We start from the raw sequence: 72,089 nt of genomic DNA, 5'->3' as shown, positions 1-72,089 counted from the left end.
TTGTGTTTGGAAGTCCCACCGTGACTCTCCGTGAATCAGGGTGAAGAAGACTGTAAGAAGGTCTCCATCCTGTACAATGGTGCAACCATGCATGTGAACACAAAGCATCTGTAACCATGTTCAACCAAGAGATGATTCATTTTAGTTTCCTCCTGAGATCTCCAACATACGTTCTTCCTCAGTCATGGAGGGTTATAGAACCGTACAGCACACGTACAGGTCCTTCAGCCCACCATGTCACAAGCTCACAAGTTATAGGAGTTGAATGAGGCCCCTCGAGTCTACTCCGCCCTTCAATCAGGGCTGATCTCTGTCTCCTGATCCCATTCTCCTGCCCTCTCCCCATCACATAGAAACATAGAAACATAGAAATTAGGTGCAGGAGTAGGCCATTCGGCCCTTCGAGCCTGCACCGCCATTCAATATGATCATGGCTGATCATCCAACTCAGTATCCCGTACCTGCCTTCTCTCCATACCCCCTGATCCCCTTAGCCACAAGGGCCACATCTAACTCCCTCTTAAATATAGCCAATGAACTGGCCTCAACTACCCTCTGCGGCAGAGAGTTCCAGAGACTCACCACTCTCTGTGTGAAAAAAGTTCTTCTCATCTCGGTTTTAAAGGATTTCCCCCTTATCCTTAAGCTGTGACCCCTTGTCCTGGACTTCCCCAACATCGGGAGCAATCTTCCTGCATCTAGCCTGTCCAACCCCTTAAGAATTTTGTAAGTTTCTATAAGATCCCCCCTCAATCTCCTAAATTCTAGAGAGTATAAACCAAGTCTATCCAGTCTTTCTTCATAAGACAGTCCTGACATCCCAGGAATCAGTCTGGTGAACCTTCTCTGCACTCCCTCTATGGCAATAATGTCCTTCCTCAGATTAGGAGACCAAAACTGTATGCAATACTCCAGGTGTGGTCTCACCAAGACCCTGTACAACTGCAGTAGAACCTCTCTGCTCCTATACTCAAATCCTTTTGCTATGAAAGCTAACATACCATTCACTTTCTTCACTGCCTGCTGCACCTGCATGCCTACTTTCAATGACTGGTGTACCATGACACCCAGGTCTCGCTGCATCTCCCCTTTTCCTAGTCGGCCACCATTTAGATAATAGTCTGCTTTCCTGTTTTTGCCACCAAAATGGATAACCTCACATTTATCCACATCACCCTTGACACCCGTTCCAATCAAGAATTTGTCTATCTCTGCCTTAAAAATATCCACCAACTTGAGCTCCACAGCCCTCTGTGGCAATGAGTTCCACAGATGAACTAAAGAAGCCCTCTGACTAAAGAAGTTCCTCCTCACCACCTTTCTAAAAGTGTCCTTTAACTCTGATGCTATGACTTCTGGTCCTAGACTCCCCCACTAGTGGAAACATCCTCTCCACATCCGCTCTATCCAAGCCTTTCACTGTTCTGTAAGTTCCAATGAGGTGTTGTTATCTCCTGAACATTGTAATCTCCAGTGAGTAGAGACCCAGTGTTGTCAATCGCTCATCGTGTCTCGCAAATCTGATTGATTTTGTTGAAGACGTGACCAAAAAAGTCGATGAGGGCAGAGCTGTAGATGTTGTGTACATGGACTTCAGTAAGGCGTTCAACAAGGTTCCGCATGGTAGGCTGCTCTGGAAGGTTAGATCGCATGGGATCCAAGGAAAGATCGCTGAATGGATAGCAAATTGGCTTCATGGAAGGAAGCAGAGGGTGATGGTGGAAGGTTGCTTGTCAGACTGGAGGCCGTTTGTCATCTTTATCAATGAACATACAGGGCAAGATTAGCAAGATCTAGGGGGCGCCGGAGGAGGGAGATGGCTGCCTTGCCAGCAGTTTGTTCATTTTTGTCATCCTTTTTGGTATTTTTAGCGTTTGTTTAAAGTTTGTTTAATTGTTCTTCTGTTTGTTTTATGTGGGGAAGTGGGGGGCGGGGGTTTGGGTTCTTACCTTCGCGGAGATGTGATGTGATTGATTTTCAGATCACACTCTCCGGGCTCTGCAGCCTACCATCGCTGGAGCAGGACGCCGCCTCGGAGTGTCGTGAGCCCCACCGCGGGGCGCGCACTTAACATCGGCACGGATCCCTTGCCTGGGATCGCTCCCACCACGGCCTGTGGACTTACTATCAAGGGCTCACAGTCTCGGAAGAGGCAAGTCAGGAGCTCCAACGCCGCAGAAGGTTCGTCCAGCCCCGACGCGAGGTTTGATCGCCCGATGCGGGAGCTGAACGCCTCGACGCCGAGGGCCCGAACACCGCCGGCTACGGGACTCAAGGCTGTCCCATCAACTCGAGGCCCCGGACCAAGGAAAAACAACAAGGGAAGGGCTTGGAACTTTATTTTCGCCATCTATCACAGTGAGGAGTAACCATATAACCATATAACAATTACAGCACGGAAACAGGCCATCTCGGCCCTTCTAGTCCGTGCCGAACACTTACTCTCCCCTAGTCCCATCTACCTGCACTCAGACCATAACCCTCCATTCTTTTCCCAACCATATAACTATCCAATTTATTTTTAAATGATAAAAATGAGCCTGCCTCCACCACTTCCACTGGAAGCTCATTCCACACAGCCACCACTCTCTGAGTAAAGAAGTTCCCCCTAATGTTACCCCTAAACTTCTGTCCCTTAATTCTCAAGTCATGTCCTCTTGTTTGAATCTTCCCATCTCTCAATGGAAAAAGCTTATCCACGTCAACTCTCTCTATCCCTCTCATCATTTTAAAGACCTCTATCAAGTCCCCCCTTAACCTTCTGTGCTCCAAAGAATAAAGACCTATCTTGTTCAACCTTTCTCTGTAACTTAGGTGTTGAAACCCAGGCAACATTCTAGTAAATCTCCTCTGTACTCCCTCTATTTTGTTGACATCCTTCCTATAATTGGGCGACCAAAATTGTACACCATACTCCAGAATTGGTCTCACCAATGCCTTGTACAATTTTAACATTACATCCCAACTTCTATACTCAATGCTCTGATTTATAAAGGCTAGCCCACCAAAAGCTTTCTTTACCACCCTATCTACATGAGATTCCACCTTCAGTGAACTGTGCACAGTTATTCCCTCTGTTCAACTGCATTCTTCAATTCCCTACCATTCACCATGTACGTCCTATTTTGATTTGTCCTGCCAAGATGTAGCACCTCACACTTATCAGCATTAAACTCCATCTGCCATCTTTCAGCCCACTCTTCCAACTGGCATAAATCTCTCTGTAGACTATGAAAATCTACTTCATTATCCACAACACCACCTATCTTAGTATCATCTGCATATTTACCACACCATCATCCAGAATGTGTAGGAGTCACTGTGATGGATGTGTTTTCTGAGTCTGTTGTTTTTTAAATTGTATGACTGACCTGGCCAATGAAGTTCACTACACCAATTGGTGTATGTGACAATAAATTAACTTATGAACTTATGAAGTTTGCTGTTGATATAAATGTTAGTGGTTTTGCAGATAATGAAAATGGTTGTGAAAGATTGCAGCAGAATCTGGATCGATTGGCCAGGTGGGCGGAGGAATGGTTGATGGAATTTAATACGGAGCAGCGTGAGGTGTTGCATTTTGGGACGTCGAACAAGGGCAGGACCTACACAGTACATGGTAGACCTCTGGGTAGTGTTGTAGACCAGAGGGATCTAGGAGTACAGGTGCAAGGTTCCTTGAAGGTCGAGTCACAGGTAGATAAGGTGGTCGAAAAGGCTTTTGGTACATCAGTCAGAGTATTCAGTACAGAAGTTGGGAGGTCGTGTTGCAGTTGTATAAGACGTTGGTGAGACTGCATTTAGAATATTGTGTTCAGTTCTGGGCACCATGTTATAGGAAATATATTGTCAAGCTTGAAAGGATTCAGAGAAGATTTATGAGGATGTTGCCAGGGCTAGAGGGTGTGAGCTATAGGGAGAGGTTGTTGTCCTCCAAGTAAAATGAGAGATGTCTGGTAATATTAGAATCATACAAACAGCCATGGGACCAATCAATAACCCTGCTGTAATACTGAAGAAAAAAGGAGACAAAGTTCTGAATGCTCCAGCACCTCCGGATAAAAAGGATGGGTGATATTTCAGGTTGGGACCCTTCTTCAAACTTAATTGGACTTCAGACTGAAGAAGGGCCCCATACCGAAACATCACCTATCCATGTTCTCCAGAGATGCTGCCTGACCCACTGAGTTACTCCAACACTCTGTGAAACGTCACCTATCCATGTTCTCCACAGATGCTGCCTGACCTGTTGAGTTACTCCAGCACTCTGTGAAACGTCACCTATCCATGTTCTCCACAGATGCTGCCTGACCCGCTGAGTTACTCCAGCACTCTGTGAAACGTCACCTATCCATGTTCTCCACAGATGCTGCCTGACCCGCTGAGTTACTCCAGCACTCTGTGAAACGTCACCTATCCATGTTCTCCAGAGAGCTGCCTGACCCGCTGAGTTACTCCAGCACTCTGTGAAACGTCACCTATCCATGTTCTCCACAGATGCTGCCTGACCCGCTGAGTTACTCCAGCACTGTGTGAAACGTCACCTATCCATGTTCTCCACAGATGCTGCCTGACCCGCTGAGTTACTCCAGCACTCTGTGAAACGTCACCTATCCATGTTCTCCACAGATGCTGCCTGACCCGCTGAGTTACTCCATCTTTGGAACACACCTTCATGACTTGGAAACTCAACTGTTGACTGTTACCCGGTGTAAATGCTGCAAATCCCTCCTCATCAACAAAACCAACAGTTCATCAACAGAAGGACTGCCGCAGTTGATGAGTGTGTCTCACCACCACTTCCTGGTGCTAATTAGGGACTAATCATGAAGGGTTTTCTTGCCTAAGACATTTAGATCACATGTATATAATAAATTAGATTTATTTTTAAATTCCGTTTCCAGTTTTACTTCCAACTGTGCTATTGCATATATGGTTCCTGTACATTCGCTCGTGTGTCAGACGATGTATAGCTCTGTCGATGTCCAACATGTTGGCAGGATTGGTCGCCGATGCGTCACAGAGTGCATCGTGTCATTGTTTCCGGGGATCGTCACGAGGATACTTCTGTCATGATCCCATGGTTCCTGTTAAAACAGAGGATCTCTCTGTGTGAGTGGTGTAGAACACGAGATGCCACACAAAGGTCCTTTTGATGCTTTACATTGCCATGCCCTAGTTGAGACTTGTTATTAACTCAGCCTGAGAGAAGTAGTCTTTTCTACTCATACCTCGTGAATTCACATCCACCTCTTTTCACATCACAACCTCCTTTCTCTGTAGAACATGTTATGGCGAGTGTGTGGAGAAGGTCAACACCTTCCGGTTTCTTGGCGTCCATATCGCTGCTGATATCTCCTGGACGGACAACATGACAGCGGTCATCAAGAAGGCTCAGCAGCGGCTGCACTTCCTGAGGTTCCTCAGGAAGCACAACCTGGACTCTAACCTGCTGCTGACCTTCTACCGCTCGTCCATCGAGAGCCTGCTGACATACTGCATTACAGCATGGTACGGCAGCTGCACCATGGCGGACAGGGAGAGGCTTCAGAGGGTAACTAGGACAGCGCAGAAGATGATTGGTTGCCCTCTCCCCTCCCTGATGGATATTTACACCTCCCGCTGCCTTAGCAGAGCAACGAATATCATCAAGGACGGCTCCCATCCTGCGTTTGGACTGTTCGACCTGCTGCCCTCTGGAAGGCGCTATAGGTGCATCAAATCCAGGACAAATAGACTCAGGAATAGTTGTTTTCCGAAAGTCATAACTACTCTTAATTCACACATGCACTGACCTCACAGCCCAACACCCGGACTTCCATCTATTATATCCACGTACTGAAATTTGGAACTGTAATGTGTATTGTAACTGTAATTTTTAATATTTTTAATTTTTTAAAAAAATATTTAATATAATCTTCTGCCTAAGAATACTACCTATTCATCCTTCACCATTTTGCTGTTATAGATATGTATATAGCGCCGCAGAATTGTGCACCTATCCCCCCCCCCTCTCTCCCTTTTGTTTATGTTTTCTGTTTCTTGGTTTTTGTACTAAATTATATGAATGCACTGAGTACGAGCTGCTTTTAATCTCATTGTACATGTATAGTGACAATAAATGGCATATCTATCTATATCTATATCTTATAAAACATCTTATATTCTATGTCCGGGGTAGCATGGTGGTGCAGTGGTACAGTTGCTGCCTTACAGCGCTTATAGCACCAGAGACCCGGGTTCAGTCCTGACTAAGACTGCTGTCTGTACGGAGTTTGTACGTTCTCCCCGTGACTGTGTGGGTTTTCGCCGAGATCTTGGGTTTCCTCCCACAATCCAAAGACGTACAGGTCTGTAGGTTAATTGGTTCGGTATAAGACTGAATTGTCCCTAGTGTGTGCAGGATAGTGTTAGTGTGCAGGGATCGCAAGTCAGTGCGGACTTGGTGGGCCAAAGGACCTCTTTCTGCACTGTATCTCTAACCTAAACTGAACTTAATCTGAGGTACACAAAAAAGCTGGAGAAACTCAGCGGGTGCAGCAGCATCAATGGAGCGAAGGAAATAGGCTTAATCTGTATCTCTTCGAGCCAAATGAACGCTTCTTCTGTGCTGGAGCGACTCAGCGGGTCAGGCAGCATCTCTAGAGAAAAGGAAAAGGTGATGTTTCAGTTCCCAACCTAAAATGACACCTATCCATGTTCTTCAAGTGAGATAATGAGTTGGATTGTGACATTTTGGCTCAGGATCCTTCTTCAGACTCACAGGTCCGTTGCAGAATCACCGCAAGGTATGGCTACTTTGAAGAAATTCCCCTCCTCTCTCCAATGGGAGTCCTCTCACTGCTCCCCCTCTGTGCTTCCTGCAGTTGAGTCTGAAGAAGGGTTCAGACCCTAAACATCGCCTGTCCATGTTCTCCAAAGCTGTGGCCTGACCCGCTGAGTTACATCAGTATGCTGTGTTTCTTTTTTTGTAAACCAACATCTCCAGCTGTTTAAACTTGTCCATATTTTATCCGGCTGCCCACTGCAAAGGAGTGATTTCACTGGCAGTTGTTAGATGGCCCATTCACAACCCTAGGGATGATGTGTGGTCTACCTTGTCAATTCATGCCTGTAGCCACTGTTAACATATTGTGATGGTTATGGCCCTGTCCCACTGTACGAGTTTACCCAAGAGCTCTCCCGAGTTTAAAACAAAAATCAAACTCGTGGTAAGCACCAAGAATGTACATAGGGGGTACGTCGGAGCTCGGGGATGTCTCTTAGTGGCTCGTAACGCTAACGGCAGGTACTCAGGAAACGCAGGAAGAAAAATGTCCACGAGAGCCCCGAGTACTTACGAGCGGCTATTACCATAATTCTCCAAGTTCGAATCAGAGGAAACTCGGGAGAACTCTTAAATTAGCTCGTACAGTGGGACAGCCCCATAAGTTGGCTGAGCCCACAGAAACAAACATGGAATTGGTGGACATGACTAGGTCTAGGCTGTTCAGTTTAGTTTATTGTTACGTGAAAAGCATTTTTCTGCTTGCTAACCAGTCAGCGGAAAGACTGTCCATAATTACAATCAAGCCATCCACAGTGTACAGATACAGAATTAAGGGAATAATGTATAGTGCAAGATAAAGTTCAGTAAAGTCTCATTAATGATACTTTGAAGGTCTCCAATGAGGTTGGTGGTAGGTTGGGACTGCTCTCTAGTTGATGATAATGGTGCAGCTTTGACATTGGACAGGGCAATGTTTCATCTGTGTTTGTATTTCGAGATAGTCCGAGGGTCTCCGTTGAAGTAGGTTGGAGTTCTGGACCAAAGATTGACACAAAATGCTGCAGTAACTCAGCGGGACAGGCAGCATCACTGGATAGAAGGAATGGGTAATGTTTCAGGTTGAGATGTCTGAAGACGGATCTCAGCCCGAAACATCACCCTTCTCTCCAGAGACGCTGCCTGCCCCGCTGAGTTACTCGAGCATTTTGTGTCTATCTTTGGTGTAAACCAGCATCTGCAGTTCTTTCCTACACGGAGTTCAGGACTGCTCTCTAGTTGGTGGGAGGAAGGTTCAGTTGCCTGATAACAGCTGGGAAGAAACTGCCCCTGAATCTGGAGGTGTGCGTTTTCACACTTCTGTACCTCTTGCCTGATATAGGCAGCATGGTAATGGCACACCACCTATTTTAAATGATTGCTGTGTGCATTCAGCAGCTCAGACACCACTCATCAGCTGCACAGCATCATGTTCGGCACAGGCATTGTGGGCCGAAGGGCCTGTTCTTGTGCTGTACTGTTCCATGCACACATGAGCAGGAGGCTGGATGACATGAGTGACTGGTGCATCATCAGGGCAGCTGACACCAGATGTAGGGTGGGTGAACCTGTACCTGCAAATGCTGGGGGCAGTCTTTAGAAATGGTGAATTTGCATCGAGGTGCTTTGAGGAACAGTTGCTTGTCCCACGGCCATCTGAAGATGTTGGTGCAAGATTGGAAGGAAGAAGTATCTAGTACTCACAGCGGGGCAGGCGGGCTCTCCACGAGTGCAAGGGGATGAGGTAGAAGTAGAACTATCACAGGAAAGACAGACGAAGATGGGAGTTAGGAAGGAACTATAGGTGCTGCTTTAAACCGAAGATAGACACAAAAAGCTGGTGTTTCTCAGCGGGACAGGCATCATCTCCAGAGAAAAGGAATAGGTGACGTTTTGGGTCGAGACAAGAAAGATCTAAAGAAGATTCTCAACCCAAAGCGTCACCTGTTCCTTTTCTCCAAGGATGCTCCCTGACCCGTGGAGTTACTCCAGCTTCCTGTGTCTATCAAAGATGGCAGTGTTATCCATAGAGCCTGGATAAAGGCTTTGAACAACCTGACGTGAGTCGTCAAGGTGAGTTCAATTTTCAGATGACATAAAGGCACGCACCAAACTCAGATACTTCCATAAGCCAGCTATCATTAATCTCTAACAATTTGGCCTGAACCCTTTGAATCATACGCTTTGCCTCACCCTGGCATACGTAACATTATTGGAATGTTCACACCTGCAATTCACCCACTGGCTGATGGCCAACCTCAAAGGCAAAATGCAACGTGTCCTTGTCCCACTCTGAGGTTTCCAAATGCTCGTCACCGTGTCTGTGAATTGGGAACTTCAGACACAGTGTGGTTTTATCAGTTTAGTTTATTGTCAGGTGTACCGAGGTACAGTGAAAAGCTTTTGTTGCCTGCTTCATTTAGTTTATTTAGTTTAATTTAGAGGTACAGCATGGAAACAGGCCCTTCTGCCCACCGAGGCCACACTGAACAGCAATCCCCCGCACATTAACACTAACATACACACACTAGGGACAATGTCTACACTTATAACGAGCCAACTAACCTACAAACCTTTGAAGTGTGGGAGGAAACAGAAGGCCTCGGAGAAAACCCACGCGGTCACAGGGAGAACGTATAAACTCCGTACAGACAGCACCCATAGCCAGGGTTTAAGAGAGAGTTAGATAGAGCGCTAGGGGCTAGTGGAGTCAAGGGATATGGGGAGAAGGCAGGCACGGGTTATTGATAGGGGACGATCAGCCATGATCACAATGAATGGCGATGCTGACTCGAAGGGCCGAATGGCCTCCTCCTGCACCTATTTTCTATGTTTCTATGTCTATTGTGGGCAAAGATGACAACAACGGTCTATTCCTCACCAACTACCAGCTTGTAAACAATATAAGCAACAGCGGATTAAGTCACAAGGATCTCCAATTCCACTCTGCCATCATTTTATTAACGGAACAATCTATCTTTAACTATTTTACTTAGACTAATGTATACGGTGAGTGTTACTATTTTCAACATGCTTGTATTCTAACTCTTTCAAAGTTAACATGAATATGTAAAAATAAATATTAAAATGCCACTCTTTTGTCCAACGATGATCATAGGACTGGATTCATCACGGGGATGACTCAGTAATTCTCCTTCCTGCTTAGTCATTGTAACTAACTGAGGGCTGACTCCAAGGTGACAAATTATTGCTGTTATTTGGAGAATAAAATATTGCAATGTGTCTCAAAAAAAGACACAAAATGCTGGAGTAACTCAGCGGGTCAGGCAGCATCTGTGGAGAACATGGATAGGTGACGTTTCACAGAGTGCTGGAGTAACTCAGTGGGTCATACGGTAGGCGGCGCGACTCACGTCAGCAGCGGCCTCTGCAGCCCGTCTGCGTTTTTATTATTTTTTGTCTACGTTTCTATGTAGTTTTTGTTATTTTTTGTTGGGGTGTGTGTGGGGGTGGGGATGGGGTGGGAGGGAGGGGGTAACTTTTAAATCTCTCCCTGCACGGGAGACCCGACCTTTTCTTTGTCGGGTCTCCGTTGTCGTTGGGGCTGCAACGAGGAGCGGCCTCCAACAGGAAGACCGGGGGCTCTGGTGCCGACGACTCACCTCACCGTCGCGGAGCTGGCCGAGTCCAGAGCGGGTGGAGCGGTGGTGGAGCGCTGCTGCTGCTGCGGCCCGACCTCCGGAGATTCGGAGGCTGCAACTGCGGGTCTGGCGGACGGCGGCACCGGGAGCCTGCAGGTCCCTGGTGGGAGACCGCTTTTCAGGGCTCCCGCAACGGCGACTTCTCCCGCCCGAGTTGCGGGGTTGAAGAGCTCCTGGAGCGGGGCCTGACATCACCGCCTCGCGCGGCTTGGAATGGCCGCGGGACTCTGCAAGCGCACGCCGGGGACTCTAACACCAAGATCCGGTGTGCGACCTTGCATCACCTGGCGTGGCTTTAATGGCCGCGGGACAATCGCCATCGCCATCGCCACCCGGGGGCTTTGACTTTGACTCTGACATCGGGGGGGAGTGGGGGGGGAGTGCAGTGGAGAGATAAGTTTTTTTGGCCTTCAATCACAGCAATGTGATGGGTGTTTATGTAAATTATGTTGTGTCTTGAGTCTATTTGTTTGTAATGTATGGCTGCAGAAACGTCATTTCGTTTGGACCTCAAGGGGTCCAAATGACAAATAAATTGAATCTAATCTAATTGTCAGGCAGCATCTGTGGAGAACATGGATAGGTGACGTTTCACAGGGTGCTGGAGTAACTCAGCGGGTCAGGCAGCATCTGTGGAGAACATGGATAGGTGACGTTTCACAGGGTGCTGGAGTAACTCAGTGGGTCAGGCAGCATCTGTGGAGAACATGGATAGGTGACGTTTCACAGAGTGCTGGAGTAACTCAGCGGGTCAGGCAGCATCTCTGGAGAACATGGGTAGGTGACGTTTCACAGAGTGCTGGAGTAACTCAGCGGGTCAGGCAGCATCTCTGGAGAACATGGATAGGTGATGTTTCCGTGAAACTTTAGAGGAGGAGATTCACTGTGAAGGATGTTTGTGTAAAGTGTGTTGGTGTGTGTCTTGGTTCTTTTCTTGTTGTATGACTGCAGAAACCAAATGACGTTGTATTCAGCCCACCAAGTCTGCGTCGACCAGCAATCACCCATACACTAACACTATCCTGCACACTAGGGACAATTTACAGAAGCCAATTCAACTACAAACCCGCACATCTTCAGAGTGTGGGAGATAACTGGAAACCCATGTGGTCACAAGGAGAGCGTGCAAACTCCGTACAGACAGCACCTGTGGTCAGGATCTAACCCAGGTCTCTGGCGCAGTGAGGCAGCAACTCTACCGCTGCCCCACTGTGCTGCCCGAAGTGCCGGGACCCTTCTTCAGACAAAATAAAAAGAAGTGTCTCGACCCAAAACGTCACTCATTCCTTCTACCCAGAGATGCTGCCTGTCCCGCTGAGTCCAGCATTTTGTGTCTATCTAAATAAAAAGAGCAAGAGAAATCAGATGGGGAGCAGTGAGAGAGGGTCTCACAGAACTGCAGTCTGAGAGAGGAGGGGAACTTTCAAAGTACCACACCTTGAGGAGATTTTGCAGTGGAACAGTGAGACTTTGTGTCGTCAACATCTGTATTTCCTTCCTTTCACAGAGGAATTCTGACATATTTGTAAAACCTCATATCCTTCAAATTTAATGACCAAGCTTCAGAAGAATGCAGTAACCATCAAATGCCCATAGAAAAATATCTTACATACATCCAGTTCCTTCCCCCTACTTTCAATCTGAAAAAGGGCCACACCCGAATAGTCACCCATCCTTTTCTCCAAAGATGCTGCCTGACCTGCTGAGTGACTCCAGCTCTGTGTGTCTATCTTCTATCTTACATAGCATCTTTAGTTTAGTTTGGTTTAATTTAGAGATACAGAGTGGAAACAGGCCCTTTGGCTCATCGAGTCCACAATTAACACAATCCTACACAATGGACAATTTTTATATTTACACCAAACCATATAACCTACAAACCTGCGGAGTGTGGGAGGGAACCGAAGTTCTCAGAGAAAATCCTCGCAGGTTACAGGGAGAACGTGCAAACTCCGTAAAGACAGCGTCCGTAGTCAGTATTGAACCCGGGTCTTGGGCGCTGTAAGGCAGCAACTCTACCGCTGCACCACTGTGGCACACTAGAATTACAATCCGGTGTAGTCAGAGCATTTTTTGTACACCAAAAGGAGCCAGTGTAAATATATTTAAAAAATCAAGCATCACTGTGGTAGTTGCTGCCTCACAGCGCCAGAGACCCGGGTTCGATCCTGACTATGATTGCTGTCTGTACGGAGTTTGCATGTTCTCCCTGTGACACATGTGGGTTTTCTCCAGGTGCTCCAGTTTCCACCCACACTCCAAAGACGTACTGGTTTGTAGGTTAATTGGCTTCTGTAAAATTGTCCCCTCCATAACTATATATTTCTTGCATTCTTCTGATTACTAGAAGTTTCATTTTTATGAAATATGCATTTATTTCATCAGTAAGGAAATTACGTTGAGACCATGTTTTCCAATTAATTTTATTTTGAAACCATATGCACATTGTAGTTCAATTACAGCTCAGCAGAGCACGGGAAATCTTGTTGAACTGTCCAAACAAGAAAGTGGCACATACACTTCTTGTTCAACAGTACTAGAAACAAAGTCAGAGCTGTCTTTTTCATGTTACAGTATCACAAATGTGCATGCCTATCGTAAAGGCTGGTACTAAGTAGGAAATGGTCACAGAATCGAGAACTGAGATATGCTCTGCTGCCATATAAGGTTCTATTGCTATAGCACAAAAATGGTGAAAGTGTGTGTTCTTTGGAGACAGACAATGATTCAAACAGTGTCTTATTTGTGGACGCTAACATCATTTCAGCGCATGGAGACTATCCTATTGCGGACATTGAATTTCAGTACTATTCTCTGCTCACCGCACAACATTCTTGCCTATTTTCAGAAAGCAAATACATTTTAGCCATTGGGAAAAGTAATGTATACAGCAGAATGTTTACAGATGTTTAACCACCAAAGATATACAGCTTATATATTTAATACTTGCGCCTTCCTTGTGATGTGCATTTGTAAACATGGTAGTAACAATGTCGCAACAAAGATAGGGCATTAACAAACATATGCAGTTCACATTCAAAATGCATCTGGTGGAGAATATTCTTTCTTCTCTCTGACTGTATATCTCATGAGGTCATAAGTAATAGGAGCAGAATTAGGCCATTGGGCCCATCAAGTCTACTGCTCTTTTCGGTCATGGCTGATCTATCTCTCCCTCTTAACCCCTTTCTCCTGCTTTTCCCATTGAGAGTAGGGAAGATTCAAACTAGAGGACATGACTTCAGAATTAAGGGACAGAGGTTTAGGGGTAACATGAGGGGGAACTTCTTTACTCAGAGAGTGGTAGCTGTGTGGAATGAGCTTCCAGTGGAAGTGGTGGAGGCAGGTTCGATTTTATCATTTAAAAATAAATTGGATAATTATATGGATGGGAAAGGAATGGAGGGTTATGGTCTGAGTGCAGGTAGATGGGACTAGGGGAAAATAAGTGTTCGGCACGGACTTGTAGGGCCGAGATGGCCTGTTTCCGTGCTGTAATTGTTATATGGTTATATGATTCTCCCCATAACCCATGACACCCATATGAAACATGAATCTATCTATCACTGCCTTAAAAATATCCATTGAACCTGTGATGTTTACTGCAAGGAATAGCTGCCAGTCTTTGATGTCTGCTGCCATTTTGCAGAAGGGAGAAAACTTTAGCTGTGTCAGTCTTCATTATGTTTTGCCTTCTAAAACACAATGTCATCATTTTCTGTTATAAGCTGTAATACATTTAAAGTTCCCATGAATTGAAAGAATCGAAAGCAAGAAACAGTGAGACCATGTAAACGCAGGCTATGTTTAACATCGTGCTAAAATAAAAATGCAGAATTTTAAATGAATCACCATGATGTGGAAATGGAATCAGAGATTTGGTGTGAGTGTAGATAATGTACAAAATCAGCAACATGTTATTGGATCACTGCCTTGCCAAATGGAGGCAGGGCTCAGCATCTGCTCACAGGACAACCTCTATCAAACTTGTGGAGTCCATCATTTATACTACAGACACCTCCAACACGTTGGCACACGGCACCTAGCCGCAACTTGACAAGGCCAGATGAACCACAAACAGATGAGGGTTGGGACAGACGGGGCATCTCAATAGCACAGCGGTAGAGTTGCTGCCTTACAGCGCCAGAGACCCAGGATCATTCCCAACAACGGGTGCTGTCTGTACTAGTTTACACCTCCTCCCCGTGACCTGTGTGGGTTTTCTCCAGGAGCCCCGGTTTCCACATTCCAAAGACGTACAGGTTTGTAGGTCAAATTGAAATTAGAAATTGTCCCTCGTGTGTAGGATAGAGTTAGTATACAAGGATCGCTGGTCAGTGTGGACTCAGTGGATTCCGTGCTGTACCTCTAAGCAAAACAAAAAAAAATTAAAGAGATTTTCCAGATCTTTTGTATAAAGGTTGTTTGGCAGGTAAGCGGGTCCAGAAATTAAATCTATTTGTTTTTGAACAGGGACGGTTCTGGAATGATAAGTGGAAAATAAGTGTGGATCAGAAGAGCCTGTGCTGTCCTCATGAATCAGGCACCAAGAACAATCTCCATTTGTGCCACATAATCTCTCTTAGTTCACCTGAACCCTACGCTCAGCTTGCTCAAGGTATTTGGGGGATAAAAAACCTCAAAGAATCTTTCATCCAAAATGAGTACAGCTGAAGACTTCCTTTCATTTACTTCACTCAATTCATTTACTTCATTCAATTGGACAAATTAATGGAAGAATTGGAGATGTTAGTTAAACAGAGAGGTGGGGTCTCGACCCGAAACGTCACCTATCCATGTTCTCCAGAGATGTTGCCTGCCCAGCTCAGTTACTCCAGCTCATTCTGTCTTTTTTTGTCGAGCAGCATCTGTAGTTCCTCGTTTCTCCAGTCATCATAAGATCATAAGTGATAGGAGAAGAATTAGGCCATTCGGCCCATCATTTCTACTCCACCATTCAATCATGGTTGATCTTTCTCTCCATCCTAACCCCATTCTCCTGCCTTCTCCCATAACCTCCGATACTCGTACTATTCAAGAATCTATCCATCACGGCCTTAAATATATCCACTGACTGCCTCCACAGCCTTCTGTGGCAGAGAATTCCACACATTCACCACCCTCTGACTTAAGAAATACCTCTTCATCTCCTTCCTAAAAGAACGTCCTTTAATTCTGAGGTGATGACCTCTGGTCCTAGACTCTCCCACCAGTGGTAACATCATCTTCACATCCACTCTATCCAAGCCTTTCACTATTCTGTGTGTGTCCCGTCATTCTTCTTAGCTATAGGACTTTTTATCTGGTGCACTGGGCTGTTTTGAATCATCGCCTTCTATGTTTGAGTTTGAGTTTGGTTTATTGTCACGTGTACCGAGGTACAGTGAAAAGCTTTTGTAGCGTGCTAACTCAAAGCTTAAAGTGGTGTGGGTTTTATTGACACTAACACCAATTACTTTGTCACTGTTACAATGCTGTGTTGTGTACAATTGGTGTGAGTTAAGCCTACAGTTAAATCTATTAAATCTTTCTATTCTGCTGTACAATTGATGACAAATCAAGGCAAAGTGCTGGAAGGAATAGTATAATCATTTGGTGAGTGGAACATACAAGGCCAATTTTTTCTTTCTCCCTTTCAATCAAGAAAGCAAATAACTATTTTTTTTTTTTCAAATGATCTGGAAAATCACTGAGCAATCCTAACTTGTTTGCAGTTGAGACAGAAGTCTGGCATTGACAGGTTTTCTGAATGTAAGAGAAGGGATGTCAAGTCAAAACAATATGTCACAGCATGAAGCAGGTACAGGAGCAAGCGGGAATAACTGCACCACAAATGTTAAGATCTGAAGTTTGATACTGAAATGGTGAGGTTGGAGGAACAGCACTTTGCTGTGCCCCTTCAATGTGACACTGTTGGCCTGCCTGCTCGAGTCTCTGGCCTTGTTTAAATTGTGTCTCTATGTCCTCTACCATTACATAATTTCAATAGCCCGTCCCTGTGACTAGGTTTGCTTTGAATTCTCCACGATACATACACTTTCCTGTCATTTTCCCGTTCGTGTATATCTTACTGACGACATCTGGTACCCTACCCTGTTAATTCTTTAAGATGAATATAGTACAGCAAAAGAATGGAAATCTGTTCTTTTTTTCATCAGTCTTCTGGAAATAAACTGACATTTGAACCTGTTTTTTTATTTATTGTGGCAGCAGTGAAAAGGATCGAAGGCTTTTGAATTAAAAATGAATCACCACATAAACACAAAAGACACGTCACATTTAAAATATCACAAATAATCGCTGATGGTTTAGGCATAGTTTGGCCTTGTACTATTTTTCCTCCACTGTCTCTATTGATCTGGGTCTAATTCATTTTCCCTTTGACTCTGAGCCGTGCCAACTTACCGATGGAAAAAGGATTAAAATAGCAAGACCTCAAACTTATGATTTTGTTTCCTCAAATTACGAACTGATTTCTGTCCAAGCTATTTCAGGGTCATAAATCACAGTGTTAAACCGTTCTAACTTTTCAGAAACAAACAGATGACCTCTGGCATTCAGAACCCCAAACATCTACAGGAGTTTGCACTGAGGTGCAATACTAGTTGGGGGGTATGGAGCAGAATGTTTAGGTTACCTTTTGTTTATTCCCAGGAGGGTGACAGGACCCAACGGGTCCCACTTGTTCTAGGTTACAATAAAATGAGTGGAATACTTGTGAATACTTGACTATAATGCCTATTATTTAAAAAGCCAATTTAAGTAATAATCCAATCCAGTGTGGTGATTGACTGAATAAGAGTAAAGAGTGAAAACTACTGCCTCTGTAGCTATGTAGACAACCAAATACACAGCTGATCAAATGTGGACATGAAACTTAAATCTATACTTCATCCTTAAGGTTTAAGACACAGACAATATAGAAACAATAAATACTATCTCTACATAACATCAACCACCACATATATAAATAATTGTCAGAGATTCAAGTAACAGCTGAACATTCAGATGAAGCCTTTTGACAAACAAATCAGTTGACTGGGAATCCCTATTGAGGTTCTCAACCAGATTCCAGTCTGTGACCAAACCTTCACAGTGGGGTTCCAGTCAGGTAGTGCCAGCCTTTAGCTGCTCTCATTCCAGCTTTCTGATGTTCTTTCACCAGAATAGTCTCTTTCGGTTTCTGGTGTCTGACTGGACGCTGATGATATATCTAGAATGAACAGAATGAACATTACCAGTTGTGTAGCTGGGCAATGGAACGCCATTGTTGTTATCAGACAGACAGGCATGACGCATTGAATGTGTAAATGCAATGTTACCTGAACATTTCTCATGAGTGAAATGAAAGTTATCTTAAGGTCACGTGATAGGAGCAGAATTAGGCCATTTGGCCCATCATGTCTACTCCGCCATTCAATCAAGGCTGAACTATCTCCCCCTCCCAACCCCATTCTCCTGCCTTCTCCCCATACCCCCTGACACCCGTACTAATCAAGAATCTCTCTATCTCTATTTTTAAAATATCAATAGACTTGGCCTCCAGATCAACCAAAGACACTGTGGCTTTTTCTACATAAAACCAAACAATATCTCCACTAATATTTTGACAGTCATGGGACTGATATAACATCAATCCTCACTGTTCCTCTGCCTGATTCAGCTGACTTGCCCCCTGGAGCTTCCTGTTATAATGTGTCAAACAGCGCAGATACTAAAAGAGCAGTCATAAACATATGTTTATTCTAACAAATCCTTATTCCAGTGCAGACATGCAAATGCAAATGTTAGCATTCATTTCCAGAGGACTAGAGTATACAACTAGGGACGTAATGCTGAGGCTCTATAAGGCCCTGGTCAGGCCGCATTTGGAGCATTGTGAACAGTTTTAGGCCCCATATCTGCGGAAGGATGTGCTGGCTCTGAAGAGAGTGCAGAGGAGGATTACAAGAATGATCCCAGGAATGAGTGGGTTATCATATGATGAGCGTTTAATGGCACTGGACCTGTACTCGCTGGAGTTTTGAAGGATGAGGGGGAACCTGGTTGAAACTTACTGACTGGCTTGGACAGAGTGAATGTGGAGAGGATGATTCCACTAGGACCAGACGGCACAGTCTGACAGTAAAAGGACGTACATTTGGAAAGGAGGCAAGGAGGATCTTCTTTAGTCAGAGGGTGGTGAATCTGTGGAATTCATTGCCACAGACGCCTGCGGAGGCCATGTCATTTTTTTAAATGTAGGTTTCTTGATTAATATGGGTGTCAGGGGGAGAAGGCAGGAGAATGGGATTGAGAGGGGAAACTAGATCCGCCATGATCAAAAGGCGGAGTAGACTTGATGGACTGAACAGCCTACTTCTGCTCCTATGTTTTCTGAACTTATGAAGATAACCAAATACTATCCACCTCTACTTTGGTAACTTATTTTTGTTCTTGTTTGATATATTCTTATGTTAAATTCATGTAAGTATCAGCTTGTTTACAGAGCCCTGCGAAGTTTTGTTTTGAGCAATCACCGTGAACTATGCACCATATCACCCTCCCTCTGGTGGAATAATTCACTGGTTTTCTCCTCTGGTCTTAGATCAGAAACCCATTATGTGAAAATATGCTGACAAAATAGTGTGGAAACAAGGGAAAGGTATAAAGGTCAGGCCTCTGTTCAGGAACAACCTTCTGCATCTGAAAGAGAGAAGTCGTGGAGATTGGTGAAAACATGACAGAGGTGAGCGCCTACAATCAGTCTGTGGAAGGGACCTGACCTGAAATGTCACTTATCCATGTTCTTCACAGATGCTGTCTTAAGATGGCATTAAGAAGAACTGCTGCCTTACAGCGCCAGAGACCCAGGTTCGGTCCTGACTAAGGGCGCTGCCTGTACAAAGTTTGCACCGTATCCCCGTGACCTGCGTGTGTTTTCGCCGGGTGCTCTGCTCTGCTCTCCTCACTCCAGACGTGCAGGGTTGGAGGCTTCTGTAAACTGTACCCAGTGTGTACGATAGAGCTGGTCGGTACGTACTCGGTGGGCTGAAGGGCCTGTTTCAACGCTGTATCTCCAAACCAAACTAAACCCACTGTGTTCATTTCTGTCAAAATAGTGGCCTGGCCAGTAGATCCATTGTTATTTTTGTACAAATGGTGCAACAACTTCAGATAACGGCAGAGGGGTAATTAACTGGGGAGGTTTCCAAGATGCTCGGGATTACCTACCCGAGTCCAGCACTTCCTTGGTACCTCTTCCACTGAAAGCCACTGAACTGCAGTTAATACATAATAATGTCCTTCCAATATCACTCATGGCCCAGATGCCTGGTTTTACTTCAGTGATGTTTTCTGCAACTCATCCTTTCTGCAGTAATTGAATGCCTAATACGTTGGGACATGACTTACCTCACACCAGATATTGTTACATTCATTTCTGCAGCAAATTATGTTCCATTAATAACAATAATGAGACTACATGGTCGCTATTAATACATAATGGAACTGTGCATTGATATAACTTATATTACATGAATACTCTGCCTCAAAATTGTCACAATACTGTGCTGTAATGTTTTCTCAAATTCAACATTACAACAATGATATGTTGTTTAGTCTAGAGATACAGCATGGAAACCGATCCTTGGCCCGCCAAGTCCGTCGATCACCTGTTCACACAAGTTCTATGTTGTCCCACCTTCATCTCCACTCCCTACATACTAAGTGCAACACAGAGGGCCAATTAACCTACAAATCCCTATAATTTGGGGGATGTGAGAGGAAGCTGGAACACCTGGAAGAAACCCGCGTGGTCACGGACAGAACGGTTAAACTCCACACAGACAGCGGGATCGAAGCTGGGTCTTTGAGGCAGTAAGTCTTTCTCTGCACCACTGTGTGCCACCACAGTTTTCTAGTTCTAATCCAATACTAAACTAAATAAATCACATGAGCCCACTAAAGGAAACGCGTGTTTTACCTTCCTCCGCATTCTCCGGTGTTTTTGGTTTAGAAGTTAATTCACTTTGGTGTTGCTCTTCATCTTCCAACAGATTCATCTCATCAGGAGGCCACCGGAGCTCTCCGCTCTCCACATCCCCACCCTCAGTTGGTTCAATGACAATTGATGGCAGTCTTTTTGTCATCTTCGGATACCTTTCCGACTTTTCTTGCGAATCAGGAAATATCTATAGCAAAGATAAATGATCTTACATTTGCTCATCGTTAGTTCATACTGTTTGGAGAATGCATTGGTGTGAAAAAGTTACATATTGCACAGAATCATAATATTTTACAGAATATTGAATAGGACCAGTTGTTCAATTCTAGTAGAACCATGTACAAACAGGAAACTGCAGATGCTGGTTTACAAAACAAAGACACAAAGCGCTGGAGTAACTCAGTGGGTCAGGCATCATCTCTGGAGAAGATGTTTTAGGTCAGGACTCTTTCATTTCGGGAAGGGCCAAAAATGACCTATCCATGTTCTCCAGAGATGCTGTCTGACTCGCTGAGTTAATCTGGCATTTTGTATCTTCTCAAATAGAACCAGTTGTACAAGATGTTTTCAAGAGAGAATTGGATTTAGCTCTTAGGGCTAAGGGATATGGGGAAAAAAGCCAGAACAGGGTACTGATTTTGGATGATCAGCCATGATCATATTGAATGGCGGTGCTGGCTTGAGGGGATGAATAGCCTACTCCTGCACCTCTTTTCTATGTTTCTATATCTGTGTTGGTGTGGCCAAATTTGGAGTATTGTATTGATTTGATCAACCTGCTATGGGATGAATGTCATTTAGCTGGAAGGAGAGCAGAGGCTTACATGGATGGTGCCAGGACACCAGGGCAGGGGACTAAGGATAATCTTATGGAGGAGTAAAAAAAGCATGAGGGTCATAGATAGGGTGAATGCACTCGGGTGGGGAATCAAGAACCAGAGGGCATCGGTGAGAGGGGCAACCTTTTCACTCATAGGGTGGTGGGTACATGGAATGAGCTTCCAGAGGACATAGATGAAGCAGGTACAATAACAACATTTAACATTGGTTGGGTGAATGGATAGGAACGGTTTGGAGGGATATGGACCAAATGTGGGAAAATGGAACAATCTTAGACTGGCCATCTTGATCAGCATGGAAGAGCTGAGCCAAAGGGCCAGCTTCCATGCTATGAATATTGACTGCATCAAGGAGATGTAATTGTTTGCGGAGATCTCTGGTGACTGAACAAACTGATGGTTGAACTATGCTTTCAAATCACTATTCTTCACAGAACAAATATGAATAGAAGCAGAAAATCTTTCAAAGTGGAATTTGCAGAGAATTGGCATTGTTTGTTAAATTCACCTTGGAAAGATAGTGGGGCATAGAACCAAGGGGGAAGCTTACCAAAGACATGATACCATACAGTGAACTTAGTTATTTTTAATTAACATTGAAGCTTGAATGTAATTTATTGTACTGCTCTTTAATGTTTGTTGAAGCAGTTAAATAAATTAAACCTTCAGTTCCATTTATGATAAATGAAATTTGACAAATTTGAAGGAAAAGGAGCTAATAATTAAATACTATAAATTGAACATGATTGCATTTGCTTTGTTGAGACAAATCAACAGGTCTAGCTGATGTTTGTGAGATGGAACATCAGTAGAAAATGTTAAAACCTGAATGATGTTATTACTTGTTGGAATTCATTACTTCCAGTGCTTTGTCTGCCAGCAGACAGATTATCCGTGGTTTTCTAAGACAATCAGGTTTGTTTGTTCCACCTTTTCTACTGCACGGTTTATTCAAAGAATGAAATGCTGAAGAGTTTGTGAGCATGGGAAGTGCGGAAGGAAATCTTGGTGGGAAAAACTTTGTGTACAAGTTCAAGGCTATACAAAATGCAGCAAGAGAATAGTGTTTATTCTTTCACAACCTCCCAGGGTAAGAATGACTGACATATGGACAACCTCTAGATACAAATAGAACATCGAACAGGACAACACATGAGCAGGCTCTTCGGCCCAGTGTTGATGCCACGGTAAACGAGCAAGGGGGCCGGGATGGGTGGGATTGGATTGGATTTGCCAGCATTTTCTGTTGGCTGGCGAAAGGGCTTTTCAATCCTTCTCTCCCCACCTCCTCATCCTGCCCCCACCCCCTTCCCAAGCCACAACAGTCTTAAGAAGGGTCCCAACCCAAAATGTTTCCCAGGTCAGTCCCTAATTAGCATCAGGAAAGTGGTGGTGAGACATGTTCAGCAACTGCGGCAGTCCTTCTGTTGATGACTCCAACGGTGTTAATGAGGAGGAAGGCCCAGCTCTTTAACCTAAGTTACAGAGAAAGGTTGAACAAGTTAGGGCTTTATTCTTTGGAGCGCAGAAGGTTAAGGGGGGGACTTGATAGAGGTCTTAAAAATGATGAGAGGGATAGACAGAGTTGACGTGGATAAGCTTTTCCCATTGAGAGCAGGGAAGATTCAAACAAGAGGACATGACTTGAGAATTAAGGGACTGAAGTTTAGGGGTAACATGAGGGGGAACTTCTTTACTCAGAGAGTGGTAGCTGTGTGGAATGAGCTTCCAGTGGAAGTGGTGGAGGCAGGTTTGATTTTATCATTTAAAAATAAATTGGATAGTTATATGGACGGGAAAGGAATGGAGGGTTATGGTCTGAGCGTAGGTATATTAGGACTAGGGGAGAATACGTGTTCAGCACGGACTCGAAGGGCAGAGATGGCCTGTTTCCGTGCTGTAATTGTTATATGGTTATTAACACCTGGTAACAGTGAACGTTTACAGTGGCTTGCAAAAGTATTCATACCCCTTGAACTTTTCCACATTTTGTCACGTTACAACCACAAACGTAAATGTATTTTATTGGGATTTTATGTGATAGACCAACACAAAGTGGCGCATAAATGTGAAGTGGAAGGAAAATGATACATGGTTTTCACATTTTTTTACAAATAAAAAACTGAAAAATGTGGCGTGCAAAAGTATTCAGCCCCCCCGAGTCAATACTTTGTAGAACCACCTTTCACTGCAATTACAGCTGCAAGTCTTTTGGGGTATGTCTCTACCAGCTTTGCACATCTAGAGATTGCAAACGGGACTTCTTGTGGCTTTTTTTCAACAATGGCTTTCTTCTTGCCACTCTTCCATAAAGGCCCGATTTGTGGAGTGCACGACTAATAGTTGTCCTGTGGACAGATTCTCCCACCTGAGCTGTAGATCTCTGCAGCTCCTCCAGAGTTACCATGGGCCTCTTGGCTGCTTCTCTGATCAATGCTCTCCTTGCCCGGCCTGTCAGTTTAGGTGGACGGCCATGTCTTGGTAGGTTTGCAGTAATGCCATACTCTTTCCATTTTCGGATGATGGATTGAACAGTGCTCTGTGAGATGTTCAAAGCTTGGGATATTTTTTTATAACCTAACCCTGCTTTAAACTTCTCCACAACTTTATCCCTGACCTGTCTGGTGTGTTCCTTGGGCTTCATGATGCTGTTTGTTCACTAATGTTCTCTAACAAACCTCTGAGGCCTTCACAGAACAGTATTTACACTGAGATTAGGTTACACGCAAGTAGACTCCATTTACTAATTAGGTGATTTCTGAAGGCAATTGGTTGCACTGGATTATATTTAGGGGTATCAGAGTAAAGGGGGCTGAATACGTTTGCACGCCACACTTTTCAGTTTTTTATTTGTAAAAAAATTTGAAAACCGAGTATCAGTTTCCTTCCACTTCACAATTATGCGCCACTTTGTGTTGGTCTATCACATAAAATCCCAATAAAATATATTTACGTTTGTGGTTGTAACGTGACAAAATGTGGAAAAGTTCAAGGGGTATGAATACTTTTGCAAGCCACTGTAGGTTTCCAAATAATGATGGCGTCTATCAAAGATGGACTCAAAGTGCTGGAGTAACTCTACGGGTCAGGCAGCATCTCTGCAGAACTTGGATAGGTGAAGCCCATTTCAGCCTGAAGAAAGATCCCGACCTGAAACATCACCCATCCTTTTTCTCCAGAAATGCTGCCTGACCCGCCATGTTACTCCAGCACTTTGTTTTCTTTAGCACACCAATCAGCGGCTGGGTTGGGGTGAGCACTGGGCACTCACTCACTCGCCATCAGTAAGGCAGCAGCCAGTTACTTGCTGCACCATCACACTATGGACAACTTCTAGAGACAACATATTCTGCTACTCTCCATCACACTCCCCTGTTCATTTCCAACTTTCTTGTTACAAGAGGAACAGAACCCTGTGGTCATCTAGGGACAGCCTCTTGGGTTTGACTGACTGGTGCTTTTCTCCTGAACGTTAATAGTATCCATCACATTCTATCATCATCAGTTTTGACTAAAGTCTATTCTGGTCTAATCTGTACAGTGGCGCAGCGGTAGAGTTGCTGCCTTACAGCGCCAGGGACCACAGTTCCATCCTGACTACGGGTCCTGTTTGTATGGAGTTTGTATATTCTCCCCGTGACCTGCGTGGGTTTTCTCTGAGATCTTCAAGTTTCCTCCAACACTTCAAAGACGGACAGGTCTGTAGATTAGGAGGTTACACAAAAAAGCTGGAGAAACTCAGCGGGTGCAGCAGCAACGGTTGCCTATTTCCTTCGTTCCATAGATGCTGCTGCACCCGCTGCGTTTCTCCAGCTTTTTTGTGTAACCTTCGATTCTCCAGCATCTGCAGTTCCTTCTTAAACACAGGTCTGTAGATTAATTGGCTTGGTATAAATGTAAAACTGTGTGTGTAGGATAAGTGTACCGGGATCACTAGTCAGTGCGGACTCGGGGAGCCGAAGGGCCTGTTTCCGCACTATATCTCTCAACTAAACTACCAATTAGTCAGCTGGAATTAACCAAATTTATACTGATTGGGAATTGAATACAAGTCCTTCTTGTAACTGTATGAGTAGGCTACTAACTGTGCACAACGGGCTATTTATTTCAGCCCCTTATTTGATACAACACTATTTCTTCATTCAGTTTATAATACAGACATTCTGTAGCTTACATGTGCTGTGGAGGCACAAATGGCAGGAGAGTGTACGTGACTGATATAAGCAAAAGGAAAAGCAGCACTTGAGTATTTGCAACGATACCCTCTCTTCCTGCAAACAATTTAAAGCAAACACTTTTTCGTCTACATTGTATGTCAAAATAGATCCTTTTGTTTTGCATACACTGTAGAAACATATCAAATAGGTGCAGGTGGAGGCCATTCGGCCCTTCGAACCAGTACCGCCATTCATTGTGATAATGGCTGATCATCCCCTATCAATAACCCATGCCTGCCTTCTCCCCATATCCCTTGACTCCACTAGCCCCTAGAGCTCTATCTAATTCTCTCTTACATCCATCCAGTGACTTGGCCTCCACTGCCCTCTGTGGCAGAGAATTCCATAAATTCACAACTCTCTGGGTGAAAACGTTTTTTCTCACCTCAGTCTTCAATGACCTCCCCTTTATTCTAAGACTGTGGCCCCTGGTTCTGGACTCACCCCACATGCAGAGTCAAAGAGTGATACAGTGTGGAAACAGGCCCTTCGGCCCAACTGCCCACACCGGCCAAATAGTCCCACCTGCCCGCTTTTGGCCCATATCCCTACAAACCTGTCCTATCCATGTACTGTTGAACATTGGGATAATCTCAGCCTCAATTACCTTCTCTGGCAGCATGTTCCATACATCCACCACCCTTTGTGTGAAAATAATATGTAAAGCATGTTAAAATGTTCACTTTGTACTTATGATACATAAAGAGGAATTGTCTCCTCCACTCCACATTAGGTTTCCAATGAACCATCTTCTTTGACAGTGTTAAGGGACTGATCACTCTACAGTAATAATAAAAAATCAGCAAGTCAAATATCCTTCCCCACTCAGTAAAGGAATTGAAGAGAATGGGGAAATAGAGCCTTGGGCCAATAGAACAGCATTTTCCCACTTTAATTTATTTCCACGGCATATCTACCGCACTTAGTTTCTCTTTAAAGTCTTTATTTAGTCTGGTTAGGTGGAAGGGAAGCTGAGCTTGATAAATTATTGTGAATTAAATGTAAACACTGGCCATGGTTATACAATATAAGAAAGACGAGTTGCTGGGAACTACGTGACTAGTTTCAAGAGTTCAAGTCTAGAGTGGAAGTGTGTATCAGTATGAGCAGCATTTTGGTGCTTGCATTATTATTTACACTCAAACTAAGTCAAAGCAATTTCATGAAAGTGAAATCATGTTTGGCAAATTTGATGGTTCACAAGTTATAGGAGTAGAATGAGGCCATTCGGCCCATCATGTCTACTCCACCATTCAATCATGGCTGATCTCTGCCTCCCTATTCCCATTTTCCTGCCTTCTCCCCATAACCCTTGACACCTGTACTAATCAATAACTTCTTATTTGAGCTTATAGCAGTGGAGAAACAAATGGCAGATGCTGATTGATACCAAAGGTAGACACATAGTCCCCACCCGAAACGACACTCATCCTTTTTCTCCAGAGATGTTGCCTGACCTGCTGAGTTACTCCAGCATTTTGTGTCTATCTTTAGAATGGTAGTGTATTTAGAATCGTGTAGGTAGTGTATCTAGAATGCTTTCAATAAAGTGCCACATGTTTAGAGATACAGCGCGGAAAAAGGCCCTCCAGTCCACCGAGTCCGCACCGACCAGCGATCCCCGCACATTAACACTACCCACACACACTAGGGACAATTTACACTTCTATCAAGCCAATTAACCTACATGCCTGTACGTCTTTGGAGTGTGGGAGGAAACTGAAGATCTCGGAGAAAACCCACGCAGGTCACGGGGAGAACGTACAAACTCCGTACAGACAGCGCCCGTAGTCAGGATCGAACCCGGGCCTCGGGCACTGCAATCACTGTAAAGCAGGAACTCTACCGCTGTGCTACCATGCCACCCCACATGGAAGACTAGTGCATAGAAATGGGAGGTCATGGAATTAGGAGAAGTATTAACATAGACTAGATGCTGGTTATCTGACTGGACACAGAATCAGAATATATACGTATTTTCTAGGCAGGAAAGCTGCAACCCTCTAGAGCTCCCTGAGATCAGTCTTTATCCACTTTTAGTGAGGTGGAGGGAAAGTATATAAAATAACAACATTTGCTGATGTCATGAAAATAGGTGGAAGTCACAAAGTGCTGGATTAACTCAACGGGTCATGCAACATCTGCAGGGAACATGGATAGGTGATGTTTCGGGTCAGGATCCTGTTTCAAACATTGTGATGAGGGGAGGGGAGAAAGCTGGAAGAGAGGTGGGGGCAGGACAAAGCCTGGTGAGTGACAGGTGAAGAGGAGGGGGTTGATAGACAGATGGTTGGACAAGGGCCAGGGACGAACAGGCAAAAGGTGTGAGATTAGGACACAAGAGGATTGAACTGAACTCTGCTGGTGGTTCAACAGTAGAGTTGCTGCCTTACAGCAAATGCAGCGCTGGAGACCCAGCGTTCGATCCTGATTATGGATGCTGTCTGTACGGAGTTTGCACGTTCTCCCCGTGACCTGCGTGGGTTTTCTCCGAGATCTTCGATTTCCTCCCACACTCCAAAGACGTGCAGGTTTGTAGGTTAATTGGCTTGGTAAATGTAAAAATTGTCCCTAGTGTGTGTAGGATAGTGTTAATGTGCGGGGATCGCTGGCCGGCGCGGACCCGGTGGGCCGAAGGGCCTGTTTCCGCTCTGTATCTCTAAACTAAGCTAAACTGTGAAGCCAAAGGAAGGAATTTAGTTGGAAGGGGTTGGGGGAAGGAGAAATGGTTGCGCATCAAGATTGGGCACAGGGATAGGGGGAGGGGGTTACCTACAATTGGAGAATTCAATGTTCTGAGTGGAGTCAAAAAGTTTGTTGTCGAGGAAAGGAAGGAGGTGAGGAAAAGTTCCAACAGGTGGAGGAGAAATTGATTGAGTCTCTGGTCAAGTGAGTGGAGTCAGAAGATAAACTGTTGAGGGTGACAACATAATGTGTGTGAAAGAAATGTAGATGTGTAGTAAAGAAAGCAAACTCAATGCTAGCATTTATTTCAAGAGGACATGTATACAAAAACAGGGATGTAACGCTGAGGCTCCATAAGGTGCTGGTCAGGCACCATATCTGAGGAAGGATGTGCTGGCTCTGGAGAGGGTCCAGAGGAGGTTTACAGGAATGATCCCAGATACAAATCGGTTAACCTATGATGAGCGTTTTTACGGCACTGGGCCTGTACTCACTGGAGTTTAGAAGAATGAGGGAGGACCTCAATGAAACATATAGAATAGTGAAAGGCTTGGATAGCGTGGATGTGGAGAGGATGTTTGCACTAGTGGGAGAGCTAGGTCTAGAGGTCATAGCCTCAGAATTAAAGGACATTCTTCTAGGAAGGAGATGAGGAGAAATGTTTTTAGTCAGAGGGTGGTGAATCTGCGGAATTCTTTGCCAGAGAAGTCTGTGGATGGGCAGTAGATATTTTTACGGCAGAGATAGATAGATTCTTGATTAGACAATAGATGCAGAAGTAGGCCATTCGGCCCTTCGAGCCAGCACTGCCATTCACTGTGATCATGGCTGATCATCCACAATCAGTACCCCGTTCCTGACTTCTCCGCATTACCCTTGAAAGCATCCAGTGAATCATCTCCACTGACTTCTGAGGCAGAGAATTCCACAGATTCACAACTCTCTGGGTGAAAAAGGTTTTTCCTCATCTTTGTTTTAATGACTTACCCTTATTCTTAAACTGTGGCCCCTGGTGCTGGATGCCCACAACATCGGGAACATCATGTTTCCTGCCTCTAAAGTGTCCAATTCCTTAATAATCTTATATGTATCAATAAGATCCCCTCTCATCGTTCTAAACTCCAGAGTGTACAAGCCCAGCCGCTCCATTCTTTCAACATATGACAGTCCCCCCATCCCGGGAATTAACCTTGTAAACCTACGCTGCACTCCCTCAATAGCAAGAATGTCCTTCCTCAAATTTCGAGACCAAAACTGCACACAATACTCCAGGTGTTGTCTCACTAGGACCCTGTACAACTGCAGAAAGACTTCATTGCTCCTATACTCAACTCCTCTTGTTATAAAGGTCAACATGCCATTCGCTTTCTTCACTGCCTGCTGAACCTGAATGTTTACTTTCAGTGACTGATGAACAAGGACACCCAGATCCCATTGTACTTCCCCTTTTCCCAACCTGACACCTTTCAGATAATAATCTGCCTTCCTGTTTTTGCCACCAAAGTGGATAACCTCACATTTATCCACATTTAACTGCATCTGCCATGCATCTGCACACTCATCCAACCTGTCCAAGTCACTCTGCATCCTCATAGCATTCTCCTCACAGTTCACACTGCCACCTGACTTTGTGTCATCTGCAAAGTTGCCAATGTTACTTTTAATCCCTTCATCTAAATCATTAATGTATATTGTAAATAGCTGCGGTCCCAGCCTTGGTCCCACTAGTCACTGCCTGCCATTATGAAAGGAACCCGTTAATCCCTACTCTTTGTTTCCTGTCTGGTAACCACTTCTCTATCCATGTCAGCACTCTACCTCCAATACCATGTGCTCTAATTTTGCCCACTAATCTCCTATGTGGGACCTTATCAAATGCTTTCTGAAAGTCCAGGTGCACTACATCCACTGGCTCTCACTTGTCCATTTCCCCAGTTACACCCTCAAAAAATTCCAGAAGAGTAGTCAATCATGATTTCCCCTTCATAAATCCATGCTGACTCGGACCAATCCTGTTACTGCTATCCAAATGTGCCGCTATTTCATCTTTTATAATTGGCTCCAGCATCTTCCCCATCACCGATGTCAGGCTGACTGGTCTATAATTCCCTGTTTTCTCTCCCGCTTTTCTTAAAAAGTGGGATAACATTAGCTACCCTCCAATCCACAGGAACTGATCCTGATCCTATTGAACATTGGAAAATGATCACTAATGCGTCCACAATTTCTAGAGCCACCTCATTAAGTACCCTGGGATGCAGACCATCAGGCCCTGGGGATTTATCAGCCTTCTGTCCCATCAGTCTACTCAACACCATTTCCTGCCTAACGTGGATTTCCCCCGTCACTCTAGGTCCTCTGGCCACTAGTACATCTGGGAGATTGTTTGTGTCTTCCTTAGTGAAGACAGATCCAAAGTACCTGTTCAACTCGTCTGCCATTTCCTTGTTCCCCATAATGGATTCACCTGTTTGTGTTCGAAGGACCCACATTTGTTTTCACTAATATTTTCCTCTTCACATACCTATTAGTACTGGTTTCAGAGTTTATGGGAAGAAAGCAGGAGAATGGGGTTAGGAGGGAGAGCTAGATCCACCAGGATTGAATGGTGGAGTAGACTTGATGGGCCGAATGGCCTAATTCTACTCTTATTCATATAACCATATAACCATATAACAATTACAGCACGGAAACAGGCCATTTCGACCCTTCTAGTCCGTGCCGAACACGTATTCTCCCCTAGTCCCATACACCTGCGTTCAGACCATAACCCTCCATTCCTTTCCCATCCATATAACTATCCAATTTATTTTTAAATGATAAAAACGAACCTGCCTCCACCACCTTCACAGGAAGCTCATTCCACACAGCTACCACTCTCTGAGTAAAGAAGTTCTCCCTCGTGTTACCCCTAAACCTCTGTCCCTTAATTATCAAGTCATGTCCCCTTGTTTGAATCTTCCCGACTCTCAGTGGGAAAAGCTTATCCACGTCAACTCTGTCTATCCCTCTCATCATTTTAAAGACCTCTATCAAGTCCCCCCTTAACCTTCTGCGCTCCAAAGAATAAAGCCCTAACTTGTTCAACCTTTCCCTGTAACTTAGTTGCTGAAACCCAGGCAACATTCTAGTAAAAACTATTCCTTATAAGATAGTGGTTTACATTGAATATTAGATGGTGTCGGGCCCACTGAGTTACTCCAGCATTTTGTGTCTGTCTGTCTTTGAGGGAGAGGACAGGCAGAGGAATATGTGGTCATGAGGATGCGTGGACTCTGACAGTGGATACAGCTAGATCGAGTGTCGTGTGTGTATTATGTAGGAAAATGTGAGGTTGTGTACTTTGATAGGAGGGAGCATAGAAAATAGGTGCAGGAGGAGGCCATTTAGCCCTTCGAGCCAGCACCACCATTCATTGTGATCATGACTGATCATCCACAATCAGTAACCCGTGCCTGCCTTCTCCCCATATCCCTTGTTTCCCTTAGCCCGTAGAGCTCTATCTAACTCTATTTTAAATGCATCCAGTGAATTGGCCTCCACTGCCTTATGTGGCAGAGAATTCCACAAATTCACAACTCTCTGGGTGAAAAAGTTTTTCCTCATCTCAGTTTTAAATGGTCTCCCCTTTATTCTTAGACTGTGGCCCCTCGTTCTGGACTCCCCCAACATTGGGAACATTTTTCCTGCATCTAGCTTGTCCAGTCCTTTTATAATTGTATACGTTTCTATAAGATATCCCCCTCATCCTTCTTAGCACCAGTAAATACAAGCCCAGTCTTTCCAATCTTTCCTCATACGACAGTCCCGCCATCCCAGGGATTAACCTGTTGAACCAGAAGGCAGACGATTATCTAAATGGATAGAGACTGCGAATGACTGGCATACAGCGGGATCTAGTGTTCTCCTGATGAAACACAAAAGATTAGCGTGCAGCTGAAGCAAGTAATTAAGAAGCAAATGAGATACTGGTCTCTGGGGTTTAAAAATAGAGACTTATTACAATTGCATAAGGTGTTGGTGAGCTGCACTTGCCTGGACTACTGTCTACAGTCTTGGTCCTGTTATTTAACAAAGGATATCCTAGCAGTGGATACATGCCCATGGCTTCACAATGGTAGCTCCTGTAACGAGAGGGCTATCACACATGATTGAAAAGGTTAGGCCCATGTTTTTTGGAGTTGAGGAGATTAAGGGACAATCTTATTGAAACACGTACGATCTTCAGGGGACATGACAAGGTCGATGTTAAGCTGCCTAGGGGTCTCAAACAGGAGGGCATAGTTTACATGGTACAGGGTGGTTAGTTAAGACAGGCATATTGTCATGTGATAGGAGCAGAATTAGGCCATTCGGCCCATTGTCTACTACACCATTCAATCATGGCTGATCTATCTCTCCCCCCTAACCCCATTCTCCTGCCTTCTCCCCATACTCTGACACCCGTACTAATCAAGAATCTATCTCTGCCTTACAAAATATCCATTGACTTGGTCTCCACAGCCTTCTGTGGCAATGAATTCCACAGATTCACCACCCCTGACTAAATAAATTTGTCCTCATCTCCATCTTAAAGGAACATCCTTTAATTCTGAGGCTATGACCTCTAGTCCTAGACCCTCCCACTAGTGGAAACATCCTCTCCACATCCACTATATCCAGGTCTTTCAGTATGTTTCAATGAGGTCCCCCCTCATCCTTCTAATCTCCAGCGAGTACCAGCCCAGTGCCGTCAAACACACATCATATGTTAACCCAAATGCATAGTAATATCCTGTTACACAAGCCTCTGGAACTCTAAGCTCCAGCACATTCTGAAGACTAGATCGCAGAAGGATAGCGCTAGTGTACAGGGCAATCGCTGGTCAGCGCGGACTCCATGGGCCATGCTGTACCTCTAAAGTCTAGGGACATGCATAGGAATGTCTTCACACACAGGCAGGGGCGGAAAAACCCGGGGGGGGGGGGGGGGGGGGGGCAGGCAGAGGGGACACGTCTCCCCCCATGTTTTGAGAGGTGGGGGACATCCCCAAGGTTTTGTGATCCCGATTTTAAAATCTCCGCTTTTAGCGCTGGATTGAGCCTCCGAAGCCTCACGTGTGTGCGAGTGTGCGCATGCGCGCGTAGCCGCCAAAACATTGTGTCCCCCGTCCCCTCCATGTATTGATAGCGAGTTCCGTTCTTGCACACAGGGACGGCGGCCATGCCTCGCGAGTCGACCCGTGGTCGATGGTCAATGAGGGGGGAGGGGAAGGACAATGGAGGACCCGGCATGGGGGGGGGGGGGGGGAGAATAATGGACAACTGGGGACCCAGTGTGGGGGAACTACAGTGATAGAGAACAGAAGGAGGAGCCGGCGTGCTTTGAAACTTAGTTAGCACAGTAGGTGGCTGCTATTTGTATACAAGCAAAGAATCTCACGGTGCCTAATCTCACGTGACAATGAAGTATTCCATTCCATTCTGGAGGCTAGAGTGCAGGTTTGAAAGCAGCAGTGAATAAACCTTTGAAAGACCACGTAATTGAGTGCTGTGTGGAATTGCATGGAAGTGGAGATCAGGTTTGAGGCACATTAGCCATGATCATATGCAGGGCCCACTCCTTGTGCGTTACTTAGTGTGTCTGGCAGGCTTTGTAACATCAGCTAGTCAAACTCCAGCAGGAAATGGAGCTTTCTCCTATTCTCCCCACATACACGATCTTGTTAAACCATTATTATTTTAGTTTAGTTTAGATACAGCACGGAAACAGGCCCTTTGGCCCACCGAGTCGGCACCGACCAGCGACCCCCACACACTAACACTACCCTGCACAAACAAGGGGCAATAGTTTTAACATTTATTCCAAGCCAATTAACCTACAAACCTGTACGTCTTTGGAGTGTGGGAAGAAACCGAAGATCTCGGAGAAAACCCACGCAAGTCACGGGGAGAACGTACAAACTCCGTACAGACAGCACCTGTAGTCGGGATTGAACCTGGGTCTTCGTCGCTGTGAGGCAGTAGCTGAACACACATACATGTAGCCTGCCCTAACAGCCTGGTCACTCTACAACAAGAACATCAGCTATTCTCATTTCCTTCCCCGCTCAGTACTGGAAATGAACAGAATGGGAAAATATGTTTCCATGGTTCAGAATACTGCCACAGTAATCTATTGCTACAATACATCTACTGCAATTAGATCCTTGAAAATCTTTACTTGGTCCAGTTCCATTCTACATTGAATGGATGATGTGCTTGTTTCATTGTCATGAGTTAAAAGAAATATTTAAACATTGACTATGGTTCTACAACTGAAGAAAGGCGAGGTGCTGGCAACTCTGTGACTTCACATAAATAGTTCCATTGTGTAATGGACAGGGGGAACTATCTTGGCACCTATCTGCATTGGCTGTTTATAGAACTTCCATTATAATTTGTGTTCCCTAGCTGGACACTCAACTGTGGAATTTAAGCAAGTCCAAGTCCTCACCCTTCTCCAATCATCTCCAAACTTGAAGTTGGCAAGCCGATGTTTTTTCTACCTATGCAAAAGACAAAGAGTTGGAAGATCTCAGTGTGTCAGACAGCAACTGTGGAGGGAATGGACAGGCAAGCATCAGGTGGGCACTCTTCCCCAGTCCGAAGAAGGGTTCGGACTTTGAACGCGGTTTGTCTCTTCCCTCCACAGAGGCTGTCTGACCCACTGAGATCTTCCAACACTTTAGTCAAGATTCTAACATCTGGGGTCTCTTGTGTCTCCGCTTTTCGCACTATGTTATTGTCACTTGTCTGAAGTAAATGGAATTAAAAACCTTCAGCCCCTGTCCCACTTTCACAACCTAACTGGCGACCTCTGCCGAGTTTGCCCTCGACTCGTCCTCGCAGCATGGTCGCCACGAGGTTGTAGGAGGTCTTCGTAACTCTTCCTCATGATTGTGAGTGGTCTCCGCTACTCGTGGCCTCAAGTAGGTCGCGGTGTTTTTTCCAGCCTGATAAAAAATGTCCACGAGTAAAAAAAGGTCGCCATGGAAAAAATGGATACTTCTTACTCGTAGATAGGTCGTAGTAGGTTGTGATGGGAGTCGTAGATAGTCGTAGGTCGGTAACTGGCCCGAGAAACAAATGCAAATATCACATCATTTTATCATGCGATCATTTTCCACTTGTAGCTAGTCGTAGTTGGTCTAAGATTGAGGTCGAGGGGGGTCGTAGGAGGTCGTAGACATTGTCTCAGGAGGTCGTAGACATAGTCGTAGGAGGTCGTAGGAGGTCTTTTACTTTGGCGATCAACATGACCTTGACGTTGTTTTCAACTCATCAAGCGTCTCCTAAACTCGTGGATTAGGTCGGCCAAGTGGGACAGGCCATTTACAAGGGAATAATCTGCAATTCATGTTGAACTAACGTGAGAGCACATTATGTGTGCTTCTTAGTCACTACCCGAAGCAGCAACTCTTTGCTTCCTTCTGCCAATGCAGTCTCTTCTTCCATGACAACCTTAATCCTCATCAGCTTGTTAGCTTCACTACACACACACACACACACACACAAGAGTGCTCTCCTTTCCACCCTGAACTTTCATATAAACCTTCCACCCACACAAAGATGAATCTCGATCATACCAACCTGGCCCATCCATCCCATCTTGGTCTCAATCACAGCCACAGCTTTCTCCAAAGCCGTTCTTGTAATCTTCACGAACAACATTGCTCTCCCTTCTTCAATGCCACTACTGCCACCATCATCATTGGTGATCAATTAGCCTTCTTTACCTTTCATGCAACCCAGCTGTGGCAATCATTAGACTATGAACATAGAACAGTACAGAACAAGAACAGGCCCTTTGGCCCACAGTGTCTGTGTCAAGCATGATACCAAGCCTACACATAAGCCACATGCCTCCATTCCCTGCATATCCACATGCATATCCACGTCTTTTAAATGCCACTATCATATGTGCCTCCACCGCTATCCCTGGCACCATGGTCCAAGTCCTCACCACCGTGTACAAACAAACTTGCCCTACACATCCCCTTACCCTTTGCCATCTCATGTGGGTGGCACGGTGGCGCAGCGCTAGAGCTTCTGCCTTACAGCACAAGAGGCCCGGGTTTGATCCCGACTACGGGTGTTGTTTGTAGAGTTTGCACGCGCTCCCCGTGACCTGCGTGGGTTTTCTCCGAGATCTTCGGTTTCCTCCCACACACCAAAGACGTACAGGTTTGTAGGTTAATTGGCTTGGAATAAATGTCATTTGTTCCTAGTGTGTGTGTGTGTGTGAAGGACAGTGTTGGCGTGCGGCGATCACTGATCGGTGCGGGCTCGGTGGGCCGAAGAGACTGTATCTCTATAAACTAAACTAAACCACATCTTAAAACTATGCGCTTTGATATTTGTTTTCCATCCTGGGAAAAATGTTCTAACTGGCTATCCTATCTATGCAACTTAATAATTTTATATACTTCTAGCAAGTCTTCCCACAACCTCTGGCATTCCAGAGAAGACTGACCAACTTCTCCCTGTAGCTAACACCCCATAACCCTGTCATCAATGTGATAAACCTCCTCTCTGCACCCTTCCCAAAGCCTCAACGTCCCCCTTGTAATGGGGTGACCAGAACTACACTCAATGATCCAATCTTCCCTATCTTCTACTCTTTAAACCCAATTTGAACACAGTAAGTACACATTAGAGTTGTGTGCGATAGAGTTGCTGCCTCACAGGCTTGATCCTAACCACGGGCGCTGTCTCTGCCTTCTCCCCGTGACCGTGTGGGTTTCCCCCAGGGGCTCCGGTTTCCCCCCACACTCCAAAGACGTGCAAGTTTGTAGGTTTATTGGCTTTGATAAATTGCCCCTAGTGTGTATAATAGAACTAATGTGTGGGGTGATCGCTGGTCATTATGGTGGACTGAAGGGTCTGTTTCCGTGCTGTATCTCTAAACTAGCAACACCACCAGCGTCAAGCCACATGTCCTGACAACATGGACTTTCCCCAGTCTGATGAGAATATATTATTTTCCTCTGCCACCAATTGTCTCTTTACATCTAGCCGTGTCTCCTTTAAAAGGTGGTAGGAAGTAACAGATTGCCTCAACTTTAAAATAGAGGCCATCCACTCAGTTACCTCTTCAACTTCCTGTTCCCCCTGCATCTGGAATCATAGGAAGTGTGGAATCATAGGAAGCCCCCCCCCCCCCCCCCCTCACCAAATTCCCTAAAGATGTTCTACGCAATCTCCCAGTTGCCAAACATTTTTACTTTCCTCTGAAGCAGGGTTTCGGCCTGAAACGTTGCCTATTTCCTTCGCTCCATAGATGCTGCTGCACCCGTTGAGTTTCTCCAGCTTTTTTGTGTACCTTCGATTTTCCAGCATCTGCAGTTCCTTCTTAAACACATTAACTTTCCTTCCCATCCCCACGCTGACCTTTCTGTCCTGGGCCTCCTCCATGGTCAGGGTGAGCCCATGCACAAATTGGTGGAACAGCTCCTCATATTTCATCTTAAAACCCAGCGGTATGAACGTTGAGTCCTCCAATTGCAAGTAGCACCTGCAATTCCCCCCAACAGTCATCCTACCAGTTCCACTGTTTGGATCCTTGTTTCCCTCTGGTTAGCACATCTTGCCCAGCTAACAATGGACTCCACCCTTCCTGGGGTCAGTCATCTGTTGACAACCCTGATTTGTTCTGGCATTTTCTCGCCGCCTCCCCCCCCCCCCCCCCCCCCCCCCCCCGTCCCACTGAGTACTCCAGCACTTTGCACCTACCTCTTCAATGATAATGACTCCTTCCCATGTAGATCCACCTGTCTGGATTCCATCCATCCAGACCTTTCATAACTCTATGCACCATCTAGATAATCCCCCCCAATCCATCTCCAAATAAGCCAGTGTTCTTCTCTGTTTCAGGTTTGACTGGTCCCTTCACATGCCATTTCCAAGATCATCCCATTCTTGATAACCAACTCATGCTCCCTGTATCTTCAACCACATTAAACTCTTGCTCATCCAACGTCTCCTGCTGACCAGATAGGCACTGAACCTGTGGATGGTGTTCATCCTTGTTCTGAAGTTAGACACAAAATGCTGGACTAACTCAACAGGACAGGCAGCAGAAGGAAGGTTGACGTTTTGGGTCAAGACCTTCCTTGTTCTGTTGGTCTACTTTGTATAAATAATGGATATCTATTATCTATTATTTAGACATTATTTATTTGTTTCCAGTTCTAGTTATCTCTAAAGTTCAAATTACATCCTTGGTGACTGTAATTGAACCATGTTGTCCATCCTTGGCCTCTGGCGATTCATACAGAGGGCGGTGTGCATATGGAACAAGCTGCCAGAAGAGGTCGTTGGGGCAGGTAATATAGTGGCATTGAAAAGACACTTGGACAGGAAAGGATTAGAGGGATATGGATCAAACATGGAGAGGTGGGACTAGTATAGACGGGGCATTTTGGTTGACATTTCCAATTTGGGCTGAAGGGCCTGTTTCAGTGCTGTGTGACTTTACCATCCATCATCTACATAGTACTCCTCAAGGACCATGAAAGTGGTGATCAGCCAGATAATCCTTGGCAAATTGCCCCAATTAGTTTGCTATCCATTTCCACATGATCAAACAAGCTTTAGTTATCTCCGAGGTTCAAATGACTAGCTCTTAGGGCTAGCGGAATCAAAGGATATGGGGAGAAAGCAGTAACGGGGCACTGATTGTGGATGATCAGCCATGATCATATTAAATGGCAGTGCTGGTTCGAAGGGCCAAATTGCCTACCCCTGCACCAATTTTCTATGTTTCTATGACATCCTGGGTGAGTGTAACTGAAGCGCATTGCCCATCCTCGGTCTCTGGAGATTCAGACACGATTCAGCTCATCTCCTGTTGTTGGCCCAGTTGGTGACTGAAGCCACTAGGTGAAATATACAACTGTGATCTTAGATCTAGTGCCTCATCTGGGAAATGTGGAAACAGACCATCATTGTCAAAGGCAGACACAAAATGACAGACCAACTCTGCAGGTCAGGCAGCAAATATTTGCTTGCATTTCCTTTATGTAGAACCATGCAAATTAGCCAGGACAATATTCCCTTTAAAGGGGAAGGCTGCCTCGACTTTGTTTGATTTTCCCATGTTATATTTGTTTCTAATGGACTGATGAATATATACACTGCTAAATAATTCTTCACACTGGATGACTGATACCAGGGATAAAAATAACCTCAACCACTAACACAAGTGGGAGCTTCTATTCAAGCTAGAGTTTTAGCTCCATTACAGCAGTGCTCTCTTTCCATTCCCACTTCAGTGACTGGAGAGCACTTTGGGGTGATGGGTGCTATGTAAATCCAACTTTTTTTCTCCTCCCTCATAGCAAACAATAATTGATGTGCAACTGAGGGCAGGAACAATGAAGTAATGTTGTGCTCTGTGGTAGCTTACAACACTGGATATGAACATTGAATTCTAAGTTTAGGTAACCTCTAACAACCCCACTCCCCTTTCTCCCCATACCAATCCCCCCCATACCAACCCCGCCCCCCGCCCCGCAACTATTTTTCTCTCCACCCCTCTACCCTCATCCTATCCTCTGGCTTCACAATTTGCAACTCGTCAATCTTCCCTGTCCCACACCTTGTTTTAATCTCCCTCCTTTGTTCCACCCTATTTGCCTATCAACCCCCCACCCCGGGCCCGTGTTCACCTGCCATGCCCCGCCCCGCCTTCCCTCCCTCGCCCACCACAGTCAGTCTGAGGAAGGGTCCCAGCCCGATATCTCCACGTTCCCCAGAGATGCTGCCTGACTCGCCGAGTTACTCCAGCGCTTTGTGTCCCTTTGTGTATGGACCAGCTTCTGTTGTTCCTTGTTTCTACATAGAGCTCTGTGTATTGACTCTTCACAGGGATACCTTGATCAGCACCCCCACACACACACACTCGCTCTCTCTCACACACACACACACACGCCTACCTGAAAAGGCAGACTGCCTTCCTCTGAAGTCTGGTTTAAGGTAAAATCCTCCATTACAGGTTCGCAACCGCTCATCACTTCCGTCATTCTGAAAGATAAAGTACTAAAGGACTAACCCGACAGCCAAATGTAACATTTATTATCTTCACGTTATTAACGAGCCCACGGGCAGTTGAAACATCGAGAAAGAAAATAACACACAAACACACACACACACGGCGGTGGGGGATAAAACAGCTTTAAAAACCACCCCTTCAGTCTTTCAAAGGAGAACAGAGATGGGATATCACCAGATTGAGAAGATTTCATGGAAAGACAGGTTGGAATTCTCAGCGCAGAAGGTGGACAGACAGACAGACGCGTTCTTCAGTGGGGAGACGAGAACACAAAGCAGGAGCCTTGATGTTGCAAAGAATAGCCGGAACAGGACAGGCAACCTCACACTCCCCACACCCCAATCCTATGGGGCTCCAGATGGAAAACCCTTCAGAAATCTTGGCTGCAAAGGAATTCGCCGACAATAAAACGGCATTCCAAAACTTCACACTTCCTAATTGGTTTTGTGAGTTTGTATTTCCGACCAGAAACATGCCCAACCTCGGCATTTGCCCTCCTACCTACAGCAACGCTGCTCGCTCCGTCAATTCATCGCTTTGTTTTACACTGATCATAGAGAGAGAGAGAGAGAGGTGGGGAAAACACATTGGCTTCTCCGGCTCCACTGTGTGAAATCCCCATTGTAACCGCGCAGCGTCTGGGCTGACAGACAGACTGACAGGCAGAGACAGGCAGGCGGTGAGAAACAAAGATCGGAGTGAGAATCACAATTCCTACCTTGAGAGGACAGGTTTGGAGGTTCACCCGGCCCGGGGGGGGGGGGTGGGGGGGGGGTGAGGGGGAGCGGATGGAGGGTGGTGTGTGTGCTGAGCGGTCCCGGGCTTGCCGCTTGTGGAAGTGGGCTGACGGCGGCAGCAGCAGCAGTAGCAGCAGCAGTAGCAGCTCGCTTGTGCTTTCAGCTGCGGTGACCTCGGCTCACAGGAAGAGAAGGGAGGGGGGGGGGGGGAGAAGAGGGGGGGGGGGGGGGAGAAGAAGAGGGAGGGGGGGGAAGAAGAGGGAGGGGGGGGGGAAGAAGAGGGAGGGGGGGGGGAAGAAGAGGGAGGGGGGGGGAAGAAGAGGGAGGGGGGGAAGAAGAGGGAGGGGGGGAAGAAGAGGGAGGGGGGGGGAGGAAGAGGGGAGGGGGGGAGGAGAGGGGGAGGGGGGGAGGAGAGGGGGAGGGGGAGGAGAGGGAGAGGGGGAGGAGGGGGAGGGGAAGGAGAGGGGGAGGAGAGGGAGAGGGGGGAGGAGAGGGGGAGGGGGAGGAGAGGGGAGGGGAGGGAGAGAGAAAGAAAGTGAGAGGGAGAGGAAAGGGGGAAGGAGAGGGGAGATAGGAGAGGGGGAGGAGAGGGGAGGAGGAGAGGGGGAGGAGAGGGGGGAGGGAGAGGGGAAGGAGAGGGGAGGAGAGGGAGGAGAGGGGGAGGAGAGGGGGAGGGAGAGGGGGGGGGAGAGAGGAGAGGGAGAGGGAGGGGGGGGGGGAAGAAGAGGGAGAGGGGAGAGGGGGAAGAAGAGGGAGAGGGGGAAGAAGAGGGGAGAGAGGGGAGGAGAGGGAGAGGGGGAGGAGAGGGGGGGAGAGAGGGGGAGAGGGGGAGGAGAGGGGGGGGGGGGGGGGGGGGGGGGGGGGGGGGGGGGGGAGGGGGAGGGGGGGGGGGAGGGAGAGGGGGGGGGGGAGCGGGGGAAGGAGGAGGGGGAGAGAGGGAGGGAGGGGAGGAGGAAGGGGGGAGGGGGGAGGGAGAGGGAGAGAGGGAGGGGGAGAGAGAGAGGGGGGGGGGGAGCGGGGGGAGAGGGAGGGGGGGGAGAGGAGAGGGGAGGGGGGGGGAAAAGAGGAGAGGGGGGGGGGGGAAGAGGGAGGGGGGGGGGGAAGAGGGAGGGGGGGGGGAAGAGGGAGGGGGGGGGGGGAAGAGGGAGGGAGGGGGGGGGGAAGAGGGAGGGGGGGAAGAGGGAGGGGAGGGAAGGAGGAGGGGGGATGAGGGGAAGGAGGGGGGGTTGAGGAGGGGGGAGAGGAAGAGGGGAAGAGGAAGGGGGAGAGGAAGAGGAAGAGAGGGGTGGGGGGGAGAGGGGGGGAGAGGGGTGGGGGGGAGAGAGGGAGAAGGGGAGGGAGGGAGAGAGAGAAGGGGGGAGGGAGAGAGAAGGGGAGAGAGGGAGAAGGGGAGGGAGAGAGAAGGAGAGGGAGAAGGGGAGGGAGAGGGAGGGGAGAGGGAGAGAGAGGGAGAGGGAGGAGGGGAGGGGGAGAGGGGGGGGAGGGAGAGAGGGGGGGAGGGAGAGGGGGGGGGAGGGGGGGGGGGGGGAGGGAGGGAGGGAGAGGGGGGGGGGGAGAGGGAGAGGGGGGGGGAGAGGGAGAGGGGGGGGGAGGAAGAAGGAGGAGGAGGGGGGAGAGGGGGGGGAAGAGGAAGAGGGAGAAGGGGGGGGGGGAGGGGGGGGGAGAGGGGAGGGGGGGAAGAGGGAGGGGGGGGAAAGGGAGGGGGGGAGGGAGGGAGGGGGGAGAAGGGGAGGGGGGGGGGAAAGAGGGGAGGGGGGGGGAAGAGGGGGGGAAGAGGGAGGGGGGGGGAGGAGGGAGGGGGGGGGAGGAGGGAGGGGGGGGAAGAAGAGGGAGGGGGGGGGAAGAAGAGGGAGGGGGGGAAGAAGAGGGAGGGGGGGGAGAAGAGGGAGGGGAGGGGGGGAAGAAGAGGGAGGGGGGGGAAGAGGGAGGGGGGGGGAAGAGGGAGGGGGGGGAAGAAGAGGGAGGGGGGGGAAGAAGAGGGAGGGGGGGGGGAAGAAGAGGGGGGGGGGGAAAGAAGAGGGAGGGGGGGGGGAAGAAGAGGGAGGGGGGGGGGAAGAAGAGGGAGGGGGGGGGGAAAAGAAGAGGGAGGGGGAGGGGGGGAAGAAGAGGGAGGGGGGGGGAAGAAGAGGGAGGGGGGGGGAAAGAGAAGAGGGGGGGGGGGGGAAGAAGAGGGAGGGGGGGGAAAGAAGAGGGAGGGAGGGGGGGAAGAAGAGGGAGGGGGGGGAAGAAGAGGGAGGGGGGGGAAAGAAGAGGGAGGGGGGGGGGAAGAAGAGGGAGGGGGGGGGAGGGGAAGAAGAGGGGGGGGGGGAGGGAAGAAGAGGGAGGGGGGGAAGAAGAGGGAGGGGGGGGAAGAAGAGAGGGGGGGGGGACGAAGAGGGAGGATAGGGGGGAAGAAGAGGGAGGGGGGGGAAGAAGAGGGAGGGGGGGGGGAAGAAGAGGGGGAGGGGGAGGAAGAGGGGAGAGGGGGGGAAGAGGGAGAGGGGGGGAAGAGGGAGAGGGGGGGAAGAGGGAGAGGGGGGGAAGAGGGAGAGGGGGGGAAGAGGAGAGGGGGGGAAGAGGGAGAGGGGGGGAAGAGGAGAGGGGGGGAAGAGGGAGAGGGGGGGAGAGGGGAGAGGGGGGGAAGAGGGAGAGGGGGGGAAGAGGGAGAGAGGGGGAGAAGAGGGAGAGGGGGAGAAGAGGGAGAGGGGGGGGAGAAGAGGGAGAGGGGGAGAAGAGGGAGAGGGGGAGAAGAGGGAGAGGGGGAGGGTGGAGAGAGAGGAAGAAGGAGCCCCTTCGCAATCTCCACCAAAGATCCTATAGCATCTTTGATCTCCACAGCACCAGCGAGCCGGCCCCCGCGGGGGAAGGTTCTTCAGACCGGCTGTAGTCGGGCCCGCACCCGCTCTCATTGAACCATGGAGAGGGGGTAGGTCAGATGAAAGGAGCCCTGATTTAAATATCTTGTGTACCATTACATAGTGGGGGGGAAAAATCAAACATATGCACATAAATAATAGCAGAAACTCTTTCTGAAATTGGTTGGGCTTTTTAAATTGGTTGGGATGGGGGGGGGGGGGGGGGAGACATTGTGATCTGATGTGCAATTGCTGCTCCATTGTCCTGGAGAGAGAAGTTTGAGGCGGTGGAGCGAGTGTTTTGATATCACCTACCTCCCGATAAACAGCGCTGTGTTCAGCGGTCCCGGCGGTTCAGCAGCAGCTGGTGGTGGTGGTGGTGGTGGTGGCTGCGCTCCGGCCACTTGTGTTGTCCATGGACCTGCACCCTACTCGCAGTCGGGGGGTGGGTTTGTAGACGATCACCAGAGCTGCACAGTCAAGCCGTCTCTCACAGAGCACCAGACTCTTTCTCTCCCCTTCTCCCCCGAAGAGGTTAAAGTCTAAATGTAGCGCTGTGGCCGTGACGTCTATTACATCTCTCTCCAGATTTGCCCTTTGTAAAGTTTAAAATATTCACCAGTGTCAGAATTGGACACACGCAACGAAGAAAGCTGTTTGAGGCGACCAGTCAACATCTGACTGTGCAAGGTTTCAGCCCCAATTCTCACACCAATAGTCCTGAACCCAGCTGATTTCTGCAAGGATATGTGATGGTTGTCACGGTGCCATAATTATACTCCATCCAAACCCTCCTATTGTGCATTGGCCACTCGTTGATGGCTAACATCTGCGAGAAACGTTTTATGGCTGTAGAACTGTTAGTGCTTATCGACAGGCAGAAAGTGTGGTTTACCAGCAATAAACACAGCTGGGCAATTCCAGTCTCCTTGTCCTCTGTAGTTAGTTAATGTCGCTGGATGTGAATGCCAAGGATTGTCCTTTCGCCCTCCCTAAGGCCCTTACACAATGGTTCCGAGGCGAGCGGGCCTTTGGGTATAAGGACGAGACACTTGGAGGTTTGAAATTATGATTGGGAATGTGGGGGGATAGGTTGAGAGAGAGAACGCAAGTCCCAACTGTTAAAATACGATATCTGCAATTTGTAGCTGTTAAGGAAAGGGTGAGTAGCGACAACACACTCAAGGGCGAGCAGCTGTGTTTCCCGCTGGGAATTTCACCAGCATTTGTTGATGTTATTGCTAATGTGAGAAACAAGGCCGGTGTAGGAGAGGCAGTGAAAATATCCGCTTCACACTGAGTAGACACAACACCGGGGCGGGGGGTGGAGGGGAACCGAGGGCAGAATATCTATCCTAACGTGGAGACAATGTGCTGCAAATACAGGTAAACAAATACAAAGACACAACGTGCTGGAGTAACTCAGCGGGTCAGGCAGCATATCGGGAGACGTTTTGGTTTGGGACCCTTCTTCAGATTCATCAAACCCGTCTCCAGACCCTTCTTCAAACTCTTCAGACCCATCTTCAAACTTTTCAGATCCATCTTGAGATCTATCTTCAGACTGTCAGTGTTGGACTTAGTGTTCTAGACTAAGTGTTGGACTATCAGTCTGAAGAAGGGTCCCAATCTGAAACATCACCTATTGTGTTCTCTGGAGAAGCTGCCTGACCTGTTGCATTACTCCAACACTTGGTGGCAAAAACACCCCAAGCTGGGCTTTGCCCCTGGAAACCCTGGCCCATGCTCAGCTGATGGGCAGACATTGGTGAACTGTAACTTGTGAGTGTGAGATATGCCTGGACAATCTTGGATGGAAGCACACAGGACGTGACATTGCAGAGCTGTCAATCGATGCCAATGCAAAGTTGATCCTGTCCAACCTCCACAGAATGCAAGGACCCCGTCTTCTCAGCACCCGCACTCGGGCACGGTGAAAGTGCCATGGCACAGTGGGGTGACAAGCATCTGGCACCTTTCGCCAAGGCATAATCTGCAGCCTTTGAAAATTGTTTGAGCAAACAGTTGTGAAGATGCCCAGTCAGATCTCTTGATGTCAGCAGTGTGTCCTTTCATACAGCAAGGTGGTGAAAATTGCCCAACGCATCACCGGTTCCTCGCTCCCCTCCATTGAGTCTGTCCAAAGCAAGCGCTGTCTGCGGAGGGCCCTCAGCATCGCCAAGGACTGCTCCCACCCCAACCATGGACTGTTTACCCTCCTACCATCCGGGAGGCGCTACAGGTCTCTCCGTTGCCGAACCAGCAGGTCGAGGAACAGCTTCTTCCCGGCGGCTGTCACTCTACTCAACAACGTGCCTCGGTGACTGCCAATCACCCCCTACCCGGACACTTATTATTATTTATTCAAATCATTTGCTATGTCGCTCTTCCAGGGAGATACTAAATGCATTTCGTTGCTCTGTACTGTACACTGACAATGACAATTAAAAATTGAATCTGAAGAATGCAGATAAAAACTAGCCACTGTACCTATGATTCTATGGACCCTCTTCCAAGGTATTCGAGTTACAGAGCGTTTCACCCCAATTTCCATCCGAACTGACAGAAGTAGACATTACACACACAATAATTTCATTTAGTTTGTACTTGACGTGGTGAGAACAATCAAACATGCTGATGTTGAGTTTAGTTTATTGTCACGTGTACCGAGGTACAGTGAAAAGCTGTTGTTGCGTGTTATCCATTCAATACATGATTATCAAGTCGACCATCGTGTGCAGCTGTGGGATAATGGGCAAAATGTTTAATGCAAGATAAATTCCAGTAAAGTCCAATTAAAGATAGTCCAAGGGTAGTTAATAGCTCAGGACTGCTCTTCAGTTGGTGATAGGATGGTTCAGTTGCCTGAATCTGGAGGTGTGCATTCTCACACTTCTGTATTGATGAGTGAGGGACAAAGGTGTGACTGGGTGAGACTGGTCCTTGATGATGCTGCTGGCCTTGCCGAGCCATTGCGAAGTGTGGACAGAGTTGGAACAGTGGAAGGGAGGTTGGTTTGTGTGATGGTCTGGGCTGCATCCACAACTCTCTGCACTTGTCCCTTTACCTCCCCCCTCGACTCCGTTCAAGGACCCAAGCAATCGTTCCAGGTGCGACAGAGGTTTACCTGCATCTCTTCAAACCTCATCTATTGCGTCCGCTGCTCTAGATGTCAGCAGATCTATATCGGTGAGACCAAGCGGAGGTTGGGCGATCGTTTCGCCGAACACCTCCGCTCGGTCCGCAATAACCAAGCTGACCTCCCGGTGGCTCAGCACTTCAACTCCCCCTCCCACTCCGCCTCCGACCTCTCTGTCCTGGGTCTCCTCCATGGCCACAGCGAGCAGCACCGGAAATTGGAGGAACAGCACCTCATATTCCGTTTGGGGAGTCTGCACCCCGGGGGCATGAACATCGAATTCTCCCAATTTTGTTAGTCCTTGCTGTCTCCTCCCCTTCCTCAGCCCCCCTGCTGTCTCCTCCCATCCCCCAGCCTTCTGGCTACTCCTCCTTTTCCCTTTCTTGTCCCCACCCACCCCCGCCCCCGATCAGTCTGAAGAAGGGTTTCGGCCCGAAACGTTGCCTATTTCCTTCGCTCCATAGATGCTGCTGCACCCGCTGAGTTTCTCCAGCTTTTTTGTGTAACCTTCTCTGCAATTTCTTATGGTCTTGGATGGAGCTGTTCACAAACAAGCTGTGATGCAACCTGGTAAGATGCTTTCTATGGTGCATCTGTAGAAGTTGGTGAGAGTTGTTGGGGACATGCGAACAGTGTATATGGTGCATTCAGAAAGTATTCACACCCCTTCACTTTTTCCACATTTTGTTACGTAACAGCCTTATTCTAAAGTGGATTAAAACATTTTTTTTATCATCAATCTACACACAATACCCCACAATAAAAAAGCAAAAACAGGTGTTTAGAAATTTTTGCAAAGTAATTAAAAATAAATAACTGAAATATCACAATTATAAAAGTATTCAGATCCTATGAGGCACCTTTGGCAGTGATTACAGCCTCAAGTCTTCTTGGGTATGACACTACAAGCTTGGCACACCTGTATTTGGGTAATTTTTCCCATTCTTCTCTGCAGATCCTCTCAAGCTCTGTCAGGTTGGATGGGGAGTGTCGATGCACAGCTATTTTCAGGTCCCTCCAGAGATATTCGATCGAGTTCAAGTCCGGGCTCCGGCTGGGCCACTCAAGGACTTGTCACAAAGCCACTCCTGCATTGTCTTGGCTGTGTGCTTGGGGTCGTTGTCCTGTTGGAAGGTGAACCTCTGCCCCAGTCTGAGGTCCTGAACGCTCTGGAGCAGGTTTTCATCAAGGATCTCTCTGTACTTTGCTCCGTTCATCTTTCCCTCGATCCTGACTAGTCTCCCAGTTCCTGCCGCTGAAAAACATCCCCACAACATGATGCTGCCACCACCATGCTTCACTGTAGGTATGGTATTGGCCAGGTGATGAGCGGTGCCAGGTTTCCCCCAGATGTGACGCTTGGCATTCAGGCCAAAGAGTTCAATCTTGGTTTCATCAGACCAGGGAATCTTGTTTAGGTGCCTTTTGGCAAACTCCAAGCGGGCTGTCATGTACCTTTTACAGAGGAGTGGCTTCTGTCTGGCCACTCTACAATAAAGGCCTGATTGGTGGAGTGCTGCAGATATAGTTGTCCTTCTGGAAGGTTCTCCCATCTCCACAGAGGAACTCTGCAGCTTTGTCACAGTGACCATCGGGTTCTTGGTCACCTCCCTGACCAAGGCCCTTCTCCCCCGATTGCTCAGTTTGGCCGGGCGGCCAGCTCTATGAAGAGTCCTGGTGGTTCCAAAGTTCTTCCGTTTAAGAATGACGGGGGCCATTGTGCTCTTCGAGACCTGCAATGCTGAAGAAATTGTTTTATACCCTTCCCCAGATCTGTGTCTCAACACAATCCTGTCCCGGAGGTCTACAGACAATTCCTTCGTCTTCATGGCTTGGTTTCTGCTCTGACATGCACTGTCAACTGTGGGACCTTATATAGACAAGTGTGTGCCTTTCCAAATCATGTCCAATCAATTTAATTTACCACTGGTGGACTCCAATCAAGTTGTAGAAACATCTCAAGGTAATCAATGGAAACAGGATGAACCTAAGCTCAATTTACACATAAGTGTAAAGTAAGTGTTCGGCACAGACTAGAAGGGCCGAGATGGCCTGTTTCCGTGCTGTAATTGTTATATGGTTATATGGTTATAATTTTGAATGCCATAGCAAAGGCTCTGAATACTTATGTAAATGTGATATTTCAATTATTTCTTTTTAATTACTTTGCAAAAAATTCTAAACACCTGTTTTCGCTTTTTTATTAGGGAGCATTATGTGGAGATTGATGATAAAAAAGAAAATAATTGAATCCATTTTAGAATAAGGCTGTAACGTAACAAAATGTGGGAAAAGTGAAGGGGTGTGAATACTTTCTGAATGCACTGTAGTAGTTGCTGATGTAATTTGATGCGTGATGCAATTTCACCCCAATATGATGTCCAGCAGCATCTTCTCCAGGTACAGCATAGGCTGTGTAGAATTGTAACACAGGATTAGGCTTATGTATTGACTTCTCTGGAGATCCTGCTGATTGGGAGTGGGAAATTGAATGCAACAACCAAGAGTGGTGAAATTGCAGCTCCATTGAAAGAGCGGTGGAGGTAATGGGAGTGAAATTGACTACTCGTTCTCAGCAGGGTGGCATTCTCTGCAGTCCACGGAAAGAAATGAAGCTTTTAATGCACATAACACAAACAGTTCCAGCTTTTCCTGTCAATGCTTCTACAATCAAACAAGAGGAAAGGTCGTTGCTAGTTTTTCTTTCCACAGATGTTCTCTGACCTGCTGACTTTGTTCAGCATATTATGGTTTCATTTCTGATGTCCAGCACAAACAGTATTTTATATACCTTTATTTTTTTGTGGTGTATGCATTCCCCCCCCACCCCCCTCCGCAGAAAATGAATAACTGCAGTTCCTTGAAATCTTAAATAAAAGCAGAAAATGCTGGAAATGTGGCATCTGTGTGGCATCTGTGGAAAAGGAAACCAAGCTCAAAAAAGGACACAGAGTGCTGGAGTAACTCAGTGGGTCAGGCAGCATCTGTGGAGAACATGGATAGGTGACGTTTCACAGAGTGCTGGAGTAACTCAGTGGGTCAGGCAGCATCTGTGGAGAACATGGATAGGTGACGTTTCACAGAGTGCTGGAGTAACTCAGCGGGTCAGGCAGCATTTCTGGAGAACATGGATAGGTGACGTTTCACAGAGTGCTGGAGTAACTCAGTGGGTCAGGCAGCATCTGTGGAGAACATGGATAGGTGACGTTTCACAGAGTGCTGGAGTAACTCAGCGGGTCAGGCAGCATCTGTGGAGAACATGGATAGGTGACGTTTCACAGAGTGCTGGAGTAACTCAGCGGGTCAGGCAGCATCTGTGGAGAACATGGATAGGTGACGTTCACAGAGTGCTGGAGTAACTCAGCGGGTCAGGCAGCATTCTGTGGAGAACATGGATAGGTGACGTTTCACAGAGTGCTGGAGTAACTCAGCGGGTCAGGCAGCATCTGTGGAGAAACATGGATAGGTGACGTTTCACAGAGTGCTGGAGTAACTCAGCGGGTCAGGCAGCATCTGTGGAGAACATGGATAGGTGACGTTTCACAGAGTGCTGGAGTAACTCAGCGGGTCAGGCAGCATCTGTGGAGAACATGGATAGGTGACGTTTCACAGAGTGCTGGAGTAACTCAGTGGGTCAGGCAGCATTTCTGGAGAACATGGATAGGTGACGTTTCACAGAGTGCTGGAGTAACTCAGCGGGTCAGGCAGCATCTGTGGAGAACGTGGATAGGTGACGTTTCACAGAGTGCTGGAGTAACTCAGTGGGTCAGGCAGCATCTGTGGAGAACGTGGATAGGTGACTTCTTTGGGCCAGGATCTTTGTTCAGATTTTGGTGCCAAATTTGTTATCTGCCTGCTCATAATTCATATCTTTCCATTCCTTGTCTCTCTGTATACCTAGCCAATTCCATTCCTAGTCTCTTCAATGTCACTATCAGATCTGCCTTCACCACCAACCCAGGCAGCATACAAATAAGTTATGATTGATCACTTTTGCAAATAGTGCCCTTTGTCCTGCCCCCACCTCCCTTCCGGCTTTCTTCCCCCCCACCCTCTCTACAATCAGTCTGAAGAAGGATCTCAACCTGAAACGTCACCTATCCATGTTCTCCTCAGATGCTGCCTGACCCGCTGAGTTACTCCAGCACTCTGTGAAACGTCACCTATCCATGTTCTCCACAGATGCTGCCTGACCCGCTGAGTTACTCCAGCACTCTGTGAAACGTCACCTATCCATGTTCTCCACAGATGCTGCCTGACCCACTGAGTTACTCCAGCACTCTGGTTATATCTTTGCTGTAAACCAGCACCTGCAGTTCTTTGTTTCAATGTCCTGCATCATAAAATCTTATGAATCTCATGAACAAACAGTCTTTAACAGTACTGTTACCAAGTGCTGGTGCCAAACTTGAATATTTTAATGACGGTGGTTGCCAAAGATGTCAAATCTGGTTTAGAGATCCAACATGGAAACAGGCCCTTCAGCCCACCGAGTTGATGCTGACCATCGATCCCATTTTCACACCAGTTCTATGTTATCCAACTTTCGCAACAAACAGAGACAGCAGCAGTGCCGCAGCATGTCGCCATCCCGGAGCATGCGCCCTTTTTAGGGTGGGCACCCACGGATGTCGAACCGGATGGCATCACCCTGCTGCAGACGTGTGCTGCCTCAAACGCAAGAAGAAGTTCCACTCCCTACACACTAGAGGTAATATACACAGGGCCAATTAGCCTACAAACCCGCACGTCTTTGGAGTGTGGGAGGAAACTGGAGCACACGGGGGAAACCCACGCAGTCACAGGGAGAACGTGCAAACTCCACACAGACAGCACTCGAGGTCAGGATCGAACTTGGGCCTCTGGCAGGGTGAGGCAGCAACTCTACCAGCTGCACCAATCTGCCACCCTAAACTGTAAACTGGTATGGCAACTATAATCTCACCAGCATCTATAATATGTTTGCTGTCAGATTATATTAATCACAAAAATTATTCATAGAATCGCTGCAGACAGCTCTTTTATTGTTAATTGCAAAAAGTGAAAATAAACAGTCTAACCTGCCTATTATGTCTATTGTCTGTAAATTAAGCATGGTTAATGGTTGTTATTTCAGTCATGACTATAAATTGTAAGTTCTTTCAATTAAGTTGCAAAATGTGAAACATTATACAGTGACTAGTGAAACCACTCCCACAAGCTGAATGACTAGGATGGGAAACCAGTGAGTTTAGTGATACAGCATGGAAACAGGCCCTTTGGCCCACCTAGTCCGTGCCGACCTGCAATCCCCATACACTAACACTATCCTACACACACTAGGGACAATTTACAATTTTTACGGAAGACAATTAGCCTACAAACCTGTACGCCTTTGGAGTGTGGGATGAAACTGGAAATCCCGGAGAAAACCAACAGTCACAGGGAGAACGTACAAACTCAGTAGAGACAGCACCCATAGTTGGGATCGAACCCGGGTCTCTGGCGATGTAAACTCTACCGCTGTACCACCGTGCCAATATAAACTGGATAGAGCAACATTTGTACGTTCTCCCTGTGACCGCGTGGGTTTTCTCCGGGTGCTCCGGTTTCCTTCCACACTCCAAAGACGTTCAGATGAATTGGCTTCTGAGAATTGTAAATTGTCCCTAGTGTGTAGGAAAGTGTTGGTGTAAGGGGCAATCGCTGGCCGGCACCAACCCAGTGGGTGGAAAGACATTGGTTACACAAAATAGCTGGAGAAACTCAGCGGGTGCAGCAGCATCTATGGAGCGAAGGAAATAGGCAACGTTTCGGGCCGAAACCCTTCTTCAGACTGATCGGGGGCGGGGGTGGGTGGGGACAAGAAAGGGAAAAGGAGGAGTAGCCAGAAGGCTGGGGGGTGGGAGGAGACAGCAGGGGGGCTGAGGAAGGGGAGGAGACAGCAAGGACTAACAAAATTGGGAGAATTCGATGTTCATGCCCCCGGGGTGCAGACTCCCCAAACGGAATATGAGGTGCTGTTCCTCCAATTTCCGGTGCTGCTCGCTGTGGCCATGGAGGAGACCCAGGACAGAGAGGTCGGAGGCGGAGTGGGAGGGGGAGTTGAAGTGCTGAGCCACCGGGAGGTCAGCTTGGTTATTGCGGACCGAGCGGAGGTGTTCGGCGAAACGGTCGCCCAACCTCCGCTTGGTCTCACCGATATAGATCTGCTGACATCTAGAGCAGCGGACGCAATAGATGAGGTTGGAAGAGATGCAGGTAAACCTCTGTCGCACCTGGAACGATTGCTTGGGTCCTTGAACGGAGTCGAGGGGGAGGTAAAGGGACAAGTGTTGCATCTCTTGCGGTTGCAAGGGAAAGTTCCCGGGGAGGGGGTGGACCGAGAGGGAAGGGAAGAATTGACAAGGGAGTTATGGAGGGAGCGGTCTTTGCGGAAGGCAGATATGGGGGGAGATGGGAAGATGTGGCGAGTAGTGGGGTCACGTTGGAGGTGGCGAAACTGACGGAGGATTACTTTTTGTATGTGACGGCTGGTGGGGTGAAAGGTGAGGACTAGGGGGACTCGGCCCTTGTTGCGAGTGCGGGGATGGGGAGAGAGAGCAGTGTTGCGGGGTATGGAAGAGACCCTGGTGCGAGCCTCATTTATGGTGGAGGAGGGGAACCCCCGTTCCCTGAATAGTGCGGACATTTCAGATGTCCTGGTGTGGAACGCCTCATCCGTGGAGCAGATGCGGCGTAGACAGAGGAATTGGGAGTAGGGGATGGAGTCCTTACAGGAAGCAGGGTGGGAAGAAGTGTAGTCCAGATAGCCATGGGAGTCAGTGGGTTTATAGTGTAAGACATTGTTGCCATAGAGGGAGTACAGAGAAGGTTCTCTAGACTGATTCCTGGGATGTCAGGACTTTCATATGAAGAAAGACTGGATAGACTCGGCTTGTACTGGCTAGAATTTAGAAGATTGAGGGGGGATCTTATAGAAACTTACAAAATTCTTAAGGGGTTGGACAGGCTAGATGCAGGAAGATTGTTCCCGATGTTGGGGAAGTCCAGAACAAGGGGTCACAGTTTAAGGATAAGGGAGAAATCTTTTAGGACCGAGATGAGAAAAACATTTTTTACACAGAGAGCGGTGAATCTGTGGAATTCTCTGCCACAGAAGGTAGTTGAGGCCAGTTCATTGGCTATATTTAAGAGGGAGTTAGATGTGGCCCTAGTGGCTAAAGGTGATCAGGGGGTATGGAGAGAAGGCAGGTACAGGACACTGAGTTGGATGATCAGCCATGATCACATTGACTGGCAGTGCAGGCTCGAAGGGCCGAATGGCCTACTCCTGCACCTATTTTCTATGTTTCTATACTGTATCTTTAAAGTCTAACTAAAGTCTAAAATAAACAGTGCCTACTTTGATGAAGCAGCTCCCATCTGTGATTCCTGCTGCTTTCAGTGAGCCTGAAGAAGGGTCCCGACCTGAAACGCCACCTATCCATGTTCTCCAAGGATGCTGCCTGACCCGCTGAGTTACTCCAGCACTCTGTGTCCTTTTTTGAGATACGCAAAATTGTTTCTCAATGACTGTCACGTTAAAGGAAGTTGCACACTGAGTCATTAGCTGTGAGGGAACAGAACTGACGGGCTTCACAGGTCTAGAGGGAATGTTGATAAAAACCCATGAAGCCTCTGGCAGGTGACAGGATGTAGTCCTCTACATATGGTGCTAATTATTTACCCACTACTGAAAATCATCCTAATCTAACGCTTCAAAAAGATAAATTATTGCTCAAAATGATGTACAAAAAGGTAATAATGCAAATATCTGCCTGGCTTCAAATGACAACATCCTTTTCTGAAGAAGTGTCGGAAGGTTCTCGACCTGAAATGTCACCTGTTCATTTTCTCCAGAGATGCTGCCTGACCCGCTGAGTTACTCCAGTATTTTGTGTCTATCCTTTTCATTGATAGGAATAAATAACATTTTTATTTGATGCACACATCATTTTCCTGTGTGATTTGAATTGGCGTTGAATAAACCTAAAGTGCTTTAATGGATTGTCACCATGTCGTGGTGGCAAAGCTTGTGTGGACCTGAGATCCTGAGAGTGATGCCGTCTGGAGCTAGATGCTCCTGGGGTGGAGGGAGAATGAAGTCAGTGAAAGTGGCAGTTAGAGAGTGTGAGGCCTCGCATCCTCGGCACTTCTGAGACACCGGCTCCATCGCGCTGGCTGTTCCCCCGCTGCTGGAAAAGCAGCGGTTGAACATGCAACGTTTGGCTTGAGGCAGCGTGACAGAGCTGGGGGTGGCAGGGGGTGGAGGATTTTATTAAAAATGGGTACATAAAAAAGAAAAAATGTTTTGAGGAGTGCATAATTGAATGCATAAGTGAATGAGCTAGCGACATGGACAAAATGATGCAGTTTCATGACGGAGTGCTGGCGGACCAAGGAATCAAAGGCCGAATCTGGTACCCCACAAACACACACACACACACACACACACACACAGTTTTAATGATAGATAGATAGATAGATAGATAGATAGATAGATAGATAGATAGATAGATAGATAGATAGATAGATAGATAGATAGATAGATAGATAGATAGATAGATAGATAGATAGATAGATAGAAAGCACCCTGGAGACACCCATGGTCAGCCATGACTGAAGGAGAAAGACTTTAATGTTGATATTCAATTACTAAGGTTTTATGTACTAACCTTGATAAAATATAATTATTATAGAACCCTTTGAAACAACTCCAAACTAAACAAAAAAAATAAACTGTTAACATCTAAGATATCTCGGTGACTCAGCCTCTCTAAGTAATTAAGAGAGTCAAGAGAGTGTTCAAGATTGGGCCTGTAGAGTTGCTGCCTTATGGTGTTTTCAGCGCCAGAGACCCGGGTTCGATCCTGACTACTGGTGCTGTCTGTACAGAGTTTGTACGTTCTCCCCGTGACCTGCGTGGGTTTTCTCCGAGATCTTCGGCTTCCTCCCACATCCCACAGATTTGTAGGTTAATTGGCTTTGGTTTGTATACTTGGTATAAGTGTAAATTGTCCCCAGTGTGTGTAGGCTTGTGTTAATGTGTGGGGATCGCTGGTCGGTGAGCCAAAGGGCCTGTTTCCGTGCTGTATCTCTAAACGAACAAAAAATGTTTTATTGTCATATGTCCCGAACTGAAACTATGAAATGTGTACTTGTAGCAAAACAACAAGTTTTAAAATACAATATAAATTAACATAATATAATACAAGATAGTAAAATATACTTTAGTATAACATAAAATAGCATAATATAATATAATATAACAGTATAATATCATATAAAATATAATTTAATGTAATCTTATAGAAACATATAAAATTCTTAAAGGATTGGACAGGTTGGATGCAGGAAAAATGTTCTCCATGTTGGGGGAGTCAAGTTTATAGGTTGGTTTACAGTTTAAGAATAAGGGGTTGGCCATTTAGGACTGAGATGAGGAAACACTTTTTTACCCAGAAAGTTGTGAATCTGTGGAATTCTCTGTCACAGAAGGCAGTGGAGACCAATTCACTGGATGTTTTCAAGAGAGAGTTAGAAATAGCTCTTAGGACTAAATGAATCAAGCAATATGGGGAGAAAGCAGGAACGGGGTATTGAATTTGGATGATCAGCCATGATCATAGCTGGCTCGAAGGGCCGAATGGCCTGCACCTATTTTCTATATTTCTATAATATAATATAATATAATATAATATAATATAATATAATATAATATCTATATAATTAAAAGTCTCATCTTGACTACTTCCTGTCTGAGCTGTATATTGATTCTAGAACAAACGCTACCATTTATCGCTATGAATTTTGGCCATCTTACTCACAGTCCTGCTCCACTGAGCAGGCCCCAAGGATTTTTCCCATCGATTAAAAATATAAAAGTCACAAGCCTGGCCTGTGCTTGAAACTGCAATGCTTTATTAGGTCCGACCGTGTTTGTAAGGAATATATGCTTTATTAGGTCCGACTGTGTTTGGTTCAAAAGTCCCGCTCATTTTGTGACTTCCGCTTAGTGGACAGGTTGCGCTGATTGCGTAATTTCTGGTGAGTGCAGAGGTCGCGCTGATTGCATAATTTCCAGTAAGTGCAGAGGTCACACTGATTGAGGAAGTGCCGCTAACTGTGGAAACACCAAAGTGGAGAGGCACGTGTGAGGCACTCAACCGTGTGAGTATTCAAGAAAGTTTACTGCCATACATATGGTGTGTGAGTCAGTGAGTGTGTGTGTGTATGTGTTTGTGAGTTCATGTGTGTGTGAGCGTGTGTGTGTGTGTGTGTGTGTGTGTGTGTGTGTGTTTGTATGTGTTGTATGTGTGCTTGTATGTGTGTGTGAGTGTGTGTGTGTGTGTGTGTGTGTGTGTGTGTGATTGAATGTGTGAGTGGTCTCAGTGACGGAGCTGCCCACTCAAGAATCCATTCAGCCCACAATGTCCATACTAGCCCTCTGGAAACCAGTCCCTTTGGCCCACAACACTATGCTAGCACTCCAGAAAGCCCCCCCCCACTGGCTAGCAATATTGGAATTGGTGGAGAGGTGGACTATTGTGTTGGGGGACCAGCCCTCTCGTGTGAAGCAGGGACCCAACATGTCCCACTTAGTCTGGTAATATAATATAATATAATATAATATAATATAATATAATATAATATAATATAATATAATAAACAAACAAACAAAAAAGTTAAATAAATAAAAACCCTAATATAGTGCAAAACCAAAACAAAGCCCCAAGTCCCTGCCTGGTGCAACCATCTATTGGGTGTTACATTGATGCACCTTTCCTGAACCTCTCCCCAATCTCCAGTAAAATTAGGCACTGAGTTTTGCATCCAATGCTTTGTCATCAGCTACACCCCTAAGTTCTGAGCTGGTAGGGCCATCGAAACATTGACACTGGACCATCATTAACTATTTAAGGAAACAAAATGTCAGAATCAAAGACCTACAGATGCTGGTTTACAAAATAGCCACAAAGAGCTGGAGTAACTCAGCAGTTCAGGCAGCATCCATGGAGAACATAAATGAATGACATTTCAGGTTGGGACCTGTCGGAATGACTTAACTCACGTACAGTGATTAAGATCCAAAGGCTTTTATTAGCAATACAGTATCGGTAACTTCATTTTAACACACAACTCAAGATTGAGGAAGGAAGGGAAAGAAGGCTTACTATTAAACTTACTATGTTAGCTTTCATTGCAAAAGGATTTGAGTATAGGAGCAGGGAGGTTCTACTGCAGTTGTACAGGGTCTTGGTGAGACCACACCTGGAGTATTGCGTACAGTTTTGGTCTCCAAATCTGAGGAAGGACATTATTGCCATAGAGGGAGTACAGAGACGGTTCACCAGACTGATTCCTGGGATGGCAGGATTGTCTTATGAAGAAAGACTGGATAGACTTGGTTTATACTCTCTAGAATTTAGGAGATTGAGAAGGGACCTTATAGAAACTTACAAAATTCTTAAGGGGTTGGACAGGCTAGATGCAGGAAGATTGTTCCCGATGTTAGGGAAGTCCAGGACAAGGGGTCACAGCTTAAGGATAAGGGGGAAATCCTTTAAAACCGAGAGGAGAAGAACTTTTTTCACACAGAGAGTGGTGAATCTCTGGAACTCTCTGCCACAGAGGGTAGTTGAGGCCAGTTCATTGGCTATATTTAAGAGGGAGTTAGATGTGGCCCTTGTGGCTAAGGGAATCAGGGGGTATGGAGAGAAGGTTACACAAAAAAGCTGGAGAAACTCAGCGGGTGCAGCAGCATCTATGGAGCGAAGGAAATAGGCAATGTTTCGGGCCGAAACCCTTCTTCAGACGGTAAGGCAGGTACGGGATACTGAGTTGGATGATCAGCCATGATCATATTGAATGGCGGTGCAGGCTCGAAGGGCCGAATGGCCTACTCCTGCACCTAATTTCTATGTTTCTATGTTTCTAAACCAGTGGGCGGAGCCACAGTATGACTCATAACATGAGTGACACTGATCTACATTCTCCCTTTTAAAGAAATAAATGACAGTACAAATTGACTAAATAAGGCATGCATAGCAATTGATAATGAACTGGGGGAAAGTCAAACATAGCCCGGGTACTTCACGAGGGGCTTGAAAACACGACCAGCACGTTTGTGATATAAACCATCTCGGTTTATCGCCATCGGGGACAGAGTCTGTGGTATGACTGGTGGCGGAGATTGAAACAGCATTCTTCAGACATGCTATAGTGAACGTTGTGGTGCTTTGATTGTCACATGTGCAAAGTGCCAACACAGTCCATAGAGTCATAGAGTGATGCAGTGTGGAAACATATCCTTTGGCCCAACTTACCCACACCGGCCAACACGTCCCAGCTACACTAGTCCCACCGGCCCGCGTCTGGTCCATATCCCTCCAAAAATATCCCCCAGTCCAGTAGGGTGTCACCATACCGCCAATCCCCGATTAGCAAGTGTACAGAAGTAGTGTAGTGAGCCCGCATGTAAGAAGCATCATGTTTTGGTGCCCTCTCCAAAGTCAACAGTCCAGTTCTTATGCAAGTGCCTGTTCTAGGCAAGCCCCAGGCTGTTGTGGGCCTCCAGCCATCTCCATCCTTGGATGCTACATCCCTCTCCTCGCCCGTCCACCTTTGTAACCCTGAGGGGCCACCCGCAGCCGACGATGAGGGCGCATTGACCCAGACCCCGCTACTCTCTCTCCTCCTACTAGGAACACTGAGATTGTGCAGGTGCATTTCTGGTGACTTCTTTTCAACATCCTGTCAAGGCTCACAGACTAGATTCAGAACAGGTTTGCAAAATCATTATCAGATTTTCCTTTTCCCGATACTTTGAATTGCCACCAGCAGATTGGACCACCACAGTGGCACAGCGGTAAAGTTGCTCAGATTCAGATTCAGATTCAGATTCAATTTTAATTGTCATTGTCAGTGTACAGTACAGAGACAACGAAATGCATTTAGCATCTCCCTGGAAGAGCGACATAGCATATGATTTGAATAAATAATAATAAGTGTCCGGGGGGGGGAGTGATTGGCAGTCACCGAGGTACGTTGTTGAGTAGAGTGACAGCCGCCGGGAAGAAGCTGTTCCTCGACCTGCTGGTTCGGCAACGGAGAGACCTGTAGCGCCTCCCGGATGGTAGGAGGGTAAACAGTCCATGGTTGGGGTGAGATGCTGAGCGCCCTCCGCAGACAACGCTTGCTTTGGACAGACTCAATGGAGGGGAGCGAGGAACCGGTGATGCGTTGGGCAATTTTCACCACCCTCTGCAATGCCTTCCGGTCTGAGACAGAGCAGTTGCCATACCATACTGTGATACAGTTGGTAAGGATGCTCTCGATGGTGCAGCGGTAGAAGTTCACCTGGATCTGAGGAGACGGATGGACCTTCTTCAGTCTCCTCACAGGCTGCCTTACAACACCAGAGATCTGGGTTCGATCCTGACTATGGGTGCTGTCTGTACTGCGTTTGTACGTTCTGCCCATGACCTGCGTGGGTTTTCTCCAGCTGCTCCTGTTTCCACCCACACTCCAAAGACGTGCAGGTTTGTAGGTTAATTGGCATCGGTAAAATTGTACATTGCCCCTGGTGGTGTTTAGTTTAGTTTAGTTTAGTTTAGTTTAGTTTAGTTTAGAGATACAGCACGGAAATAGGCCATTTGGCCCACCAAGTCCGCACTGACCAGCAACCCCACACATCAACACTACTCTGCACACAATAGGGACAATTTCACATTTATACCAAGTTAATTAACTTACAAATCTGTACGTCTTTGGAGTGTGGGAGGAAACCGAAGATCTTGGAGAAAACCCACGCAGATCACGGGGAGAATGTACAAACTCCGTACATACAGCACCCGTAGTCAGGATCGAACTCGGGTCTCAGGCACTGTAAGGCAACTCTACTGCTGCGCCACCGTGCAAGCCCAAGGGTGGTGCATAGCGCTAGTGTACAGGGGCGATTGCTGGTCGGCACAGATTCAGTGGGCCCATGGAGCAGTTTCTACACCATATATCTAAAGTTTAAAGTCTCAAAGCCGTCCTGCTCACTGGTTTTATTTCAAAGGGTTGGGTTTCCTCCCTGGTTCCAAGAAACCGAAGTTTATTGCTGGTTTCCTGCATGTAACCACAAGTCAAACCACCCCCTCAGCCCCACCACTCCCTGCCCATCCCACTGCCTTGTGGTATCATGAGGCAACACAACTTCTAAGCATCAAGCCCAGCTACTTCCTGCCTGGGGAGAGGGCAGGAACTAATTGTGGTTACCGATCCCTGATTTAAACACGGCCGTCTAGAAAACAGGCTCATCAAAGCAGAACATTTCTCATCGCATCTCACTTATATTTACAAAAAATACTCAAGTTTTAAAATAAAGGCTGCTCGCTTTTACATTTTACTGACATTATCATATGCCAGCACTCAGAAAAATAGAGCTGGCTATCCAGTGGACTTTTATTTTTACAGATTCATTATTATAGATATCATTGTAGACAATGGGGTGAAGATAGTCACAAGGTGTTGGAGTAACTCAGCGGGACAGGCAGCATCTCTGGAGAGAAGGAATGGGTGATGTTTTTGGTCAAGACCCTTCTTCAGACTGAGACTAGGGGAAAGGGAAAGTAGAGATATGGAAGGGCAAGGTGTGAAAACAAAAGAACAAAGGGGATAAAGCTCAAGGAAAATGTAAAATAGGTTATTATTAGATGATCTATTTATAGGGGGATTATGGGGGGATCTTATAGAAACTTACAAAATTCTTAAGGGGTTGGACAGGCTAGATGCAGGAAGATTGTTCCCGATGTTGGGGAAGTCCAGGACAAGGGGTCACAGTTTAAGGATAAAGAGGAAATCCTTTAGGACCGAGATGAGAAAAACATTTTTTACACAGAGAGTGGTGAATCTCTGGAATTCTCTGCCACAGAAGGTAGTTGAGGCCAGTTCATTGGCTATATTTAAGAGGGAGTTAGATGTGGCCCTTATGGCTAAAGGGATCAGGGGGTATGGAGAGAAGGCAGGTACAGGATACTGAGTTGGATGATCAGCCATGATCATATTGAATGGTGGTGCAGGCTCGAAGGGCCGAATGGCCTCTACTCCTGCACCTATTTTCTATGATTCTATTATTAGTTAGGGAAAGGTGAAAATGAGGCATACAAGGTAACATCAGGAGGACAGTCAGTCTGGTTGAAGAACTAGGTTGGGGGGAGAACAGAGAGGGAAAGCAAGGGTTACATGAAGAGAGAGGTCAATGTTCATACTGCTGGGGTGTAAACTACCCAAGCGAAATATGAGGTGCTGTTCGTCCTATTTTCGCTGGGCCTCACTCTGACAATGGAGGAGGCCCAGGACAGAAAGGTGTCACATTTACTTCCCTCGTCTAAATTGTTAATATATATTGTAAATAACTGGGGCCCCACATCAGGCTGTGGTACCCCACTACCGATGTACGGTTAACTGGTCGATAATTCCCCGTTTTCACTCTCCCTCCTTTCTTAAAAAGTGAGGTTACATAGGCAGGAACTGATCCAGAGTCGAGAGAACATTGGAAAATGATCACCAATCCATCCACGATTTCTAGGGCCACCTCCTTGAGTACTCTGGGATGCAGACCATCAGGCCCTGGGGATTTACCTGCCTTCAGTCTCAACAGTTTACCCAACACCATTACCTGATTCTCTTCAGTTCCTCCCTTCCACTAGATCCTCGGTCCCCTAGTATTTCCTGGAGATTGTTTGTGTCTTCCGTAGTGAAGACAGAATCAAAGTACTTGTTTAACTGTTCTGCCATTTCCTTGTTTCTCATTATGAATTCACCTGTCTCTGACTGTAAGGGACCTACATTTGTCTTCATTAATCTTTTCCTTTTTACATATCTAATGAAGTTTTTAGAGTCTGTTTTTATATTCCCCTTAAGCTGTCTTTCATGCTCCCCCCCCCCCCCCCCTTAATTAACCCCTTTGTCCTCCTCTGTTGAGTTCTACATTTCTCCCAGTCCTCCAGTTTGTTGCTTCCTCTAGCCAATTTATATACCTTTTCCTTGGACTTAATACTATCCTTGACTTCACTCGCCAGCCACGGTTAAAGCGCCTTCCCTGGTTTATTTTTTTGCCAGACAGGGATGAACAATTTTTGGAGTTCATCCATGCGGTCTTTAAATCTTCACCATTGCATCCCCACCGTCAACCCTTTATGAATAATTTGCCCGTCTATCCTATCCAATTCCCTTCTCATACCTTCAACATCTTTAAGTTCAGGACTCTAGTCTCTGAATTAACCATGTCACTCTCCATCCTAATGCAGAACTCCACCATATTATGGTCACTGTTGCCTAAGGAGCTTTGCACAACAAGATTGCTAACTAATCCTTCCTCATTACACAATACCCAGTCTAGGATGGCCTGCCCTCCAGTCGGTACCTCTGCATATTGGTTTAAAAACCATCCTGTATACATTCCAGGAAATCCTCCTCCTCAGCGCTGCTACCAATTTGGTTGGCCCAATCTATATGTAGATTTAAGTCATCCATGATAACTGCTGTACCTTTGCTACACACATCCCTAATTTCCTGCTTGATGCTATTCCCAACCTCCCTACTGCTGTGTGGTGGTCTGTACACACCTCCAACAAGCTTTTTCTGCCCTTGGCTATTTCACAGTTCTACCCATACAGATTCTACAGCATCCAAGCTAATGTCTCTTCTTGCTATTGCATTGATCTCCTCTTTAACCAGCAATGCCAACACACTTCTTCTTCCATTCTGTCTATCCTTCCTGAATATCGAATACCCCTGCATGTTTAGTTCCCAGTCTTGGTCACCCTGGAGCCATGTCTCTGTAATTCCAACTATATTATATTCCTTAACTATTAACTGCACATTCAATTCATCCACCTCATTACGAATGCCCCTCACATAAAGGCACAAAGCTTTCAGGTTAGTTTTTCTTATCTCCCTTCTGACCTCCTTTTATGTCCCACTGTCTCCTTGCATTGGTTCACATTCCCCTGACCCGTGACCTTTCCTACACTCTCCCGTTAACTGCACGGCTACGCATCCACATTGTTGACTCCACCCCCCACTGTTTAGTTTAAACCCACCCACGTAGCACTAGCAAACCTGCCTGCCAGAATGTGCGTTCCCTTCCAATTAAGATGTAACCCATCCATTTTGTGCAGGTCACCCCTGCCTCAGAAGAGATCTCAGTGATGTAGAAATCTAAATCCCTGTATCAACTCCTGAGCCACACATTCAGATCCCCTATCTCCCTATTCCTACCCTCACTAGCACGAGGTACTGGAAGCAATCCAGAGATCACCACCCTAGATGTCCTGTTTCTCCCACCTAGTTCTCTATACTCATGTTGCAGAACATCTTCATCTTCAGCCGCTCCATTTGTGCCCACGTGCACAACTACTTCCGGCTGTTCACCTTCCCTCTCGAGGATGTTCTGAAGTTGGTCTGAGACATCTTGGACCCTGGCACCAGGGAGGCAACACACCATCCTCGAGCCTCGCCTGTCACCACTGAATCTCCTGTCCGCACCTCTAGTAATGAGTCACCCACCACTATGGGTTTGCCTGACGTTGGTTTCACCGGTCAAGCCTCATCGCCACGATTCGAGTCACAGACCTGTCCGTCGCTCAGACTGGAAGCACCGTCTGCCCTGGCAGCTCCCAAGAGGGAATACCTGTTTTCAGGAGGCACTTCCACCGAGTTCTCCCGCACCAGTTTCATCCCCTTCCTTTCTGCTCTACCCATCGTACCTCTTGCACTCTTGGAGTAAGTCGATGGTCGGGGCGGACTCATAGAAACATAGAAAAATAGGTGAAGGAGAATGCCATTCGGCCCTTCTAGCCAACACCGCCATTCAATATGATCATGGCTGATCATCTAAAATCAGTACCCCGTTCCTGCTCTTTCCCCCATATCCCTTGATTCCTTTAGCCTTTAGAGCTAAATCCAACTCAGTGGGCCAAAGGGCCTATTTCCCTGCTGTGTCTCTCGTTTCAACTAGAATCCGAATATATCCTTCTTTCAAATATATTTGGGCACTTCCAAATATTAGCATTATTGTTGTATCATTTGCTCAGTATTTTTGTAAATAAGAGCTGATGTTAATGGGCTGATGTGCGTTCTGCTTTGATGCACCATTTTTCTAAAGGGCCCTGTTTAAATGTGAATCTTTTGAAAACGAATCAGTGTTTGCAGCTTTCAAACAGCACATATTTAAGATCATAAAACACCAACAATTATAACCTGTCAGCTGTGCCTTTGAATCTTAAAATAGAACAAATGCAGCACTTACAATCATGGACATTATCACAGTGAAGAATCAGTTGAATTCTCCCATAGACCTCAAAGGGTGGAGATGGACATTTAATGAACTAATACGTTTAATGTTGAAAACTCTTCAAAATGATCATTATTCAGGAACTATTTATTCTTGTCCTTTCAAAGTATTCTAATACAAACTCATATCAAAACACTCAATCTTAGATCTCAATTTATATCAAAAAGTCTTTCAGAATTTAATTATCTACCTTCATTTAAGACAATCATTCCTAGTAATAAAAACAGAACCTGCTGGAAACCGTCAGCTGATCAGATAGCAACAACCTGGAAAGTTATCTGTGTTTCTCTTTTCACGGATGCCTTTTTGTTTTTATTTTAGTTTCCCAGCATCTGCATTTTCCTTGATTTTCAATCAACTCTCCTGAATTGAACTAGTGACTAGTATTTGTTCAAAAAGCTGAACTCAGCCGTCCAGGCAGCATCTCTGGAGAAAAGGAAATGGTGGCGTTTCAATAGACAATAGATTCAGGAGTAGGCCATTTGGCCCTTCGAGCAAGGTCAGACTTTCAGGTCAGACACCCTTGAGAGTCAGGGGAAAAGGAATTGACCTAACATCTTTGATATAGAGCTGGTACAAATAGGGTGGGGGAGGGATGGAGAGAGAGAGGGAATGCAGGGGTTACTTCAAGTTAGAGAAATCGATATTCATACCACTGGGCTGTAAGCTGCACAAGTGAAATATGAGATGCTGTTCATCCAATTTGCATTTGGCCTCATGCTGACAATGGAAGAGGCCCAGGACAGAAAGGTCAGTGTGGGAATTGTCGAGTTATGCTTGTAATGAGGCTCGTACCACGACGTAAACAGAGTATACCTTTAATCTGTACAATAACAGCAGCAACTGCAACAGCCTCGTGTAAGCCCAGGCCTCTCTCTAACTGCCCACACCCTGAGTTCCAGACACAACCGGTTACTGGAGCCTGGCTTCTGGCAGGGTCCTAGTGCCCCTCTGCTCAGCCTTACACTATTATTGCATAATACCACATCTCCCTTTCTTTGAGAACAAAGGGTGGACTACCTTTGTCTCTGCAGGTCTTAAGGGGTTTATTCTGCCCTTTTGCTGGAAGACCTGTCCCTGATCTAAGCATGCAAAATAGAAATAAAATAACTTACACGTTACCATACTGTGAACTATTCTTTCAGGTTTCAGGTAAATGTAACAGGTTTACAGAACATTTTCACATCACATTTCACTCTCTCTTTTTCTTTATTGAAAACAGAGCAATAAATCACAAATCAAGTCTCTTCGGCTTTCTAACCTCTCTCCCACACCTAGTCCGCACAGTCTCTGTGGTGGGGCCCTCTCCGCTGGGTGATGCTGTCACTGGTGGAGCTGGCTCTGGTGGAGCTGGCTCTGGTGGAGCTGGCTCTTCTCCCACCGGTGGCTCATCAGCATCGACTACCTCACTGTTGGTCTGCAGCGGCACCAAGTGCTGCCGGTTCCTCCTCAGTGTGCCCTGAGGCACCTGGACGATATAAGAGCGAGGTGCATTGTGTGTAGATAGCACTTTGCCCTGGACTCGTGCATCGGTGATCCACACATCCTCCCCAGGTATTAGTGGCTCCAGATTTCTCGCTCCGTGCCTCTTGTCAAAGGATCTTGCGTCGTTCCACCTCTTCTCCCTTTCTTTGGCCTCCAGCGCGTTGTAGTCAGGCAAAACTGGATTCAGCAGGGTTGGAAGGGCAGGAACTGTAGTGCGGAGGCGGCGCCCCATCAACAGCTCGGCCGGGCTATAGCCGTTCCGTAGAGGGGTTGCTCTGTAGGCCAGCAATGCAAGATATGGGTCTGATGCCTTTGTTAGCAGGTTTTTCACGGTTTGTACAGCGCGTTCCGCCTCCCCATTGCTCTGAGGAAACCTGGGGCTGCTCGTGATGTGCATAAAGCCATACTCTGCTGCAAAGGATTTAAAGTGGCTACCTGAGAACTGGGGCCCATTGTCACTTTTAAGAAATTCACAAATTCCATGACGAGCAAATATGGATTTCAGGTGCACCACCACATCTGTGGACCTTGTGGGTGATAGTAGCGCAACTTCCACATATCTTGAGAAATAATCTACGACTAATAGATAAGTCTTGTTTTTCAGCGTGAATAGGTCAGCTCCCAAGGTTTGCCAAGGCCTGTCTGGCATCAATTTAATTGAGTATGGCCTCCGAACAAGACCCAAGCCGCTACACAGCTTCGGATATTGTTGTCTCACAGATTCCAAGGTGATGCCATCAACCCTGCACACAAGCTGAAGCCTTTCTATGGCAGGTCTTCCCAACAGTGCATTGTGGAGGTCTTTGACTACATAAATGTCCTCTATGGCTGTCTTGTTGCCTCTGCGCAGTGTTTCTCTGGCTACGCCCAGGACAGAGAGTGCATTGCCCCCTGGCCCAAACAATGGGCGTGTCGACACTGCCAGGCACTTCACATCATGCCCCCCTGTAATGTCATGGTACACCTCCGCTGGCATGGCGGTCACATCAGCACCAGTATCTATTTTAAAGCACACTTTTTGTTGTCTCACTTGTAGCTGCACCGTCCATGGGTCTTTTCCAGCATCCACGGATCCCAGGAAAAAGCTCTCTTCTTCCTCTGTAGTGACAGCATTGAGAGATTTAGCACCGTTTCTGCACACTTTGCCATAATGTCCCTTTTTGCCACAGTTGTGACACGCAGCATCTTTAGCAGGGCATTCCAATTTTCCATGCGAGGGCATTTTTCCACATCTATAGCAGGCCTTTGAACCTGGCTGTGGCTGTGTATTAAATTTATTTTTGCCTGGTGTTTGTGCTTGTGGCTGAGGCTTTGAGGGAAATTTGGGTTTTCTGTAGCTTTTAGCATGCACAGCATCAACATTTGAGCACTTGCTAGCACTGCTGTTTTCTCCTCTTAAGTCAAACCGCTGTCGTCTAACTTCTTCAGACTGCCTTGTCTTTGTTATAGCAGTTTCAAGGGTTAGGTCTCTGTCTAGCTGTAGCTTTTCGGACAATGAGACGTTTCTCAGCCCAACCACTAACCTGTCGCGGATCAGCTCGTTCTGTAACTGTCCATAGTTGCAGTGTTCGGCTAATCCGTATAGAGCAGTGATGAAGGAATCCACCATTTCTCCTGGCAGTTGCACACGCTGATTGAACTTGGCTCTTTCATAGATAACATTCTTTTTAGGCACAAAAAATGCATCAAAGCCTGCCTTGACATCCGTGTACACCCTCCTCTCATCTGCAGTTAGCGTTAGCCCCTTTAGCACATCTTCTGCTTCATCGCCCATGCAATACACTAGCGTGTTCACCTGGTTTTCTGCCGACGTCGCGTTTAAATTGCTTGCAAGCCTGAAGCGGTCGAATCTCCTGATCCAACGCTCCCATTCTTGAGGCTTGGTAAAATCGAATGGCTCGGGAGGTTGTATTGTGAACGTAGCAGTTGGTGTAGGTTGCGCCATATCTGCCAGCTCGTCTCCTATTTCCCGCCAAAACGATACACCGTCCTCTTCTTCTTTATTTATTTTCTTGCTTACAAGTATCCCACTTCTGACACCATGTCGAGTTATGCTTGTAATGAGGCTCGTACCACGACGTAAACAGAGTATACCTTTAATCTGTACAATAACAGCAGCAACTGCAACAGCCTCGTGTAAGCCCAGGCCTCTCTCTAACTGCCCACACCCTGAGTTCCAGACACAACCGGTTACTGGAGCCTGGCTTCTGGCAGGGTCCTAGTGCCCCTCTGCTCAGCCTTACACTATTATTGCATAATACCACAGGAATGGGAGGGGAAAGTAAAAGTGTTTGGCAACCGTGAGATCAGGCAGGTCCAGGCGGACTGAGCGAAGGTGTTCAGTGAAACGACCGTCAAGCCTGCGCTTGGTCTCGCCGATATATAGGGCGTGGAACAGCGGATGCAGTAGATGTTGGAGGAGATGCAAGTGAGGTATAGTAGGAATAAATGGCAGGTAGTGGCGAGTGGAGTGCCGCAAGGCTCAGTGCTGGGGCCGCAACTATTTACAATATATATTAATGATTTAGATGATGGACTGAAAAGTAACATTAGCAAATTTGCAGATGACACAAAGCTGGGTGGCAGTGCGAACTGTGAAGAGGATGCTAGGAGGTTGCAGGGTGACTTGGACAGGTTGAGTGAGTGGGCAGATGCGTGGCAGATGCAGTAAAATATAGATAAATGTGAGGTTATCCACTTTGGCGGCAAAAACAAGGGGGCAGATTATTATCTCAATGGGGTCAGATTAAGAAAAAGGGAAGTACAACGAGATCTTGGTGTACTTGTACACCAGTCACTGAAAGTAAACATGCAGGTATTGCAGGTAGTGAAGAAAGCCTTCATAACGAGAGGATTTGAGTATAGGTCCTTCTGCAGTTGTACCACACCTGGAGTATTGTGTGCAGTTTTGGTCTCCTAATTTGAGGAAGGACATCCTTGCTATTGAAGCAGTGCAGCGTAGGTTCACGAGGTTAATCCCCAGGATGGCGGGACTGTCATATGAGGTAAGATTGGAAAGATTGGGCTTGTATTCACTGGAATTTAGAAGGATGAGAGGATATCTTATAGAAAAATTTAAAATTATAAAAGGACTGGACAAGCTAGATGCAGGAAAAATGTTCCCAATGTTGGGCGAGTCCAGAACCAGGGGCCACAGTCTAAGAATAAAGGGGAGGCAATTTAAAACTGAGATGAGAAAAAATGTTTTCACCCAGAGAGTTGCGAATTTGTGGAATTCCCTGCCACAGAGGGCAGTGGAGGCCAAGTCACTGGATGGATTTAAGAGAGAGTTAGATAGAGCTCTAGGGGCTAGTGGAGTCAAGGGATATGGGGAGAAGGCAGGCACGGGTTACTGATTGTGGATGATCAGCCATGATCACGATGAATGGTGGTGCTGGCTCGAAGGGCCGAATGGCCTCTTCCTGCACCTATTTTCTATTTTCTATGTTTCTATGAACCTCTGCCTCACCTGAAAGGACTGATGGGGTCCTTGGACGGAGGAGGTAAGGGAACAGTTGCATTTCCTACGATTGCAGGGAAAGTATCTGGGGAGGGAGTGGTTTAATTTTCTTGTCTGAAGAAGGATCTAAAAGCCGAAACGTCACCTATTCCTTTTCTCCAGAGATACTGTCTGACCTGCTGAGTTACTCCAGCTTTTTGTGTCTACCTTGGGTTTAAACCAGCATGTGCAGTTCCTTCCTACAAATATTTGATCAGATTCTCCACGAGTGACTCCATCTACATTTCATGTTGCTTTGGAAAATCACGTCCTATGTGGTAATTCTTTCTTCTCCCCACTCACATTGCACAGTAGGTACAGAACCTTGAAAGTGTGTACCACCAGACTCGGGAACAGCTTCTTCCCTTCTGTTATCAGTCTTCTGAACCTAGACAAAAATGCTGGAGAAACGCAGCGGGTGAGGCAGCATCTATCGAGCAAAGGAATAGGTGAAGTTTTGGGTCGAGACCCTTCTTCAGACTGATGTGAGGGGTGGGGGGGGGGGGGGCGTGGAGAAGAAAGGAAGAAGCGGAGACAGTGGGCTGTGGGAGAGATGGGAAGGGGAGACCAGCAGTCTCTCAGTCTGGTATGGCAGTTGCTCTGCTGCTGACCAGAAGGCCCTACAGAGAGTGGTGAGGACAGCGGAGAAGATCACCAGATCACCCCAACCTGTAATCCAGGACCTATACCCATCTCGCTGTCACAAGAGAGCAAGCAATATCATCAAAGACACCACCCACCCAGCACACAAACTGTTCACCCTCCTACCATCTGGCAAGCGCTACCACAGCATGCAGAGCAAAACCACCAGATTCAAAAACCGCTTTTTCCCTCAGGCCATCAGACTACTCAACACACTTAAGAAAATTCCATGAACAGTACCCAAACAAAGACAACAAACTGTGAAAATAACTTTGGCTCAATGTCTCCAGTACGAAATTTGCACTTTTTCTATATTGCACCTTTCATTGTTGCACCCTTTTTAAAATACCTCAAAGTTTTTGCTACATTTTGGCACACTGTGAATATTTTAATGTTTTAAATAATGTATGTCTATTGTCTATTTTTATTGGTATGTTGTCTGTCTGTGTTTTTAATATTACTTGCACATTTGGAGTGTGGGGAAACGTAATTTCGATCCTCTGTGTAACTACTGTAGCATAATTGAATTGACAATAAAGTTTACTTTGAACTTTGAACTTTGAGAAAGCAGGTACTACCTGAAATTAGAGAAGTCAATGTTCATACCGCTGGGGTGTAAACTACCCAAGTGAAATATGAGGTGCTGTTCCTCCAATTTACAGTGGGACTCACTCTGGCCATGGAGGAGGCCCAGGACAGAAAGGTCGGATTTGGAGTGGGAGGGGGAGTTCTACCCCATTGTGAACATTGGGCTTTGTCTCTGAAACTGGTGCACTAGAATGCTGAGAACTATATTGTGCACTTTGTCTGAAGAAGAGTCTCGACCCGAAACATCACCTATTACTTCTCTGCATGTCCCACTGCGTTACTCCAGTTTTTTGTGTCTATTTTCGGTTTAAACCAGCATCTTTAGTTCCTTCCGACACATTTCCTGCATTCTGTATTTTCCCCATTGCTCTACCTATTGTACTTAAGTTTGACTAATTTGTGCTTTTGTAAGGTCTATCCGATCTGTTTGGATAGCATGCAACACAAAGCTTTTCACCGCACCTCGGTACACAAGACAAAAACTAACCTAAACCGAAAAGCCTTTTCAAAAGTCGGCAACACCTCGAGTTTAGAC

The 72,089-nt window shown here is 46.6% G+C and overlaps 1 protein-coding gene across 3 annotated transcripts; it reads right to left on the bottom strand.

Moving 5' to 3' along the window:
- Positions 1 to 16,599: 16,599 nt before the first annotated feature.
- Positions 16,600 to 44,354, bottom strand: si:dkeyp-72h1.1 (uncharacterized protein LOC799956 homolog). 3 transcript variants are annotated; one of them, XM_055641188.1, is made up of 4 exons: positions 44,153 to 44,354; positions 40,151 to 40,238; positions 20,432 to 20,639; positions 16,600 to 17,680 (listed from the first exon to the last, which is right to left on the bottom strand). In XM_055641188.1, exons 2-4 carry the CDS (start codon positions 40,235 to 40,237, stop codon positions 17,592 to 17,594), a joined length of 384 nt encoding a protein of 127 aa, XP_055497163.1. In that variant the 5' UTR covers position 40,238; positions 44,153 to 44,354; the 3' UTR covers positions 16,600 to 17,591. The 3 variants fall into 3 exon arrangements, with proteins under 3 accessions (XP_055497163.1, XP_055497162.1, XP_055497164.1); XM_055641187.1 differs by lacking the exon at positions 44,153 to 44,354 and adding an exon at positions 40,985 to 41,171; XM_055641189.1 differs by lacking the exon at positions 44,153 to 44,354 and adding an exon at positions 40,768 to 40,832.
- Between the last annotated feature and the right edge of the window lie 27,735 nt (positions 44,355 to 72,089).

The sequence above is a fragment of the Leucoraja erinacea genome, chromosome 9, assembly GCF_028641065.1.
Source record: "Leucoraja erinacea ecotype New England chromosome 9, Leri_hhj_1, whole genome shotgun sequence".
Lineage (NCBI taxonomy): Eukaryota > Metazoa > Chordata > Chondrichthyes > Rajiformes > Rajidae > Leucoraja > Leucoraja erinaceus.
This window is presented reverse-complemented; position numbering and strand designations above follow the sequence as displayed.

Coding starts and splice junctions, on each gene's coding strand:
- si:dkeyp-72h1.1 (XM_055641188.1), bottom strand. CDS start 40,237: ATGACGGAAGTGATGAGCGGTTGCGAACCTGTAATGGAGGATTTTACC. Junction 20,640..40,150: donor AAGGCAGTCTGCCTTTTCAG/GTAGGCGTGTGT, acceptor TCTTTGCTATAG/ATATTTCCTGATTCGCAAGA. Junction 17,681..20,431: donor ACCGGAGAATGCGGAGGAAG/GTAAAACACGCG, acceptor TGTTCATTCTAG/ATATATCATCAGCGTCCAGT.